At 43.4% G+C, this 69,885-nt stretch overlaps 1 protein-coding gene across 2 annotated transcripts; it reads left to right on the top strand.

Moving 5' to 3' along the window:
• Positions 1 to 22,363: 22,363 nt before the first annotated feature.
• On the top strand, positions 22,364 to 52,935 carry PCSK1 (proprotein convertase subtilisin/kexin type 1; the record flags this gene model as incomplete). 2 transcript variants are annotated; one of them, XM_082191438.1, is made up of 14 exons in its annotated part: positions 22,364 to 22,896; positions 28,863 to 28,967; positions 32,616 to 32,726; positions 34,129 to 34,275; positions 34,909 to 34,985; positions 36,347 to 36,435; positions 38,741 to 38,913; positions 44,263 to 44,475; positions 46,119 to 46,219; positions 47,033 to 47,266; positions 48,199 to 48,356; positions 50,940 to 51,073; positions 51,550 to 51,711; positions 52,576 to 52,935. In XM_082191438.1, exons 1-14 carry the CDS (start codon positions 22,714 to 22,716, stop codon positions 52,933 to 52,935), a joined length of 2,247 nt encoding a protein of 748 aa, XP_082047564.1. In that variant the 5' UTR covers positions 22,364 to 22,713. The 2 variants fall into 2 exon arrangements, with proteins under 2 accessions (XP_082047564.1, XP_082047565.1); XM_082191439.1 differs by having other exon boundaries at positions 22,762 to 22,896; positions 28,895 to 28,967.
• Positions 52,936 to 69,885: the final 16,950 nt, after the last annotated feature.

The raw sequence follows: 69,885 nt of genomic DNA, 5'->3' as shown, positions 1-69,885 counted from the left end.
GTTAAATGGGTCATTTAATAATGGTCACTATTGTGGCTTTCCATATTTCATCATAAAAAGGAGCCTTCACAGTGGTTTTCATCTAGCTGTTTACGGTTTCCTCACACCAGTTTTCTCCACCTCCTTCATACGTGTCCCTTTGGTTCTGCACAGGGTCCACAAAACTCTTACCTATCTAGTCAAAGTTTGCCTGAACTACTTTGGTTCAGCTATAGCATATGCTACTTGTAGTGGGAGATTAGCAGCCAAATCTAACTGCATATTCTTGCTAGCTAGCATGACAAATACTCAGACCATAGAGTGGTAGAGTGGTAGAGTGGGCTCTGTGCAATGTCATTTCCCCTCTTCTCCTGAAGAGGAAGGAGCATAGAGTATTTAATGTTCCTCTTTTCCTTTGACAAGCGAAGGAAGGAGAAATGTCTCCACTTGCACCAGCTCAGGCAAATGCCTGAGGCTTGTAAATATAAGTATTTTGCCTGAATAGTTTTTACTGCTACTGTTGCTGTGAGACAATGAATGATTATAAAGCAGGTAAATATTATTTTTAAAGTTACTTTACAAATTGTTTCCTTATTCTTTGTTAAGCGGGGTAAGAATGGGGGGCAGCTTATTTCATTATAAAACAAGCTTTCATAGCCTAATTCCTATGCTTTTAATTTTGCTGCCATGGGCGGGATTTTGAAACTGTTCACCTCACAAATGTGGGTGCCTGGAGGAATAAATTGCAATTAATATATCATCTCATACCCATTAAAACCCACCCCACAGCTGTCACCAAAATAATGTGAGAAGATTCCCCAAATTGGCTCACCTTTTGATTGGTACTGGAGTTGTCTTCCTCCTTTCTTGTTGCCTGTGAGTGTTCTGGTTTGCGAACATTTTTTTGGAAGCCAAATGTCCAAAGCAGCTTCTGCGGCTTTCGATTGAGTGCAGGAAGCTCCTGCAGCCAATCGGAAGCAGTGCCTTGGTTTTCAAATGCTTTCGGAAGTCAAATGGACTACCGGAATGGATTCCATTCAAGAACCAAGGTACAACTGTATTTATATATACTGCATTTAAAAAATAAACAAAGCTCCTGATCAATTAATCTGGAACATCTTTTTAAGTGAATTCAAAAATTTTAATTTATTCATCTAACTTATTCATCAGCTAAACATTTCAGTCCTGCATGTAATCGCTTAAAAATGGGCGTCCAAAAGAATGCAAACATCAACCATAAATTCCCTCCTGAATTTAATTCTTGTTGTTAAAAAAACATTATTCTTGACAGGGATTACTCATTCGTATTCCAGAAGTATTCTAAAGACGTCTTTCCACACTGGTTTATGCGAACAACTCCAAGTCAGACAACAGGAGATGCAAAGAAGTTGATGTATTCAGACAACACGTTCTGAATACTAAGTTCAGTGAAAATGACAATTCCTTTTCAATTCTTTTTGCTTGGCAATTAGAGCTATATGTAAATTGGCTGCTTCTATGTACATTTCATGCAAATTGTTCTGTCTTTAGAGATTTCATCAGATTATGTAATGAGACAGCTGGCCTGGCCTTGGTACTGCAGAGTAAATAAAATATTGCTGTGGAGATCATGGCTATTAAATATTGCTGTGATGAGTATTGAGTCTCATTTATAAAAGGACGGAGGTGGCGGTAGCTGGATGAAGTCCACCTAATAAGAAGCATAGAGTGGATGAAATGACACTATGAACCAAGCCCTGCAAAATGGCTTCATAGAAGGAAGCTTTCTGATGCCATTCCTCAGCAGCATAGCAACCCCCAGTGGGAGAACCGAAGTTGTTGAGCCCAACAACCGCTGTAACACCACCATGATACCCTACAGACCCCACTGCCGCCCTACACCCTGCTGCCGCTACCTCTGCCTAGCTATGCTACTGCCATTGAATCAACCCTCCATCCCCTAAAAAACACCAATTGGAATTGCATATTCCTGTGAATGTGGGAATAATAGGTGTCACTACGCAAAGAAAGAAGGGGGCATATTCTGAGTTCAGTATTTCTACTCCTCCAGATGTTTGCTCAGTATTCATCCTGATTTTCATGCACAAATCTTAGGGAGTAGTTAGATTATATCTGGTCTTTATTGAACATTCATTCTGATTTGTTTATGCAACAATGAGCATTCATCCTGATTTGCTCTTGGGAAACTGACAGTCTTGCCAACAGCCCATAGGTGGAAAACCTATGTCCCCGTGGTCCAATTTGGGCTCACCAAGAGGGTCCAGGTTGGTCCACAGGGCAATGTCCCCAAACCACACCCACCTGTCCATCACCTGACATCAGTGAATGGTATCAGCTGATGATGGGCTTGGTGGCAGGGTTCAATCCTGTTTCACTGGCATGTTCCTGTATAGGGAACATACCAGCAAAGCAGACCACTGCAGCCAGCATGATTGCATTTTGCACTCATCAGCTGATGAGCAGAAGGTTCAATCCTGCTGGGTTCTGTTCCATCAGTGTGTTCCCTGTGGGTAACATGCCGGAGAAGCAGATCCCTCTCCCCACCCCACAGATCAACTTTGGACAGGTGTGCCCAACTAACAGTCATCTGACACCACCATGACATCAGATCATGATGTCAAAGCTGCTAGTGGTGGGAAGATACCTTCCCAGGTGGGTGAGCCCCATTTGCCCCTCGCTTCCCTTTACATCATGTGCATAAGCTACCTTCTTGACCCACTATTGGTGTTATCCACTCAATCTGCCTGAGCCTGTCTTCACTGAGCTTTGGAGTCCCATTGACTATCCTCACCTAGCTTATCCTACACTTTTCAGTGCGTTTCCCGTCATTTTTCAAACTGCAAAAAATAAATAGAAATCTGGGTTTCTAAAAAGTGGAATTGTTGCATACTGGTGATACTGGATTAAAGTGTTCATAGTGCAACAAATCCACTAGTGCAAGCATAAAGTTCCAAAATACTGATAGCTTGGAGGCGCTCATAAATTCTAAGGTTTATGGATAAGCCTGGAAATTCCCCTGCTTTAGTGGGCAGGTGGCCTCTCCACCCCCGCCAGTCCAAACAAGTCTCTGTTTGACATCCCCTGTTTTTCACTGAGTGCCAAGTTCAGAAAGCAAAAGGTCAAGGGCATTCAAGGTGAAATCTTAAATATGAGATGAAGAATGGACGGTTCTTTTTAAGTTAGAAAAGCAGAATGCAAACTGTCACATGCATCTTGTACGTTGTTTTCAAAAGGATGCTAGCAAGTTCAGAAGGGAGTCTTCACTCGAAATGTCAAAAAGAGCTCTGAGCTCTGAAGGTTGTTTGGTAGGGCAACAACTTGAAAAGGACAAGGAGCTACCTGGTAAGGTCACAGAATGAAGAACGTACACTGTGTTTTTAAAGCTGTCGTCTTGCTACCCTAAAAAGAAAATACTTCTAAGGGGGGGCGGGGGGAGTCACTCCAATTTATTTAACTTGCAAGTTTTGCCTTCTGTTCCATAATAGTAAGTATACTCCCATTTGAACCCTGCCCTTATCACAACGCGGGTGGCGCTGTGGGCTAAAGCCTCAGCGCCTAGGGCTTGCCAATCGAAAGGTCGGCGGTTCGAATCCCCGCGGCGGGGTGCGCTCCCGCTGCTCGGTCCCAGCGCCTGCCAACCTAGCAGTTCGAAAGCACCCCCGGGGGCAAGTAGATAAATAGGTACCGCTTACCAGCGGGAAGGTAAACAGCGTTCCGTGTGCGGCTCTGGCTCGCCAGAGCAGCGTTGTCACGCTGGCCACGTGACCCGGAAGTGTCTCCGGACAGCGCTGGCCCCCGGCCAATAGATGTGAGATGGGCGCACAAACCCCAGAGTCTGGCAAGACTGGCCCGTTCGGGCAGGGGTACCTTTACCTTTACCTTATCACAAAGAGACCATCCCTCTCATTTCACAACAAACCATGGAAGAATGCAGGGGCACCAATGCCTGGGGGCCCAAGCCTCTCCACCCAATATTTTGAGGAGCAGGCCCCCAGTGCTCAAAAAAGTCAGGGGCAAGCATGGAGCCAAGCATGGTGTGACTTCAGTGGCCGACTCCTTCTCCTCCTGCCATGGAGGGGAAGGAGGGGGGAAGCAGCCACTGGCCACTGAAACTGCACTGCCACCATATTTGGCTCTGCCCGGTAGCTTCTCTGAGGTCCTGACAGAACACCAGCACTTCACACACACAATGTTGGTGCCCCCAATTTCCCTCACAAGTTGGTGCCTCTGGAGGAATGTTCGAATGGACAGAAAGTACAAGGCTTGGGACTCAGATATCTGGAAAGCCACTTCTTGCATATACACCTGCCCAGATTTTGAGGTCATTGGGTGATTCCCCTCTTACAGTGTCAGAGTTCTCTGACACATAGCATGTGGTGATTTGTGAGAGGGCATTCTCAATAGTAGCATCCTAGCTCTGAAATGTTCTCCCCTCTCAGGTGCAACCAGCACCCACACTAATGACGTTTTGATGCCTGCTGAAAATGTGGCTATTCAGCCCAAGCTTTGATTAAGGTATACTCACTTGACTGATGTAGTTATGTTGATTGTATATTGTTTGATTTTTATATGAAGCTGCATTTAAGTAAGATGTCGCTCCATTGCATAATGACGTTCTTCATTTTGGAATTGTGTGAACAGCGATGAGTGGGTTATAGATAATCTGAAGAAATAAATAGCCAAGGTTCATACAACAAATTTTGTACCTGGGTCTGAACCCATGCTATGCCACTACACAGGGCAGCATATTACCAATGTCCGTCCCTGAGTGAAGAAATACACCATTAGCTTCAGATGTGTTATTTTCCCCAGGATCACTGCTAGAAAAGTCCCCTATCAAGCTTTCCCATGATAACTACAACTTCCTTTGCCATCTTGAACATGACACTTTGCCTCTTTACTTGTGATTCAATAGGTGCCAAGCACATTCTCTGATAGGGCAAGCATTTGTTCCCATGGGGGTGATTGTAGTCATTGCAATCTGCTTTGTGCGGGTGAGTGCAAATAGGAATTTGCAGCCATTGAATTCTCAGCCTGCTTCTGAAATAACTTTCATCCATAAGGCTTTATGAATTAATCATCGGCTTAATCCATAGAAAAGCCGTACTTTGATATCTTTGCTCCATCACCTGCTACTACTCTTGGGAGATTAAGGTTTCTATTGAGGAAATGAGGATATATAGGTGGGGGGTTTGGGGGGTTTGGGGGGGGGAGCATTGCAGAATAAGAAGTATGCCGTAGTAAATTTGGAAGCGAGAAGTGTTTGTTAAGGATCATCCACCTTAGCTAGTTGTGTGAGAAACACACACACACACACACACACACGGTTCCTATCTATGCATAGACACTAGTTTCATACATATATACTAAAGTAAAGGTCGCCCTTCTATCCCATAAGGGGGGAAAAATCCAAAGCCTTTACTAGGCCATCCAAAGCATCACAAAATAGTGTGCAGACTTCTGAGTTTCCCAGACCTCTTCATCAGGCTAGACAGTAAATTGAATGCAGGTTCCATGACTTCATCATCAACCACCTTTTCCCTCTCCCCCCAATCCTTCCTTGCTCTTTCTATTGGGCAAAGACTGTAGCTTAATGGTAGAGCATCTCCTTGGCATAGAGAAAGGGTAGTCCCTCTGGTGGTGGACATGCTGTGCTCCTTCTGGGGTAGATGGTCCACCTTTGGTCTCCACCCAGCACTCAGTTCTCACCTGTGGCTCATAGAAGCTGTCAGCATGCAGCAGCAGTCATAACCCGGAAACGGCCTTGACTAGCTGGCTAAACCAGGTGAGAGTAGCTGAAGGGCCACAAACCCACAGTGAGTTAGGGACTTCTACATGCGAAGATGAGTGGATGAAACCAATAGTGGGTCCAACGGTCAAGAAGGTGGTTTCTGTGTGTTCTGTAGAGGGAAGTGAGGGCCAGATGGGGCTCATCAACCTGGGAAGGTAGTCCATCTAGGAGAATGGAAACTCTGATCCAAACCTGCTCTGCCTTGTGGGATATCTCTGGGAGAAGAAAAGGCTAAGGAGTAAGCCCTACACAAATCTGAAGAGGAGTCCCTAAGGCAGTTGAATGGTACTTTGTCCTTGTAGCCTCCTTTTGGCAGCTTCTACAGCCAAGCTGGTTCCAAATGTATTGCTCTGCCTTCCTTTGGACCACATCAGCAAGGCTGAGAAGGAAGTCCTGTTGTCTGAGAGGGAGGTCTTGCTGTTGTTGACCTCCATGCAAACTGCCCAGGCTTGCACCCTGGGGGTTCCTTCAGTGCTGCTAACTCAGCAACTTGACTTCACTCCCAGAGATGCACTCCATTGCCTCTCAAGACAGATGGATGCCAGCAATGACAATATACAGTGGTACCTCGGGTTACAGATGCTTCAGGTTACAGACTCCGCTAACCCAGAAATAGTGCTTCAGGTTAAGAATTTTGCTTCAGGATGAGAACAGAAATCGTGTTCCAGCGGTGCAGCTGCAGCAGGAGGCCCCATTAGTTAAAGTGGTGCTTCAGGTTAAGAACAGTTTCAGGTTAAGAACGGGCCTCCGGAATGAATTAAGTACTTAACCCGAGGTACCACTGTATAGAGATTCATTGACTTAAAGAAAATTACGTACCACTTGACTGTAAATGTGGTTTACAAAAATCTGAACTAAACCATTAAAATTATTGATTAAAAGAAGAGGTTTTCTAAAATATACAAAGGATTATCAAAATGAACAGTAGCTAAAAATAAATAAAACAGATGTGACATCTACATATCGGGATTTTCATGTATATTGGATTAAACAAGAAATGAAATAGGATTTATGAATGTACACATGCAAAACTGACACAGGCATTAAATCGACTGATCTATGCATCCCTCCATGTGGAATAATCTTTTGAGGTCTGCCCTATTAGAAAATGCACATAGAAAATGGCAGGTGTCAATATTTCCCATATCAAAAGCCAATCTGTCAGAGAAAAGGGCAGACAGGATGCACTCACCTTGCCACACACACTTTCCCTGTTCAGGGAGTTGTATTGTCTGATGGCATTTAAATATGTGATGGACTAGCTAAATGCTGAAGTGATACAGTACCATGAAGACTGCTTTTTCTGAATAGCTGAATAGGTTCTCAGTGGATGAGGATTATGTAAATGCTTTTATTAACTTATTATTACAGCACACACACACAACACTTAGAAAACAAACTACTGAAGAAAACACAAAATAAATGATAAACATATATCCATAAATCCGCAAGAATCTGCACATGGACTTACGTTATCCAATCTTTAGTTCTTATTCTATTCTAATAGACTTCCTCCTCAATGTGGGTCTGATTTTAAACTTGATAAACTGTTTCTTTCTCATTTTGTCTTTTCTGCCCTTCTCCATATGCTGTATTTGTAAACTGTGCTTTGTTTTGCAAAAATTATTTGAAGCAAGTCCAGGTTTTAATTTGAGGGCACTGTTTTTTTAAAAAATAATCTCTGTACTTTCCCCACTCTTTTTGAAACTTTTGTTTAGACTGTCCCTTAATTACATATGTCATTTTTGCCAACTCAAGGTAATCAAATAATCTCTCTTGCCACTCTTTTTTTTTTTGTTGGTAGTGTTTCACTTTTCCAGGTTTTTTTGCAATTAGTATTCTTGCTGTGGATGTTGCATAAAGGAATATTCTTTTATTTTCATTTGTGATGTCTGAATCTATTATGCCCAATAGAAATGCTTCTGGTATTTTTTACAAAAGTTTGTTTAAATGATTTTTTCAACTCCTCATATACCATGTCCCAGAAGCTCTTAATTTTGTTACAGGTCCACCGCATATGAAGTAGCGTCCCCTCTGAATTATGAGGATTATGAACATATTTTTTGCTATCTTACAGTAACAATGTTATGAACATAGAGACCGCCTAATTTTTTGGAGTTCAGTTTGTAAAAAGAAAAGAGCACTTTCACAAAGACAGAATCCGGAAGGCAAGAGAAAATGTATCCACTGAAACTCAAGATGCCTTTTCTTTATTATTTCTTTTTCCAATAAAAAGATAATTTACAACTTAAAATGACAAAAAGCATCAGAAGCCAACTGGACTTTTCTTGGTCAAAAAGCAAATAACCCGAGCTAGCCATAAAGCATGATGAATTTTGTAATTCAATTCATCTTGAAGATGTATCTTAGATTATTTGAACAGTAAACATTGAAACAGGATTCTTCCCAGAAGCCTGAATCAGGGCTCATCCTTTTAATTGAACGGAACAGATCAGTTAATGGAGTTCTGTTCAAACATGCCACAGACAGCAAACAAAAGACAAAAGAATTAGCATGTGGAAAAGAGCCTAGAAAAACACACTGAACATAATAGCTCTTTTCAAAGATGAGAGAGGCAATTAACTAGCTCATAGGTATTTCCAGGCTAAAGAGGATTATTCATTTGTATGATTTTAGGCACTGGTCTGGAATTGAATTTCCAATCGTAAACAGCTTCTGCATTTTTGTTTTATTTTATATAGGTTGATGGTTAATATGGATGGGGGGGTTCCTAAACAATTATTTAATTTTTTAAAAATATATGTTCTGTGCATTTTCAACCCCCTTTTCAGTTAAATATTCAAATGTTCTCTAGCAGTTGTAAACCTACCATAAGATAAAAACCTATTTCTCTGGAAGGTAGCAAATTGCTGCACATTCCTATGCATGTCTGCTGTGAAGTAGGGATGGGGCTCACTGCTTGTCTCTGCTCAGGTAGTGTTTGTGGTTCTCATCACATCACCTTGGTCCATACTCATACTTTGTCTCCTTTAGCAGTGTAAGCTTGGCATATTGATCATGAACTTGGCACTGCTGCCGTGCTTCAGTCTGGTGAGCTGAAAATGTTGATCTCTAGCTCAAAAGCGTTTGTGACTCTCTGATGCGATTCATCTCCTTGCTGGGCACAGACATCTAAAATAGACAACATTGGTTGTTCTACTACATACCACAGCTTTTTCTTCTTTGATGAGATTACCTGACAGGACTAGCTAAAGTACCTACCCCACCCACCCTGCTCAGAGATGGACACATTATTTTAACTTTTGTTTTATTTGCCTAAGGAATGACAATAGAGGCCCTTTGTATTTATTCACAATTTCTGGCATTCACTTAACAACTAATGAAAACTGAACTTTCATATCAGTTTTTCATTTGTTACAAAATGAACACATACATACCCCTAACTGAACTGACTTCCACTGAAACTTAGAAATCCCAGAAAGAACCAGATTCACTTTTGGGTAGTTTGATTGCTAGAATGACCAGCTTACCCTGCCTTGAGGCCTCGGGTCATTTGTGACATTGCCACAATACTCAAGAAGTGTGAGAAGTCTTGTCCTCACAACTGCAACACAATCCTATACTTGTACTCAGAGGTTATGTTAACTGAGTCTTACTGCCTTAAAAAAGTGTATTTAGTTGTTGCTGTTTAGTCGTTCAGTCGTGTCTGACTCTTTGTGACCCCATGGACTAGAGCATGCCAGGCACTCCTGTCTTCCGCTGCCTCCCACAGTTTGGTCAAACTCATGCTGGTAGCTTCGAGAACACTGTCCAACCATCTTATCCTCTGTCATCCCCTTCTCCTTGTGGCCTCAATCTTTCCCAGCATCAGGGTCTTTTCCAGGGAGTCTTCTCTTCTCATGAGGTGGCCAAAGTATTGGAGCCTCAGCTTCACGATCTGTCCTTCCAGTGAGCACTCAGGGCTGATTTCCTTCAGAATGGATAGGTTTGATCTTTTTGCAGTCCAGGGGACTCTCAAGAGTCTCCTCCAGAACCATAATTCAAAAGCATCAATTCTTCGGTGATCAGACATTTTTATGGTCCAGCTCTCACTTCCATACATCACTACTGGGAAAACCATAGCTTTAAAACACACACACACACACACACACGTGTGTGTGTGTGTGTGTGTGTGTGTGTGTGTGTGTATTTAGTACTTAGTGCTATCTGTTATCAGTGGCTTAGAGACCAACACCAGCACACAACCGGAAGAGACAATATCAGGTTTATTGTCTTCCGGAACTGCTGGCTGCTAACTGTTATGAGTGTCCCCAAGCCACTCCACTGTGATGCATGAATCAGCTCCAGGTTAAGTAAATGCTCATGAGGTTTCGTCCATTATAAACAGCTGTCATTAGCATGGCTGTAAAGTAGATTGAACTGTATTTAAAGGGGGGGGAGAGCAAGGAAAACATTGTGCAGAACAGCTGCCTTTCAGTTTGCTGTTCTTTACCCTAAAGATGCGTGTGTGTGTGTGTGTGTGTGTGTGTGTGTTTCATGTAGTCCTGCCTGCACACTATCCCTGCCTTTTGGTTGAATTAACCTGAGAGTTTTGGTAAACAACTGCAGACAGGTTGTGAAGAATGGAAAAATGAGGGTCGCTCACCAACTGTTTCCTGCCAACTCACGGTGGACAGAGGAGGTAATATATGCTGTCATTATACTTCCATTCATTTGCATGGCTGGCTTGGAGGACATGTTTGTGTTTCATTTATTCACATACTCTTAGCCATGTTTGCTGTTTGCCTGCAGTAAAACTGAAAGCGTGTCATGCGCTATTACACAAGCTAATGTAACGTCTCCAAATAAACGCTCGCTATTAGTCCTGCAGACAGTCATTGGAAGTAAAAACAGGTGTTTCCTATATTCTTTGTGATTGCCTACACATACAAACTCTCTTTTATTAGCTTTCAATTACTTGGGAATGTGAGTGCTAGAAGGGGAGAAAAAGGAAAAGTGCTCAGGTTTTTAAAGAGTTCTTCAGCGTGCAGACGAATTAAATTTAGCCTGAATAGCCCTTTTAGGTATTTAAATAGTTATAGTAAATGAGCAACTGCTGAAAACTGTTCAGTCACCAATTACCGTAGGTTTTTCATCTACTGTACTTCTTCATTGGATTTAGTAAATTAAAGTCAAATGCTGCATCATAGGTTGTTTTTTTAAAAAAATAAAAAATAAAAATGAAATGAAACAGCCACATTAGTAAGTGGTGTTCAGCATAGAAAACACATTATATAATTCTGACACCACTCTAATATATTAGGGCTTTTCTAGATAGAGCTAGGTAGGGTGGGATACGTGTATGATTAAGACGGGGAGTTGGTCAAAGAAGACTGCCTTGAGGACAGCATAGATGACTTGGAGAAGCTGAAAGAAGCAGAGAGGTCTATGGATGAGGACATGACAGAGATGTCCCATTCCCAAGGTGTCACCTTCAATACTTGCATGAAGCAGAAGTGCATCACTCCAAGAAATGCCCATTTTCGAGGGGGATGAATGCAAGGAATATGTTAATGAGGAGCAGAGGGGCTCCTGGTAGTGGATGATTCAATAATTAGAAATAGATACAGCCACCCACATCACCCAGTCAGGGGTTCAGGGACAGAGGCACAGGTGAGGGGGGAGACGGAGAGCGATGGGGAAGAAACCCAGGACAGTGAGGAAGAGGATGACAATGACTTGAGGTCTTCCATGAGTCTCTCAACTGAATGGGAGGATTCCCAGAAGGGGGTGCCCCTGGTCAAGCCAAGGGGGGTCACAGGGGGGACTTGCCAGGAGCAGGGAAGCAGCAGGGAAACCCCGAGTGGGAGTGGGAGATCGGGGTCGGCTTCCCAGGAGGAACGGAGTGAGAAGGGTGGAGTTCCCAGTGTGACACACGGAGCAGAGCAGGAAGGAGACAGGGGAAGGAGATCGGGGCAGGACGTCCTGCAGGAAGGGGCGGAGAGTAGTACAGGGAGTAGTGTAGCTGTCAAAAGGAAGGTCAGGGGTAGCGAACGCGCGCCAAGTTCAAATGTGGAGGCGCGCGGAAATGCAGAGAGCCCGGAGGAGGAGCCTGGCCCCAAAGCACGAAGGAGGGGGGAGCAGGCATCTGAGGGATCCGCGTCAGGGGAAAGCAGGAGGGAAGGAACCCAGGGGGGCAGAAAGACCCTGCGGAAAAGAAACAGGAAGAGGTGGTCTAGCACAAGCCTCTTAAACTGGTGTAGAGGCGGGAACGATTCAGAGGGGACTTCAAATGTCTAGGCTAAGAGACGCGGGGCTGCGCGCCTCGGTTGTGGAACCAATAATGAACTGCAATAAACATCCTTGTATATAAGAAGAGCCTGGCGTTGGTCTTTTGTGAGCTGAGATGAGACCTGAGGCAGCCCTGACACCCAGCCTAAAAGAAAAGCAAGCTTACTGGGGAAACATCCAGAGCTCAAGAGGATGGATAAAAGGGGGGGGCTTTCATTTTGATGGACAGGTCAAACTTTAAAGGTGTTCTGTATGAAACCCTCTGGATGTACCCACCAACAATTTAGCAACCTTAAGTCACCCTGGAAGGGCCCCCATGTCTGTAAATTTCATCCACTTTGGCCACATAGGGGAAAAACCTATATAATGAGGTGAAATTCCTAGATACCTTGAATTCAGTACTGTAGTGGACAGAGTGATGAAGCACTTGCAGGTGAGTTTCTGCTGCTTGCTGTGAAGAGGTGAGGCAAAACAGTGGGGATGTTGGCGTGGTGCATTTGCAGTGGCAGAAACACAGAATTTGCTCTGCTGGTGCGTTTGCACCATGCTGACTTCACGGCTGCCTTGCCCCTCTCGGTAAGCAGTAGTAGCAGCTCACCTATTGGGAGGTCAGGTGAGCACCTCTGCCTTGCCAAGCCATCTGCATCTGCCCAAATTTCTGCACCCTAGAACAAGTTGTTGGTGGAATCAAGTTTCTGATGGAAAGTCAAGAGAGTCAAATCTCTCCAAAATATTTGAAGGTTTTTTTCAACTAACAAAAGTCTAGCTAGACTGTACACTGCAGACTGGATCAACTTCCTAGAGAAAATATGTCTGATTCACAGTTCTTAGTTCAGGGAACTATACTCCTGTTTCTCCCATTTTAACCTCACAAACATCTCCTTTGTGAATCTAATTTTACTCTGCTCTGGAACTGGGATTCTAATCACGTTAAGCTGCAGTCCTATATCTACTTACCTGGGAATATGCTCAAACTGAACTAAGTGTGACTTGAGTCTGACTATATATAGGATTGTGCTGTGATTATTCCTTTCCCTCCCACCCACAACATCAGTTACTCTACTGTAGAATATGCTTAGTGACAATACCACTGGGTATTCCACAGCATAAACAAACCTATTGCTCAGAACAGTGCAGCAACATTTATGGAACAGGAATGCATCTCTTGATGCTGCTATGTGGGTTATGTTTATACATTCAGTCATAAAGAAGGCAGCAGGAAAGGAGTCTGGGGACATTATTTATGAACCAAAAAAATATCAAATACCGGTACTAGCTTAGGTGCTTAGTACTAGTAAACGAAGGGATACGGGTGGCGCTGTGATCTAAACCACTGAGCCTAGGGCTTGCCGTTCAGAAGTTGGCGGTTTGAATCCCCACAACGGGGTGAGCGCCCATTGCTCAGTCCCTGCTCCTGCCAACCTAGCAGTTCGAAAGCACGTCAAAGTGCAAGTAGATAAATAGGTACCGCTCCGGCGGGAAGGTAAACAGCGTTTCTGTTCACTGCTGTGGTTCACCAGAAGCGGCTTAGTCATGCTGGCCCCATGACCTGGAAGCTGTACGCCAGCTCCCTCGGCCAGTAAAGCAAGATGAGCGCCACAACCCCAGAGTGGTCCATGACTGGACTTAACAGTCAGGGATCCCTTTACCTTTACTAGTACACGATGCATAAGGGCTTCTTTCCATGTTTGTGGTAGGGAAATTCAATTTGGTTTAAATTTAAAGGCAAGCCTACCAAAATTGTATTTTTAGACTATGTGAAACCAAACACAGACATCCTTTGAGATTCACACTTCTCCAAATTTTGCAATGTAGTAATGCATACAAAAATGCATATACTAGGGTAATTGTGTGCACACAAATGCATATATTAGTAAAAACAACATACAAAAATGCATTATATTAGGGGAAATTGCTTTGCAAAAATGTGTATATTAGGCAAGATTGCCTACGAAGTATATATAATATGGGCAATTCACACTAAGATGCTGATAAATTTCCGTAAGGCCTCTTTTTCATTAAAAAGAAAAAAGAAAAATGATGTGAACTGAAGTTTAGAGAAAAGAGAAACCAAAATGGACTTCTGAACAAAACCATAGCTCAATGAGCCAAGTCAATATCGGAGATCAAAAAGCCCATGTTTTGGGAGGGGGCACCAAACCAGGTGCCAGTGGCCACACCAAAATCCTCACTGTGCAGATGATCCTGCCGCCTCCCACCATGTGGCAAGCCTCCCCACCTCCTCCCATCCTAGAGGAAGGCAAGGAGGGAGACAAGGGGAGCAGAGGTTTTTGGTAGCACTAAATATGCAGCAAAGCAGGGAAGAATATATCAAAGCAGGGAAGAATATCCCAACCTTTTTTTTCCTCTTTTTTTTTTGGGCCATCTCTAAAATCCTGATGCCCCTACCCTGTGACATATAATTTCAAAAAGTAAACTTCTATTCATGTGGAGGAAGCCTAAAAGGTCTTTAACTGTTAATAACTCATTCGCGAATTGCTCCCCCTTAAAAATTGAATTGTCCCCCTGTTGGGAACCACAGATGTAGGGGGAGGGGAAGACTAAAGCGATGACCCTCCCACAGCAAAAAGGAAAGTCGGTAAGGAAGAGGAGATCCTGCTGCCACCATTGCCCTCAAGAGGAGGGGGGGCAGAGACCAGTGTGGATTTAGGGCAGAGCAACCGGTTCTGCTGCAATGGGTGCCAATTCTCGGGGGTGCTGCAGGGTGCCACAATTATGAGATAGTAAATTGAGCAGAACAGAAGCCAAGAGGCAGGGAGTGCCAAATTTTGGGCTCGCGCAGAGCACCACTGAAATTTGAAAGACCAAAACCCACCCATGCAGAGATAAGGGGGAGGCGAAAGCAATGAAGGATCACACAGTGTGATTTGTCCCAGGCCCTGTACCTGCTTAGGCATGGACCTGCCAGCAGAGGTTTAAAAATAATGCTACTTGGAGCAAAGCCTAAGCACAGCAGGAGGCTCACATATTAACAGGGGGAGATGACTTGGATTCAAGCCTTTTACAACTTTAAAGGTCAAAAATGTTGGGAGCTAATAGCCAATGTTGCTATTCATCACATTTATGATGTACTTTCTTTGGCCAGCTCCCACCTACAGGCATCTGATTATATACCGGTACATAATCCAGTGATAAGGGCACTGAATTGGATCCAGGCTTCTGCGACTGAAGCCCCGTTCTCTCAGGCCTTGGCTCTCCCGTCTTCTCCCTGCAACCTTCTTCTCCTTGCCTCCTTGCTCAAGAGAACCCTCTGAGAATGCGTGGAAGGTAATGTGAGAGGCTACAGGGGAAAGTTGGAATGAAGGGTTTCCTTCCTCCTCTCCATTCCTAGAACGCTTCACCTGAACCAAGCTCCTCCATTCCATGTGTGACATGGCAACTTTGGAGCTAATCCACTACAGTGTTAAAGGTAAAGGTAAAGGGACCCCTGACAGTTAAGTCCAATTGCAGACGACTCTGGGGTTGCGGCGCTCATCTCGCTTTATTGGCCAAGGGAGCTGGCATACAGCTTCCGGGTCATGTGGCCAGCATGACTAAGCCGCTTGTGGCAAACCAGAGCAGCACACAGAAATGCCATTTACCTTCCCGCCGGAGAGGTACCTATTTATCTACTTGCACTTTGACATGCTTTCGAACTGCTAGGTTGGCAGGAGCAGGGACCGAGCAACGGGAGCTCACCCCAGCGCGGGGATTCGAACCACCGACCTTCCAATCGGCAAGCCCTAAGCTCTGTGGTTTAGACCACAGCACCACCCACATCCCTACAGTGTCAACTACACTGCGTCATTTACAGTGTTAGTTGAAGTGAATAATGTTTCTGTCCCTTTACAGAATGTGCACAGTGTGCACATTTAACTATCTGCAGCAAAACTGAGTAGATTTTCTCATCACAGAATGTTGCATGTCCAAAAGGGCGGGTGCTGTTACTGGAAAAACATTTGAAAAACTTCTCTTTGATTTGGTTATCCATGGCTTTTCTTACCTGTGCAGCTGAATGAAGAAGTTTTTGAGAACTGTGATCTTGGTATACACCCAACCACAATGTCATTAAATTGGTGTGGATATATACACCTGTTACTGCTCCCATACTTTTTCAATGGGACACACTAGGAAATAATACAAGATGAATCTGCATTGTGCTTTTCATATTTTGAATGGAACTCAGTTTATGAAAAAGGACTTTTCAAGGACATAAGATATGTAATACAGTAGGCTCAGGGACTAAGTAGAAAGAAAAAACTATATTTCAGAGTGCGTTGAATTCAGAATATCATGTAATGTGTAAGCAGTCTAAGAGTCCTCCAGTTCTCTGCAGGCTCTTCCTACATTAACTTAAGGCATGTCTCATGCTGCAACATTCTGTTTATATTCAGAAAACAAATGTTTTCCCCATTATTTTTTTTAGCATGGAGCTGAGGTGCATCTGTATCTTTTTTAAAAAACAGCAAGTGTAAGTTTCTCTAGAGGAGGTGACACCAGGAATCCACCAGCGCATCTCAATTTAGCTGTGTGAGAGAGAGTGGGGAGAGAAGTGATAGCTGTATCTATCTGTGGGCATAAATAAAGCAAATCACTGTCAGCGTAGCCAAAAATATATAATCCAATAAGGGTGCCGCTCACAGCGACACAGGAAATCTGTGATCAGGAATTCCATAGGTGTTTTTTTTAAGGTTAATAGCAGAGGGGATTGTATTGTGGCCAGTGTGCTTGAGAAAGGAGAATTAACTAACTAGTTGCCAGTTCATTATTGTGTCTAGTTTAAGATGCTCACACTAGTGGTTAAATTCCTAAATGACTAAGGCCCCAAATATCTGAGAAACTGCCTCTTTCCCTTTCTTGGATGTTACTATCAGCAGAGGGGGCTCTCTTGGTAGTTCCACTACCCTCAGAAGTTGGGGGGGGTAGACTAGGACAGGACATTCTTTGTGGTGGCCCCAAGCTGTAAAAGGCTCTCTCCACAGAGCAGCGTCTGATACCATCATTATGATGACTCACATATTCTGAAGACTCACTTTTTTACTCTGGCCTTTAACATCTAGGAGATACATTTTCAAGACCCACACTTTCTTGTGACTGTAATTGGTTTTATACTGTTTTTAATATTGCTTTTTTAAAAATTACAGTAAACTGCCCTGGATGAATGGCAGATAAGAAATTGAAACAACAAGAGGATGTGGTCCCTTTTCCTTGTGCAGTTTTCCCCAATTAAAATCACTACCAACACATGCCTAAAGGTGCTATTTGCCCCATGGGAGAGAACAAAAGGTACCACCTCTGCTCAAAATTGCTGCTTGATATCCGTCATTGTAATACTGAAAAAAGTACCAGAGGCACTCTTGGCTTTTAAGAAAATCAGTAGGAGCAGGGAATGTTTAGTTTCTGGCCACAGATTAAACTTCCATTGCAAGACCAAGAACATTGCCAGTGTGTTGGCTAGACACTCACTGGAAGCAAATAATCTACCCTCCCAGGAAACAGAGCATTGCCATTCTAGCATGAGTGAGAGACAAAGAGTTGGAATCAATAATGTTGGAAAGCGAACTTTGACAAAGAACCTTTGATGGATTTGCTACCCATCAGAGAATACAGCTGCTGAGCAGAGAGCGTTTACCAGCCGTTGAGGGAAACTGAATCCAAAGTGGACATGATTACCTTAATTACTTGACATGTGTTAACCCTGGTATGTTGAATATTTGTTTTCCTTTGCTTCATTCAAACACCAAGGTCCTAGACTATGGACCTATGTTGTATGTTTAAGATAATATTTTGTTCTCTGGCTAATGATGCTGTTTTAAATGTGTATTCTATATTTGACCTCCTTTTGTAATGTTTTATTTTGAAATCTTTCAGGTAATTTAAGTTCCCTGTTATTTATATATTTATATATGATTATATTTCATTTTTTGTAAGGTTTTATTCTGGAATGTTTTATTTGCTCTTTTAAAGTAGGTTACAAACCACTTGGATATCTTTTTCTTAAAAATATAAAGCAGTATAGAAATGAAATGAATAGTACGAATAGCAACAATAGTAGTACTCTGGACCACTGATGTCCAAGAACTGAAATCTTCCATGGAAGTTTTGCATGAGTAAGGCAATCTTCTTTCCTCTATAGTGTACCAAAATAAAAAAGACCCTTAAATCCCTTGTATGCTGCATGGAGTATTCCATGCTAATGAAAAAGGGCATCATTACATATTTCTTAATTTTTTAGGTTTAAAATTATTATATTGGATTTGTACAGTGACTAACGCTGTAATCTTATTTATGCTTCTCCATGAAATATACTGGAGACTTACTTCTAAGTAAGCATGCATAGGATTGTGTTGTAAATGAAGAAAAATAATACTCAGTACCCCTAACTTCATCTGCAAATATATATTCCATTTTACTAGCTGATTTTCTGATATGCCCAGAAACTAGTGTCTGTCTTGTCCATGCTTGAGCTTCTCTCTCTCTCTCTCTCTCTCTCTCTCTCTCTCTCTCTCTCTAACAAGACTAACAGAATAACCACTATCCTGACTAACAATCCTAAATGGTGGTTTGAATCCCTTTAACACCCACCCACCCACATACCACATTTTAATCATTTATCCACCACAACTGCAAATACTAAATGGTACAAAACTACTTTACCAAAAAAGCTTTTCTGAGAAATCCAATGGCTGAGTATCCACAGGCCCAGAACTCCATTCCAAGTCCAAACCATTCTGACTATCATTGGGGGAACCATCAGAAAAGTTTGGTGGGTGCTGCAGTCTTCTTCCAACATTGTCCCTTCCCATCAGAGTCAATGGGTGGGAAATTAATTTCTCCATGTCCTGTCCTGGCATGATTTCTGTTGTGTTCACAGGCAAGTTCATGGGATGGAGAGACTAAGATCTGGTGTAGTTGGGTTCCTCCATTCATGCTGCCCACTTTCAGCCTAGGATTCAGGGAAATAATTTTCCCAGTGGAGGGACTCCGTGGACTTTTTGTACAGCATACAGGGGCATTTCTGCAGGCTTTCAACAGGAATTGGCAGCCTCCATTTCACTTCAACTCCCCTTGACCCATGAACGAGTGAGGATAGGATTGCACCCTTTAGGATGAAATAATTTGCATTAAGTGGTGCCATGTGCCATCCTACTCCTAGGCCAAAAGGGTGACAGTTCATCACCACCACCACCACCACAGCTAAACCTAAAATTAAAGTTTAGGTTTATTTGTTTTATTGATCTCCAGAATCGTGGAGGACAACTGAAAGACCCATCTAGAAATCTGTGCAGGCCAATGTAAAACAATAGCACAGCAAAACAAAGAAATAAATTCTCAATTGTCCCACTACTTAAGGCAAACCTTGAGTCATCTTGCTAAGCAAACACCCCAAGCGGGTGATGAGGATGAAACAAACTCTGATTTCAACCACCACCTCCTCTTGAAATTTAAGGAAGGGATATAGAAGTTGGAGGTAAACTGGGGCTGTGATAACTGAAACAAACAAGATAAAAAAATTCCTTCCAGTAGCACCTTAGAGACCAACTAAGTTTGTTGTTGGTATGAGCTTTCATGTGCATGCACACTTCTTCAGATACACTTGCATGCACACAAAAGCTCATACCAAGAACAAACTTAGTTGGTCTCTAAGGCGCTACTGGAAGGAATTTTTTTATTTTCTTTCCACTATGGCAGGCCAACACGGCTACCTACCTGTAACTGAGACAAACAAGGTCAAGGAAAGAAGCAATTTTCACAAGATAGATAAAGGAAAGTGATTGCAAGAGAAGAGGGGGTTCAGAGGGGGGATAAAGACAGGCAACTAACCAGTGCTTACGAAAAGTGAAGTCGATGTTTGAGAAAGAATCAGGAAGGAAGGTCATTGGGGACTTATGAGAAAGAGCGACAGTGCAAAGGAACATGGTAATGGTAACTGTGGGAGCCAAGGAGAAGATAGCAGAAATGGTGAAACAAAAGGAACTGCACAATAAATTTTGCGCATTAAACAAAATGCAGACTGCAGTCCTCTACACCAGGGATGGGGAACTGTGGTCGACCTAGGGTTCTTAGACAGCAGCTTCCATCATCCTTTACCATTGGCCATGGTGGCTGGGACTTTGAGTACAACAACATTTGGAAGGTCAAAAGTGACTGCTTCCTACTAGACACAGTTATAAGTAAGTGTGAGTAAGCTCCATTGAATAGGACTTTAAAATGTTAAAAAAAAGAAAAGGTAAAGGACCCATGGATGGTTAAGTCCAGTCAAAGGCAACTATGGGGTTATGGTACTCATCTTGCGTCAGGCTGAGGAAGCCAGTGTTTGTCCACAAACAGCTTTCCAGGTCATGTGGCCAGCAGAACTAAACCACTTCTGGCCCAACGAGACACCGTGACGGAAACCAGAGCGCACGGATACGCCGTTTACCTTCCTGTCACAGCGGTACCTATTTATCTACTTGCACTGGCATGCTTTCAAACTGCTAGGTTGGCAAGAGCTGGGAGCAATGGGAGCTCACTCTGTTGCGGGGATTCGAACCGCCAACCTTCTGATCGGCAAGCCGAAGAGACCACATCTCCACCCACTCCTCCTGAATAGGACTTACCTTGGAGCAGACATGCAGAGGATTGCACTGTCAGTGCATTTGCAGGAGATGCTGCTGCCCACTTCCTCTCTCCAGTAACTTGTAGCCATCTTTGTAGATGTTGATGACTTGTAGACATCTTTGCACCCACCACCATCTCACACAATTGGGCAGCATCACGGCTCCCATGGAACCATTGTTGGAGGCCGCATGTGTCTAAATGCCAATTGCTAGGAATCACAAGACTGCTGCTGCACTCTGATCCTGCTTGTGGGCTTCCCACAGACATCTGGTTGGCCATTCTAGGATCAGGATGCTAGACTAGATGGGCAAGTGGGCCTGATCCAGCAAGACTCTTCTTATATTCTTAAAGGGATTATAAGGTCCATATGACACATAGGAAAGGCATATGCTATGGGGAATTGGAAACATTAAAATCATCATCCTGACTTGCAAGCTCTAAGCTCTTAAGAGGCATATGTTGGCGTTGACTCATGCCGGAGTTTGGTTGGAGAAACAGGTAGGGAACATGGGAGGGGTCGCTAGAAATGGCTTGAACAATAATGACAATAATGTTGTCGAAGCCAAGTGAATCCCAGGAGTCTATGGCTTATCTGGTAAGAAGAGCAGCATGGATAATGCCATTTTGGACTTGGAATGAAAGACTGTCAGTATATATGGTTCCTAATGGCTTTGTGAACATTTTTTTTCCTGTTCCAAACAGCAGGGTATCAGTTTCTAAATAAAGTTTTAAAAACCCACCTTCCTCTACATTGGAGAGGAATGCCAGCTTTTTCATACATTTCGTGCCTGGAAAAAACCTCTGTGATTCAAAATATGTGCCATATTGGGATAGCAATGGTGGAGAATCTGTAGATGTGGACAGATGCATGTTTGTTCTGCCACATTCTCTTCCTTCTTCCCACTGCATGCAATTTGCCTGGATGTATAACCTCCATTCTCACTTTGTGGAGATCGCCTTTCACCCTGTATAGAACTGGAAACCCCCTTCCCTGACAAATCTTGCGGTTTCGAAATGCTGTGCTTGTGATTTTGTGCATTTTGTACATTGCCTCTAGGCTTTGGCGTAGGCGAGGCATGAAACCCTAATAAATCATCTTCTCATCAGGAGCTGTGAAGTTGCCCCAAAAGACCTGCATGTGGGGTCACAATAACTGTTCTTAGGTTGACAGGGCAGACTCCTCCTCCCAACTTTAGATAGGGAAGTGATCCCCAACTGCACACACACACACGTACGTTCCTTACGGCCACCTCTTTGAAATCTGTTTACAAGCAAGCAGCCCATCAGCTAAAACCTCTCTCCCACCTACCCCCCAAGATCTTTATCGATTCTTTTGGCAGTGTTCAAAGCTTCAGAGCTTCAGAAAGACAGTGACCGGAGGCACCGCATCAGGAAAGCAACAGGAACAATATGTTGATCGAAATGCCCATCCGTTTGCGGGCAACCTTCATGTTACAGAAAGAGCTTTGCTTATCTGTAGGGAAGCCGGCGGTGGGTTGTCAATTCATGCAGAGAGGCGAAAGAGACCGACAGTGAGACAGATTGCCGGAGCTTTCGTACCATGGACAGCTCCTGGTACAGAGACGCTGGAGAATTTCCCCTTCCTCTTGCGTGTGGGTGTTAATAATAATAATAATAATAATAATAATAATAATAATAATAATAATAATAATAATAATAAATGCTGCAGTCCACCCCCTATATTAGCAAACGCCTCCAGCTCCTCCTCTCCCTTGGGAACAACCATCTCGATCGGAGCCCGGGAGATCTGACGTCAGGGATCGCTTTCGTCGTTTTGACGTGTCAAGTCCTCATTTCCATTCTGGCTGTGGCGGGTTGGAGTCCTGCTCAAGCATGAGCCGGGCAGAAACGGGCGACCTGTGATCGCAGCCAGGCACTTTCTTGAGAACAGCCAGCTCCTTCTCCACCCCCCGCCCCGCACCAGCCTTTCTCCTGATCGCATAGCAACCAGAGTGGGGAAGGAGTTTTCCACTCTTCCTCCTTTTTTTGAAGCACGAATCCTGACTTCTCCAGTGCCTGACTCGATTCCTTGATCGATTCTCCTCGTTCTCTCCAAAGCGCCCGGTCCTCCTTCTTCCTCGCCGGCTGCCATGGAGAGGCGAGGCTGGGCAGGGCGCAGCGCGGCCGTGGCTTTGCTGGCTGCCTGGAGCGCAGCCGTCCTGCTGGCCCGGGCGGAGAGGCAGTTCGTCAACGAGTGGGCAGCCGAGATCCCGGGAGGTCCGGCGGCAGCCCAGGCCATCGCCGACGAGCTGCAGTATGAATTTCTGGGGCAGGTAAGGCTCCCCGCTTCCCTCCCCACTCCACCCCTCTCCCACCCCATTGCGCAAAGCAGGCAAGTTTGTTTCTCCCGCTTTCCCGAATAGGAACCCGGCGGCGCGCGTAATTGACAAGCGATGCCATTGACTAGCAGCTGGAGATAGTGGTTGTGCGCTAATGGCTCTGTTGCTGAGACAGAGCTACACACGTCACGTGCTCCTTTCTAGACACTGACTCCCTTAAGCAAGGACTTCTCATGCTATTATTATTATTATTATTAGGGAGTGGTAGGTGGGTTTCCTAGCTCAGGATGGCGAGTTCTCCCTCCATATGGCAAACACAGTCTGCGGGGAAAGTCCTCAGAGTTCCCAAGCTTTCTCTCCTGCCACAGGATTCTTTGCTTTTCTATGCACACCACTGAATAATAATAATAATAATAATAATAATAATCATAATCATAATAAATTTAAACAGAGTTGAGGAAATGACTTTAGGGATAGCACACTCCTTTGCGTTCTGCGAGAGGTGGCTTTCTCGGGGACAATACCAAACGGAGTGGAATCGGCAGCAGGCGCTGGGAATTGCAACTCAGGGGAAAAGAGGAATGCTTCCTCCTCGGAAGCCCCCGCAAGGAGACCTTCCTTGCTTTGCATTAACCCCTACAGCTCCCCAAGGCGAAGATGGCATGCCATTAGCTGGGGTTCCAACCTCAGGATCCGTTTCCATTGCCAGGATTGAAACGAGAGAGAATTCAACAATCGAGAGAATTCATAATTCCCCAGGGATGGGTGAAGCAGTATGCAGAAGGAGAATGCGTGTGCATAGTACTTCCCCCATCCTTCTGAGTAACCACAGACATCTGGGTTTATGCAGGAGGAAGCCGTCATTCTGTGGAGCGAGCTTTCAGACAAAGAATGACCTCTGTCTTTCTTTCTTCCCTCCCTCCTCCTTTGATAAAGTTCTACCAGCCCAGAGCATTGAATCCACTTGCCGTTTCTTTCTGCAAACCCTCTGCTCTCAGGGACATATTTGTGCCTCCGTGGGTTGGTGAAGGTGCCATGTGGATTGAACAAGAGCAATCCTACACTGTATCCTAAAAGTTAACAGCGCCAGGTGTTTTCCACAATCTCCTCTCCCTTCCCTTCCCTCCAGCCCACCTCCTCCCCCCGTCTGTCATGCCATGACGTCACTGTTGTCAGGGATGAGTAACTTCATTTACGTAATAGCAACCTTGCCCCGTTATCTAATTGTAGAGTTTCCTACCTGTATCCTGTACCCCAGCAGTTGACTCCAGTAGTGCAGAAACCAAAGCCCGCTGATCTGGTTTCTAAAGAAACAGCCTAATATGTCTGTGTGTTAGTCCAGTGATGCAGAGCACGGAGAGGGTGGAGATCAAAGTCTAACATCTGCTTTCTCTTTTATGATCCTCACTTACCTCTTATGCTTGAAACAAGCTCCGTTGTCACTGTTGGAAGCAAATTTAACTCCCCGCGCCCCCATAAAGGTAGTGCTGACGAACTGCTGTGCTGGCAAATAGAAGTGCATAGGATCTGATTCACTGCTGTATCCTGTGTCCTTGTGTCAGCGACACAAGCCTACCACCAGCCTGTTTGTTACACAGCAGTGGGTGTTGACAATATTGCATTGGCAACGACTCAGACCACCCAATGAAGCAGAACAGAGGCACCCAGGAATACAGCGTAATGTCGAGATGAGCAATGAGGGGCAATGTAGCCCAGGCAGTGCTGGAGCTGGGGGGGCTAGCCAGGTTTTTTTGCCCCTGGTGAAACCTCCAGAGGAGCGTCATTGAGGCTCCCAGCCTGCCTCTGTGTGTGTGTGTGTGTGTGTGTGTGTGTGTGTGTGTAATACTCAAATGTGTGTGTGGGGGTGCCAAACTGGGTCTTTGATCTGGGTGAAATAAAGCCTAGTTTTGCCCCTGAGTCCAGGTCCAGAGACCATGCGACGAGCTTTTGCACCCTAACCGAGTCAGCTACTTTGGCACAATCTAGGGCAGTGAGCTGTTGCAAAGAGATTGCAACTGATAGGGAGCGTGGCAGAGTTAAGTGCCCCCCTTGTTTTGCAGGGGGTTCTCTCTACCTGAGAATAAGCCACTGTGAATTTTTGTAGATATGCACATCTCATGACCAGGTTTCCTATATACAAGATCAACTGATTCATAGGCACTTCAATACTCCCCTCCTGTTAGAACTTAATTTGAGTCAGCAAGTGTCTCTGATTCCATAGCCATAGCTCATCCCTGGAGCTTGTCAAGTAATAATAAAGAAAAGTCTGCCTTTCTTTTGCCACGTATATATCTTGATTTGGAAGGCAGGCTTTCTAGCTCGGAGGGTGTTGCTCCAAGCCTGTCGAGAACCGCGTTGGCACCTTTCATTTTAGAAATTTTGATTTGTTTATTTTAAATATTTCCGCCTTGCTGAATTTCCCGAAGATCTAAACACGGATAATACATGGGAGTTGCTGTTTGTAGTGCATTTGGAATTCAAGTAGAGGCGGACATTTGCAAGCACTCTAATGAAGATGTGTAGCACTTAGATTGCTGCTGCATTAAATGGGAGGCAGTAATGTTGCTCTGAGATGAAGCTAACGGGGTTACATGTTATATGGCCCAGGTCCTAGTGCTGTAAATGTGGTGCTGGCTGCCATCAGCAGTAAACCACTTCCACATGGTAGGAGCTCCACGACACAGCCCCAACACTTATTACTGGCTCTGGCAAATGTTTGCCAGATCCACTGGGGGCAGTGGCCCTGGCATGGCTATTTACTAACCGCTGGCAGGCTTATATGCGGGAGCTGAGTAGAACATTACAGTGGCTACCTGGAGCCCCAGAAGTGATTTCAGTGGCAACCAACCTGTGTCCATACTGCCTGAATCAGGCAACAGTTGTAGCTCTAGGAGCTCACATTTCCTGTCCCAATTAAAAACCAGGTAAGAATTGTTGCTGAGCAGAACTGAAACCAGGCTCATTTAGTGCTTAACAGAAGGCAGAATCACTCAAGCTCTTATCTCTGTTTTAACACTTCCTGTATTATGCCACTAGCTGGGTAGTTTCTAGGCATGCATTGATCACCTCTCCTCCATTAGATTTCCACATGATTCCTAACATTTGCTCATAATTGCAATTAAATGGCTGGAGTCTATGACCTGCTACTGTTGCAGCCAATGTGCCAGGAATTTTAAAACAGAACCGTGCATGCCAGGCCATTACAACCCAACAAATAGGAGTTATGTTTCTGGTGCCACCTTAGCAAAGGGAATTAGATCTCCATCCATGCTGAAAATAAAACCCACTCCCTGTCCTGACTGCTGAACAACCATATTTGAATAAGCTCCAAGATTTAGGCCTGCTTTTCTGGCCAAGTAAATGTCCTCTCAAAATTCTGCATATCATGTAACATGAGTTCCAACTGCCAGAAGACAAAGTAGGAAAAATGAGGATTCTAAGCAAGCCAGAATTTGTATGGCTGCTGCACAAGATCACTGTGGCATTGCAGAAGCAGGCTATCTCAGCATAGCAATGCAAACAAAACTACCGTAGACATTTCTACCAATTATCATTTCAGCGATGATCACTTGGTAATGAGAAGTGGAGGGCACTGAACATGTTGCATTCAGGCTGACAGCGATTCCATATATCATTTGCTCTAATATCCCAGAGATGAGCAAGACGACTATATACTGGGGGAAATCAATGTTACGGAGAAAGAATGGGAAATGATGAAATGAGCTGTGGGGAATCCAAGAAGTGCTGTCTAATGAAATCCAGAGCAAGGCCATTGGATAAGAGAAAAGCGAGGAAGAGAGAGTGGAATACATCATGAGGTTGCTGTGCTCTGCCTCCACAGTTGGAATCAGCAGTGCTTCTGAGTACCAGCTGCTGCGAAAGGGACACAGGTGGCACTGTGGTCTAAACCACTGAGCCTAGGGATTGCCGATTGGAAGGTTGGCAGTTCGAATCCCCACAACAGGGTGAGCTCTCATTGCTCGGTCCCTGCTCCTGCCAGCCTAGCAGTTCAAAAGCACGTCAAAGAGCAAGTAGATAAATAGGTACCACTCCAGCGGGAAGGTAAACGGCGTTTCCGTGCGCTGCTCTGGTTTGCCAGAAGCGGCTTAGTCATGCTGGCCACATGACCGGGAAGTAGTACGCCAACTCCCTCGGCCAGTAAAGCGAGATGAGTGCCGCAACCCCAGAGTCGTCCGCGACTGGACCTAACGGTCAGGGGTCCCTTTACCTTTATCAGCTGCTGCAAACCCCAGAAGAGGAGGGTGTTCTTTTACTCATGTCCTGCTTCTGGGTTTCCCACAGGCATCTAGGAGCCATGGTGGGACAGGATCCTGGGCTAGAGGGGCCTGCTTCCTGTTTTATGTGTTTTTATTTTATATATATAATTTTTATATTTTTTTCTAATTTACATTTCAAAATATTCATTTGTCCATGGAGTTTTCTTGGCAGGGATACTGGAGTGGCTTGCCGGTTCCTCCTCCAAGTGGATCACATTTGGTCAAAACTCTCCACTATGACCTGTCCATCTTGGGTGCCCTGCACGGCACAGTTCATAGCTTCTCTGAGTTATGCAGGCCCCTTCGCCACGGCAAGGCAGTGATCCATGAAGGGGAAAATATTCATTTAGACAACTTTAAATCAGTGACTTCTTCTCTTTCTGTGGTTCATTTTGCATACCATAAGGTAAAGGGGGACCCCTGACCATTAGGTCCAGTCGTGACCGACTCTGGGGTTGCGGCGCTTATCTTGCTTTACTGGCCGAGGGAGCCAGCGTACAGTTTCCGGGTCATGTGACCAGCATGACTAAGCTGCTTCTGGCAAACCAGAGCAGCGCACGTAAATGCCGGAGCGGTACCTATTTATCTACTTGCACTTTGACATGCTTTCAAACTGCTAGGTTGGCAGGAGCAGGAACCGAGCAACGGGAGCTCACCCCGTTGTGGGGATTCAAACCGCCCACCTTCTGATCGGCAAGTCCTAGGCTCTGTGGTTTAACCCACAGCGCCACCCGCGTCCCTTGCTTGCATACCATACACCCCTGCATATTTTGCATGAACTAAACCATTCAGTAATCCATTGCTACATCCATCAAAACTTATTTACACTGCTGAATTTATCTTAATGCTAGCAGCGGTTTTAAATGAACACAATTTTCACCCACATATTCAGTAAACATTTTCCAGTCTTCTTTAAACGTATGTTCTTCTTGTTCTCTTACTCTGTATGTTAAATCTGCAAGCTGCGCGTATTCCATCAGCTAAGTTGCCATTCTTCTTTGGTTAGGACCTCGCTTGTTTTCCATTTTGGGGCTAGCAAAACACAGGCCACAGTAGTAGCATACATAAATAAGCTTTTTTGACACATGGGACTCCTTTGTGTTTGAATCCTTTCAGTTCCATATCTATCACCTATCTCTCTATCTATCATCTATCTATCTATCTATCTATCTATCTATCTATCTATCTATCTTGAACTGAAAGAATTCAAACAGGGCCTGATGAGGAAAAGCCTGGGCAAATGAAAGTAGGCAAATGCATTTACATGTCCTCAGCCTTTGTTTGGGTTGAGGATAAGGATGGAGAAGTCCTATGCTCTAAACAAAAGGCACCTAACAGTTAATCGTCTGTACACATAGATGGGTAGTAGAGTTGGAACCTATTTGTTCCTTTTAATTCTAAGAAAAATCCTGTCCCCTGTGCATATATTCAAGACACATTGCTATTAGTTTAAAAACAGTGTATGTTGACAATTATTCACGTGTTTAATTGCTTGGAAAATATTGGTGGAGACACAGTTCTGCTCCCACAGTCTTTGCACTTCTGCTTTTGAATAAATATTTTATCCAGCAAAACTTAATGTTCTTATATTCGAAGCATTTCTGGGAAATTCCAATTATCCGTTGCTATTGACTGTTTGCTCCCTGTGGGAAAATATCTCAGAAATCATCCTGTGTATTGCAGATTGGATCACTTGAAAATCATTATCTATTTAGACATAAGAGCCATCCTAGAAGGTTGCGAAGGAGTGCTACTCACATCACAAAAAGACTCTTGGATGATCAACGCGTAAGTATTGCATTTGCAGTTTCCCGTAGACTGCAATACTGAATGCACTTACAAGGGAATAAGCCCCCATGAACACAGATGGGCTTACTTCTGAGCAAACATACATAGGATTGCAGTTTCCTCTGGCCTTTAATTTATTTTTTAAATTCATATCTTCCCTTTCCTCAAGGAGATTAAGGGATTGCCCATGGTTCTCTTCAACCATTTTTATCCCTACAACAATTCTGTGAGGTAGGTTAGGCTGAGAAACACTGTCTGGCTCAAAGTTACATGGGGAGGTCCACAGCTGTCAGTGTTTGCTCTGTTGGAGTCAGGTGGCCACCCACCCTCATTTTAAGGTACAGAAGCTGACTGAACCAGCAGTTGAATCTTAGGCCCCAAGTTTACCATGATACCACTTTAAACAGTCATGGTTTCTCCCAAAGAACCTCAGAAATTGTAGTTTGTTATGTGTCCTGAGAGTTGTTAGGAGACCTCTATTCCACTCAGATAGCTTCAATTCCCAGAGTTACCTGGGAAGAGTGATTGCTTGTTGAACTACTCTAGAAACAGCAGCTCTGTGTTGGGAATCTAAGTCTAACAAATCGCAGAACTCTTAAAAAAACCACAGTTCCTAGGATTCTATGGAGGAAGCCACGAGTGTTTAAAGTGACATGAAACTCCTTTAAATGTTGCAGGTGGGGCCTTATTTCAGCTCTGGCAATGGGATGTTATCCTCCACAGCACTTGAGGGCAGCAGGCTTGCTTAGCAGATGCCCAACAGGCTGTGTGGCACATACACCTCTGATTTCCGACAGGTGGAAGTGACCAGGTAGCTCAGGGGAGCTGCTTCCTCCTGGTATCTGATGCCTAATGGTGGGGCCACCCCTGAATGTAGGAGAGTGAAGCAGACTGCTGAAATTAATGGCAAGTAGATAATGTTTGCATAGTAGGGTTATTGTTGCCTCACGGTGTCAATGTCAAGATTTGCCCCACAAAAGGGTGAAAAATATAATCGTCAGAAATTTTGGGGTTCATTGAGGAACTAGCCCAAGGGGAGTCTGTGGAAATTGGCAAAGCTCAACAACTTGCCGAAAAAGAACAACTTTTGTGATTTTTGAAATACTGTATGGCAACCTTACTTAAAATGCAACAGAATCCTTGCTTTTTAAAGAAAACAAAAGGTGAAGGAAGAGGGAAGAGGGAAGTTCTGATGACAGTGCAAATTCTAAGAAGCAAAGTGTTAGCAAATGAGAAAGTCCATATCTTGATGTAGAATCTTGGCCAGCAGTTTGACAATTGGCTACTGGAATTATGCACTTAGGAAACAAGACAAAAAGCAGATGTGTGTCAGATAACAGAGGGCAACATAGACCAGCTGATTGTTGATATCTTAGTTCTTGGTTTAGCCACTGGGAAATCAATTAGGTGTATGTTATTTTGTTCACACCACAGCAGCTTCTCTGTCGTGTCTCTCTACACTAGGGGTGTAACCTGCAACAGCCTACAAAGTGGAGAGTGTTCACACCACACCAGATGTTTTTGTGACATCGTCATCAGACATTATGGCAATCACTCACATCCTTCAGAACTGGATTCAGAACTGGATTCAGCCAACTGAGTTCTCTCATGTTGGGGCGAGGGGGAGAAGCTTTGTGTATTCTGGATTCTATCCTGTGCCCACTTTGAGCCCAACTGTGCTCCCAATTACATCACCAGCAGCACAGCGGGGTCTGAATCCCCTCCTTGCATTGTGAGACACAAACCTGATTGCCTGACTAATGCAGAAGTCTGCTGTTTCTGTTTGCTGAGTCAGTGGCAGAGACAGAGTGAGATCTCTGCCTCCTCTCTCCCCACTTTCTCTCCTACCCACTCCTTCCTCTTTGGTTCTTGAAATACCGCTATGGCAAATTGCAGGCCCTAGGAATGCTGGGAAATGCAGGTTTTGTGACATCCCTGTGCTAGCATTTTAAGTACGAAGGTGAAAGGAAACGAAAGGGAGTAAGACTTTCCTTGCTGCCATCCCTGCAGCCACAGCCAGATATATAGGTAGGAAGAGAAGTTCTTTTTCAGCTTGGATTGTAACCTGAGCCGCCAAAGAACTATGGGGCTGGGGTGGTTGGTTCAGTTTAGTGTATTCTAGTGTGCTTTACAAGCATGGCAGATTTGCCTTTCGAACTGGATCATTGCAAAGTTCAGTGGCATCAATGTTTTCCATGTGAAATTTGGTGCTACACATGAAATAATCAGCAGAGAGATCCATTTTGCATAATGGGAATGGGTGTCAGTTGAGTAACCTGCCCTCTGCCCCTCAAACTACTATCTGTCGAAATTGAGCACTTATCGGAATGTGGTCCTCCAGGCTTTGTATATGCAAAGGCTTGGTTGCAGAATTTGTTTTCAATATTAGAGGTCAACTCTGGCATGTGTGCAGTGCAATATTAATTACATTTGCACTAGCAGCAGCTGCTGAAGAAGGCCAGCTTCCTGGCTCTTGCTACAACCTTTTGCAAACAGGGTTATGCCTAATCTGCAAAGATATATTATAACATGAAATGGAGCATGGCTGTCTTGCAATTTAATGCAAATACCCTTTGCTGGGATAGTTCAGTTGGTAGAGCAGGCTTGAGTTACTTTTTAGAAAGAAAATACAGTATGTTGAGTTAGAATCATTTCATATAATTTCCTAAAGTAATAAATCACCATATGCCAAGACTAAACAACAACAACCCAGCAACCTAAAAAAATAATAATAATTAAACCTATCTTCCAGTAAATAGGATGCTCTTAATGCTTCCATAGAGAACAGACATGCTAAATTAAATAGGGTGTAGTCCTCTGTCATTAATGCTATTATTCTATTATATATAATTATTAGATGTAATTTAATAGTAACAGTTTTCTTAATATGGAGATTTGCAATGAGATGTAGTTACAGGGCCAGGTGGAAGAGCATATGGACTGTGAATAAACAACTTTGATACTGGTATAACAAGAGAGTATATCTCCCACATTCACTGCTATAATTGTTTTTAGTTCACACAGCTAAATGTTAAACTGTAGCTCATGGATAAGGTTTTCTTATACATATGAGTGAGTCTTGTTGCTTAAAAAAAGGAGAGAGATAATTTACTGTTACTGATGTTCCAAAAACCTGTATGCCTGTTTCTCAAAAAAAAAAAAAAAAGCTTTCTTCCCCTGTGAAAGAGGATTCTGTTTTTCTACTTCACTTTTGGAGTGCTTTAGAATTTCAGCAGCTGTTTTATCATTGCAAGGTTGATCTGGGTGCTTTTCTTTCCATTAAATATTTCTCCAGTTCTCAGCAGCCTCCCCAGTGGCTTGCACTTCCAGGTCTGGAAAAGTCCCATGGACAACATCCCTGGATTTTAATTAAAGTTGGGAACCTGGAGAGGCTGTGGAGATCAGTGTGCTTGTTGATGTTGTTTTTAAGGGAAGTTCTTCCTTTTACCTTAAAATATATATATCCACACTGATTTCTCTACAATTAAAAAAAGACATAAATGTTGTGAGTCTAAAATACGCCTCTGAGATTCTTAGAAAAGGGGTGGCATAGAAATGCAATAAAAATACTTTGGTGCACTAATAATAATAATAATAATAATAACTCCAGGGTCTTTATAGATGTTGCTATTGGCAAATATATTCCAGGTGTCTTGGGCAGAACAACAGTATGAAAAGAAGAGAAGTAAGCGTTCGGTACTGCGGGACTCAGCAGAAAATCTTTTCAATGACCCCATGTGGAATCAACAATGGTATCTGGTAAGAGCTTGCATTTATATGTAGACTCTACATGGCTTAAGAAAATTCAAAAGTCATCTATGAACTGTGGTGCAACCATTTAGGCTGCAATCCTAAACACCCTTCGTAGGGAGCAAGTGCCATTGCACTGACCCGAGTGGGACTTACTTTTGAGTAACGATCCATAGGATTGCACTGTATGAGGCATGCAAGGTATTCAACTCTTGACAAGCAATTTTCTACTCCTTCTACTCTCAGCTTCAAAATTATAAAATTAAAAGCATAGTGCACAAGAACTTTTGCAAAATGTTTTCATCTTTTGAGATGGATTTTTCTTTTCTCTAATAAGTCTCTTGTTGCTTATGTCACTGGCCACTGGCTACCAAGTATCCCCCCCCACACACACACACATTCAGGTTCTGAAAATGGAAAATTCAACAGCTATCAAAGAACAGACTGGTGGTTTGGAATAATCTCTCGACTGCAATTGTTAGAATAAAATGCATTGAAGTTGCAATCAGAAGCAGACTAAGTGAGCAGGAAGGCACTTCCACTCACACATCGGGGAGGGGGGCACAATTTCTGCCAACTCCATCAGCAGCCCATTGTGCCACACCCCACACTCTGTGTTTGCTACTGTGACACAGAGAATGGGAAATCCCATCCCACAAGTGAGCATGGTTCCAACCTGTCAGGGAACTGCCATCAGCTCAGAGGTAAGAGGTGGAAGGGCAGCTGGGTTACAGGAAGCCTCCAAAGATCATGAGAAGCAGCACTTCCTCCAAGGAGGAGGGAAGCCCCGCCTTTAGTGGGGAAGGTATTCAGGGCTCGGAGGACGCAAGAGAGAGCCAAGACACCATGCATGAGCAAAGCGAGGGGGAGGCACGTCCCCCTTTACCAACACCCTCTCTGTGCAGTAGGTTTACACGCAGAGAGGGGAGGCGTCAGATGGGGGTCAAGAGACTACTCTGCTGGGGAAAGTTTAAGGACCGCCCACTCTCAGATTCTGCTAGTGACTGAGCAAGACATGGAATTGAGACGTTCTGCACTGTAAATGCTTTTGCACCAATAATAAAGCCTTTGAAAAGACCAGTGGGGATCTTGCCTGTTCGCTCTTGAGCAACCACGCTGGTAGGCATAACACGACCCAACAGACTTTACTTATGAGGAAAGAAGATCAGGCTACCAGGCTACAATTTAAAGCACGCTTACTGTGAACCAAATCCCATTAAGTATGATATGACTTGTTTTTGCTTAATATTGGGAAGTACATTGCAAGAATTATTGGGCATAATCCAAAGTTAAGCCCTGCTGATCTGACTGGAGAGCAGGAGAGCGCATGCTTTGCAAGCAGAAATTCCCAGGTTCAATCCCCACCTTCTCCAGGAATATATATAAATGTATTATCCTTTATTTTTCCTAGCAAGACACAAGAATGACTCCGTCTCTGCCAAAATTGGATCTCCATGTTATCCCTGTGTGGCAAAAGCGGATTACTGGGAAAGGTGTTGTCGTTACAGTGCTTGATGATGGCTTGGAGTGGAACCACACCGACATTTATATTAACTATGTGAGTTTTATACTTCAGCAATCAGTCAGTTTATTATTTACCAATGGAGTGGCTAGACTCTTGGGGCTTGGATGTGGAAAATAAGTTTTATCTCCCTGCTCAGCAATGAGGCTCACTGGGTAACCTTCAAGTTACTCTCTGTCTGCCTGAACTGCCTCACGTAGGTATTGTGAGGATAAAAATGGAATCCTTCAATAAAGGCTAGGAGATTACAAAGATGACAAATAAAGTTAAACAAATTAATAATGAACAATAGTTCAAGTGTCTCTCGTGAGCTCATGTGTGTGTGTGTAAATATAAAAAAACTGTTAGAAAAAACTAACAGAAGTAGTCACTAAAATATAATATCAGTGCTATTTTTCTAGAAAAAGAGGTGCTGGAACTCACCATGAACACCTCCCTTGTTCTCTTAGAATGGCAATGGCATCTACCTGACAGGTGCCATAACTGAATTCCGGCAAGTTCCAGCTGAAGAAAAGCCCTGTATATTATCATGCTGCTGCAATTGCAAAATAAATAAATAAATAAAGGGGGGTGTTTTCAAAAAGTTAGAATTAATTTATCTCCGCTGCCTCAGCAATTTCAGAAGTGTTCGTTATCCATCCTCTTCCTTTGTTTCATTTTTCAACTTAGGATCCTGAGGCAAGTTATGATTTCAATGACAATGATCACGATCCATTTCCTAGATATGACCCAACAAATGAAAACAAGTGAGTAACGACTTGATAGTTGATCTTTGGTGAACTTTGACCACTTTCATAATATGTACGGTGCTATTTAAATGAGGTGGGAAACCATTATTCTGCTGAGGACTGCATGATGGCTGTCAGCAGGGATTGAGCCAAAAGTGAGTGTGAGCAGATCCAAAAGTGGGTGGCTACACCCCTTGTTCTCCCTTGTTCTCCAGATGAACCAACCCGGAACCTGCAATCATCATCCAAGGCCCTTCTTCATATGCCTCCTCCATGAGAGGTCTGGAAGGTGGCAACACGAGAATGGGCCTTTTCTGTGATGGCTCCCCACTTGTGGAATGCTCTCCCCAGGAAGGTTCACCTGCTACCTTCATTACATATCTTTAGGCGCCAGGCAAAACCATTCCATTTGCCCCAGGCCTTTGGCTAATTAAACAATCTATAGCCTTTAAACTCTTGCTGATGAGAAATGTAGTCTAACATCATCCAGTCGTGGGCCACAGGTTCCCACCTCTGTTCTAGCCAATCAAATAGTACAATATGGTTTGTTGGCAGGCTGGGCCTTGAACGATGGTTTGAGAAGTCCAGGGCAAGGAGAATTGGCTCATTTCAAACATGGAGTCCAGCTCAAGTAGTTGTTCCAAGCCAATTAGAAGGCCAGTTTGTAGTGACACAATTAGGAACTTACACGATGGTTCACCAGCCTCTATCAGGCAAAAATGATATTTCATTTACTACATGGATGCTCATATAACAGAAATAATATCACCGGAGTAGAAGGTTTTCAACGGATTAATGTTTCAAGCCTTTTGAAAATCCATCACGCGGCTTCTCTGCAGCAGTTATCGGCAATGGGAGACCATTATCCTCCAATTCAAATGGCATTATCTCTAAAATCTACCATTTCTGCATAACATCAGCTCTTTATTAATATGTAAATGGAATTCAGACTGGCAGCGTTCAACAGCTCAACTGCATACAAAGCTGTACTACTAAATAAGGCAGCTTTTCATCTACGGAAGGTGAGCAATCATATAGAACACATCATAGAAAACATGTTACCATTTACCCTGGGACTGGCAACAAGGACAAGCCATACATATAAATTCTGTTTTCTTCCTCCTAGATACCTTGGTATCTTGTGTGCTGGAAACAAGGCAGGCTTTGCTTTATAGTATTTCCATTTTTTTCACTTGAGAAACTAGGTTTGCCCTTGGAATTAATTCATTAAAATTGGCTTATCATTCAAATGAATGGCAATGGCAGTATCCTGCAATCTGATCCCTGTGGGCTCCATTTGAATCTGATACATTCAAATGAATAATCATTCATAATAATAGTTGTAAATGATTGGTATGGACTTGTGGGTTTTGTTGCAGACATGGAACACGGTGTGCAGGAGAGATCGCCATGCAAGCCAACAACCTGAAATGTGGAGTAGGAGTTGCATACAATTCCAAAGTTGGGGGTAAGAATCCAACATAGCAATTCAATTTTAATAGAGTTTTCCACCCCTGATGTGCTCGAGGTCTGAGCAAAGGAATAGTAAATGGAGCAACATGCATTGGCGAGAATGTATTATTAGAAGAAGTCTTCCATTTCTGTTATATGCAATGGTCATGCAGAAGGGCTGGAAAGTATTTCTACAAAAGTTGCATGCTATAGAAGACTTGAAACGCGGGTGGTGCTGTGGGTTAAACCACAGAGCCTAGGACTTGCTGATCAGAAGGTTGGCAGTTTGAATCCCCGTGACGGAGTGAGCTCCTGTTGCTCGGTCCCTGCTCCTGCCAACCTAGCAGTTTGAAAGCATGTTAAAGTGCAAGTAGATAAATAGGTGCCGCTCCAAGCGGGAAGGTAAATGGCGTTTCCTTGTGCTGCTCTGGTTCGCCAGAAGCGGCTTAGTCATGCTGGCCACATGACCCAGAAGTTGTACGCCGGCTCCCACGGCCAGTAAAGCGAGATGAGCGCTGCAACCCCAGAGTCGGTCACGACTGGATCTAATGGTCAGTGGTCCCTTTACCTTTACCTATAGAATAAATAAATAGTACAGTGGTACCTCAGGTTACATACGCTTCAGGTTACAGACTCCGCTAACCCAGAAATAGTACCTCGGGTTAAAAACTTTGCTTCAGGATGAGAACAGAAATCGTGCTCCGGCAGTGCGGCGGCAGCGGGAGGCCCCATTAGCTAAAGTGGTGCTTCAGGTTAAGAACAGTTTCAGGTTAAGAATGGACCTCCAGAACGAATTAAGTACTTAACCCGAGGTACCACTGTAGTCAGTCTAGTAATGTTAAATAAATATAAAAATGCAAAAAAACCAACAACAAACAAATCTAGGTATGTTTTCCAAAACTCCTAAGTATCATCTGTTCATGTCTGAGTGAAAGAGTAATATGGAAATAAATAGGAGCTTGTTTATGTTTTGCTTTTTAAATCTGAGAATGACAGGCATGTAGTTCAAATGCCTTGTCAAAAGTAATGTAGCCTGCAAAGTGAAAGATTTTTTTTTTCCTACACAGCTTTTCTCACAGTGTCATCAATCAAATTTCTCAATTACCTTGATGGTGTCCAGGTCATTTGCTTGTCTTATACTCAAATTGTATGCTAATGTTTGTACAGCCCCCTTTTACCCACCCACCCGAATTTTAGAAATCTCGATTAACAGAGGATTCTAAAGCAGTACTAAAGGGGGCAGAAACATTGCTCTTTTTACACATATATATAAAAAATGAAAATGGGACAGCTGTAAGTGGAGCAGACAACTGTGCTGACTGCTGTCACATTTGAATTCCTCTGAATTAACAGCCTTCTCCTCTCCTGCCTTGCAAGCTATCAATCATGCTACATTCCAATCTGACTTCCTCAACCTGCTTCACACCTTTCTAACATCCTAAATGAAGCAACTGCCTCTCAAGACAGAGCCGGCCCAGTCATCAGAATGTGAGGCTGCTGATGAAAATGGTAGGAATAGGGTGTCTCTATTTTCAATGAAGAAATGTTGGAGAGTTTGGAATTAAATCTCCTGCGTCAAATAAAGTCCTGGGTCAGTCTTCCGCAACCTGGTGCCCCCTGGAAGTTTTGGACCACAACTCCCATTAGCCCATGTCAATTGTATTTTAGTTTGTTTCCCCCCCAAAAAAATTTTTTTATTCATTTTATAACACAGCTAAACAACACAAACAGAAAAACAGACAATGCAAACAAATTCTTGTCTTATCCTTATGTTTTCTAAACATTGTTAGGTGAGCTTCCCCAAGTCCCCCCTATCTGATTTTCATTTTACCTCATCTTTAGCAGTTTACATATATCATAATTTTTAACTATTTTTTTAATCACACTTACTTTTACCATAAAAATCTTCACATTTTATCACTTACAAATAATACTATTTTAAAATACACTATCTTCTACTTCTAACCCTGCAGCCTATATCCACTTCCAAAGCTATTCTAGGATTTAAATATTAACATATTTTTTCAAATATTCTTTAAACTTCTTCCAATCTTCTTTCACCGTCTCTTCTCTCTGGTCTCAGAGTCTCCCAGTCAGTTCAGCAAGTTCCATATAGTCCATCATCGATAGTTGGTAAATCTTGTTTCTTCCAATTCTTCGCTGTCAATTGTATTTTAAAGCCCTGGCAGCTTATATTGGATAATAATATATTTCTATTCTATAGCGACAAGAAATGTTTCATAATACTAACATTGAGAAAGCATGAAATAACCACTAGTTTGTCTCTGTCTCTGTCCGTCTCTCTGCTTTCTCACATTAAGGCATAAGAATGCTGGACGGAATAGTCACAGATGCCATAGAAGCAAGTTCAATCGGTTTCAGCCCAGATCACGTGGATATTTATAGTGCCAGCTGGGGCCCAAATGATGATGGGAAAACTGTTGAGGGACCTGGCCGGCTGGCACAGAAGGCATTTGAATACGGCATCAAAAAGGTGAGGCCTCTTAACCGAGAAAGTGGCAGTATTTTTAAGCAGTTCATACATGCCAGGGTACAGGGCCTGGGAACTTGCCTAGTTCCAAGGAGCAGTATTTATGCTGTTTTAGAGATGCTGTTTTAGAAAAACTGGAACTATCCTAGAGAAAAGTTGAACAAGAGTGGCTGAATGCTTTTACATATCCTCCAACTTTCCTCAGATGAAAATAGGGACATTTCTCACCCTCCCTGCCCCCAACTGACCCACCTCAACTCCCTATTTTTTTGTCCACCCAGGCCCCCCCCCCAGCATTTCCTATCTGAAAAAGGGCGAGTGTCACCACCACTAAACCAATGGGACACAACACACATGCCCTCCACCATCTTGAGAAAACCTCTTAATCCCAATTCTATTTTATCATTTTCTTTCGTAGATTTGCAAAAAGAAAAACACACACCAATAAATAAATTTTAGAGAGGCACAAGATTAGACACACAAAACGTTTTGTAAAAAATAAATCAAGACTCCTTGCACTTTGCTCCGCTTCTTCTTTCTTCCTGACCAGGGCAGCCCTGCCCTCTGCCTGACCCTCACAGCCACGGCGGCATGTGGGGCTGGACCTTAGTGGTAGCAGCCTCATCCTGGCTTGCTCTCCAACACCTGCTATGAGCTGCCCAAGGAAGGAGGCCAGCGGCAGTGGCCATGGAGAGGCCATAGAGAGGCAACAGGATGCTCCCTCAGAGCCACTGCTGCAGCCGCCACAGCCTCTGCCGCTGCTGCCACTCGGGACAAACACCAGCTCATCTTCCTCCCCAAACAGTGGCAGCAGTGGTGAGGAAAATAGGGACATTCCAGGATCAAATCTGAAGCCAGGATGTCCCTGGAAGATCAGGGCACTTGGGGGGATATGCTTTTAGACTCTAGGGCTCAGCTCAAGATCTAGATAGCAGCAGCCCACGTTGCCTTTCAGCTCGTTTCCTTGACTGCCTGTTTTGCTTCCAATACTAATGGGGGTCTTGTGTATGCAAAGAGGTGCTATAAAATATTGATGGAAACTTTCTGCTTCATGAATATTGCATTTGTCTCTCTTTAACATGCCCAGATTTTATGCATTATTTTGTAAGCCCATAGAGTAACTCAATCCAATTATAATTAAGATGGTGAGAATGCACGTTGAGGGGGGAGAAATTCCGTCATGCTAGCTCTTTAGTCTAGCTAAAGATCATGCAGGCCTTTACTGGCATCTTTTTATTCATGCCTACCTATGAAATACACCTGTACCACGCCAGTGCTGGGAGATCAGAAGGCCCAGGGCATGGTTGGTTGCAGTTGGTTGGTTGCAGTGTGTTTTGTTTGTGTGTGTGTTGGGTGTGTGTGTGTTGCTGAGTCCAATTAACAATATCAATTTGTATGCTGTTGGAGGGGATTGGTAATTATCTTTTTGGCCTGTATATGTAATAAAGGAAAATGCTGTAGATTCTGTAGGTAACAATGCTGGTGTAGTGGTTAAGAGCGGTAGACTCGTAATCTGGGGAACCGGGTTCGCGTCTCCGCTCCTCCACATGCAGCTGCTGGGTGACCTTGGGCTAGTCACACTTCTCTGAAGTCTCTCAGCCCTACTCACCTCACAGAGTGTTTGTTGTGGGGGAGGAAGGGAAAGGAGAATGTTAGCCGCGTTGAGACTCCTTCGGGTAGTGATAAAGCGGGATATCAAATCCAAACTCTTCTTCTTCTTCTTCTGTTTGCTGATCCAGGAGGGAAGATCGGTTTGCAATGTACCAAAGGTGCTGAGTTCCACATGACATGGGCGGGGGTTCATCATGTGCACGTGACGTCACACGTGTAGCACACACGTAACATCATGTGTATTGGGAGGAGGCCATGAGGTCCGATGAGGCCCTTTGCCACCGAGGGTGGGTCCAGGGGGCCCCTCCACCATTGTGGGGAGGCCTGCCAAGGTCCTCCGCTGCTGCAGGGAGGCCTGGCAGGGCCTGACCCCTCAAGATTGGGAGGCCTCAGCCCCATCCCCAACTGACCTCAGCCCCATAGATTTGACACCTATGCATTGTACCCACATAATGGTGCCCATCTGGGCCCAGTTGAACCATTAGGATGCATCTTTTGATGTCCATGAATACTCAGCCACGTCCTAGTAGCACTTGCAATAAATCAGCTGTCTGGAATTAGATCTGAACAGTGCTATTTTTCTAGAAAAAGAGGTGCCGGAACTCACCAGGAAAGCCTCCCTTGTTCTCTTATAATGGCAATGGCGCCCACCTGAGAGATGTCGGAACTGAGTTCCAGCAACTTCCAGCTGAAAAACTAAAAGGCCTGAGTTTGAATAAGGGCCTTTGTATAAATCCATTGGAAGTTAATTGCATTTGCTTTTAATATATTGCTCCATTTTTGTAGTTTGCCTGTTGGTCCACATAGATCGCACAACAGGGAGCCCCATTTTAGCTGGCAGTAACAACTTTCATAGACAGAGTTATGAAAGCGATCCATCAACAAATGTACAGAAAGCAACTCGGCTGCAAGGCAATTTAGAAGACCAGCAGCCTTTCTAGTGCTTTACTTATATTTTTCATAGTTCTCACCTCAAGAAGGTTATCTTTAGTACTGGGAAATGTTCCAAAACAGGCAACCAAAGTGACCAAGAAGTTGGAGCTACTCCCTTTTGAATTGGTGGGGTTGTTTTGTTTTTGCTTTTGCTTAGAAGGTGAAAAAGTGGATAGGGAGAAGTTTTCCTCCCTGCCTTATCCTTCTTAAGTAATTGTGCCATGTCAGCCCTGGACTACTGCATGGCCTCTGTTGTGGCCTATATGAGGGTAAGAAAACTGATTCTGAATCCTGGCAAGATGGAGGCATTGTGACTAGGTGGCTCCTGAGTCAGGATAACTGATCAATGGCCTGCTTTGGGTGGGGTTGAATTCCCCCTGAAAGAGCAGGTACATAGTCTAGGGGTGCTCTTGGATTCATCTTTGTAGCTGGAGACCCAACACAATGTTGCATTTTATTCATCACATGTTTGCTTGTTGCTCTGACTCAGGCATGAGGAGCCTTTTTCAGCCTGAGGGCCCCATTCCTTCACGGACAACCTTCTGGGGCGCCCATTCAAGTGGTGGCTGGGTCCAAAGGCAACAGTGGGTAGTGGAACAGATTGTGAGCTTTTAGTTATATCTATCTAAGTTATCTGTAGAGTAAACCCATTGAAATTAATGGACATAAGTTAGCCACATCCATTTATCCCACCCATGGAAAATCAAAGGTTTCTGACTTTTGACAGATACTTTTGACACATACACTTTTTCATCCAGGCAAGCAAAGAGGCGTTGTCACAGTCCAATGACAAGTTCTTGCCTAGCAAAGGCAGTCGGGAAGAGCATGGAGCAGGACTGGGGAGGGATGTGTTTGGGGGGGAATCCTATGGGTCAGAGAAAGAGTCCTGGAGGGCCAAATTTGCCCCTGGACCTGAAGTTGCCCTCCCCCACTCCAGTTAATCAAATGCATTCCTTACAAACATTGCCAGCAATAATTTCTTTCTTACTACTCTTTGTCCTCTTTGGAAATTCACCCAAGCAGATTAACAGTGGACCACACTGTTCTTTATAGTGAGTGTAAATTCATTAATTCCTTTTTTAAAAAAAAAGACTCAACATAAAGTATCTGCTGAAAGGTCACCAGCAAGCTACTACAAGATCAGCCAATATATTTTTTCATGCTGCTCTAGCTCTGAGTGTTTGCATTTTTATAGCTGCCTCTCACTCATCACCCAAGACTCAAAAGGCAACGGGGGCGATTGGTCCCTGACTTTAACTAATGGAGAGTCATGGATTTTGAAACAACAGGAAGGCACAGATTATATATTTTGCTGTTCCACTGCCATGAAAGTACACGCCAAACATAGAACACTTGAAATGCCAATGCACTTGTGTGAATCATACACTAGTCACATGGGTAATAAATTAGCAATATTATATGTGAAATTCATGGAAATGAAATGAATTCTTAGCATCTATTTAAGTGTTGTTTTAAAAATATATACCTGGAATCGATGGCGTTCCCTCAGAGCAATTATTTCTGTTGATTACGTTTTGTTTTTCTGTGTATATTGACTATATATTGTTCAGTTGAGCAAATCACGAGAAATTCAGATGCAGTTGCTACCACCACCCCTATTGTAAAAAGTGGGGTTAGATACTGCTAAAGCTTTAGAAGTTGTTGTTGTTCTACCTATCTAAGGATAATTCTGAATGTTTCTTTTTTAAAAAAGAAATGTTCATATACTCAGCATTGTCTTCTCTGAACGGCTGCAACTCTGCAGAGTCTCAAGCAGAGAGCTTCCTCATCACCTGCTACGTGATCTTTTTAACTAGAGATTTCAGGAACTGAAACCAGACCCTTCTACGTGCAAACCACATTCTTTAGTATGGAGCCTCAGCCATTCATCAGCCACACAGCCATGCTATTCAACCAAGCACCCCTCATACCTCTCCATCACTAAAAACCACTTTGTCCCCCAATGTGAAGTTTTCACCACATATTCCTCCTGTCTCACTCTCCTTAGCCTTAAGGGGTCAAGCCTTTGAAAACCCCTGTGTCTCCAATCTACCGCACGGCACTAGACCACATGTGAGGGTTTCCCTAATCAAGTTATCCTTTCATTTACAAGAGAGAAACTGCATTCATTTTCAACCTTCCATAACTGACCCTTCCCACTTCAGACTTCTTATAGCTACTCAGTGAATGTTCATCTACTTAGTATTGTCTATTCTGTATGCCTGCAACTCTCCAGAGACCTTATAGACATGCAGTGAATGAAGTGCTGTACTCTTGCACCAACTGCAAATGGTTATATATTGTTATATTGTATTATTCCAAAAAAAGGGGATAACCTTTTCTCATTATATAGCTCAGCCTACAAAATGGCTGCAACGATGATTTTTTGCGGGAACGTACAGCATTGGGGGGACACGGGTGGTGCTTTGGGTTAAACCACAGAGCCCAGGACTTGCCGATCAGAAGGTCGGCAGTTCGAATCCCTGCGACAGGGTGAGCTCCCGTTGCTCGGTCCCTGCTCCTGCCAACCTAGCAGTTTGAAAGCACTTCAAAGTGCAAGTAGATAAATAGGTACTGCTCCGGTGGGAAGGTAAACGGCATTTCTGTGCACTGCTCTGGTTCGCCAGAAGCAGCTTAGTCCACATGACCCGGAAGCTGTACGCCAGCTCCCTCAGCCAGTAATGTGAGATGAGTGCCACAACCCCAGAGTCGTCCGCAACTAGACCTAATGGTCAGGGGTCCCTTTACCTTACAGCATTGGGGCTTCTACCCTTGTGATAACCATGCTGTTCCTTTCGTTTGCTATAGGGGCGAAAGGGGAAAGGTTCTATTTTCGTCTGGGCTTCTGGGAATGGCGGCCGCCAAGGAGACAACTGTGACTGTGATGGCTACACAGATAGCATCTACACGATCTCCATCAGCAGTGCTTCTCAGCAAGGCCATTCTCCCTGGTATGCAGAGAAGTGCTCTTCAACAATGGCCACAGCATACAGCAGTGGGGATTATACTGACCAGAAAATTGTAGGTTGTTTTTACCAGATTTAACAAGCTTTCATTTTTGAGGGGAGGGGAGGAAATCGCCTGATCCATGTTTTATGTTCTAATATGCCAAGTCCTTCTGTAGTGGGATGTAAGATATTGCATTTCCCTAATGATAAGACAAAACAACCTTTCACTTAAGAGCAAAAAGTGATCCATAGTTTTGTCTTCATGGCGTTGATTGCTGAGAAAAAGAATGTCACTTATGGGTGAGAGGAGGCTCTCTCAAATCTGTCACCCTGAAGGACTAACCAAACTGCCTCTGTATCACTAATAATAATAATAATAATAATAATAATAATAATAATAATAATAATTTATTATTTATACCCTACCCATCTGGCTGAGTTTCCCCAGCCACTCTGGGCGGCTCCCAATCAAGTGTTAAAAGCAATACAGCATTAAATATTAAAAACTTCCCTAAACAGGGCTGCCTTCAGATGTCTTTTAAGGATAGGATAGCTGCTTATTTCCTTCACATCTGAAGGGAGGGTGTTCCACAGGGTGGGTGCCACTACCGAGAAGGCCCTCTGCCTGGTTCCCTGTAACCTCACTTCTCGCAATGAGGGAACCGCCAGAAGGCCCTCAGAGCTGGACCTCAGTGTCCGGGCTGAATGATGGGGGTGGAGACGCTCCTTCAGGTATACAGGACTGAGGCCATTTAGGGCTTTAAAGGTCAGCACCAACACTTTGAATTGTGCTTCTTGGACAGGGAATTGTATTGAATTTACTTTCAGTGTTTGCGTAGAAAATTTGTGGGTTTCCTGTTCCTTTCATGGCAGGGAACATCTCTGCTCATAGACCAACTGATAGATTTAATCTTGCAGCGAACAGATCACCCTTCTTGTCATGTTTCTAAAACAGGAGGTAGTATGCAAACTGACTACAACCCTATCAGAAAACCACATGGAAGTAGCAATCATATTGCTCCTATAGCATGGAAGGGGGGGTGACCCCTGGTCTGATTGTGAAACAGAGATGGGGGTTAAAATAACTGAAGTGTGATTGGTCAGAAATACTTCCAGTTTGGGGTTGACTTATAAAGCGTCCCGTAAGTGCAAATAGGAATATGCCCTGTCATTAGTTCTTCACTTCCACACATTGTACCTTTCCTTGCTGACATGTTAGGTACTTTATCTAAGTGGGAAACTTCATTTTCTGCTTCTGTTGGAGGGGAAGAACAGCATTCAGTCTCAAACTCTGTGATTTTAAAGCCAGAAAGCTCTTTAAAGCCCAACATAGCAATGTGCTTTATGATTCATTTGTAAACATGGAAAGCTAACTTGTATGCTCCTTGAGATCTCAGAATAAGGCAAGTTGCTTGACTTGGACATATTTTCCTTCAGTGCGAATTTTTTTTGGATACAAAAATTAGGATTAATATGCATGCAGCAAAGAAGAGTCTTCCAATCTCATCCACGTTATTTTATTAGAAAGAGTCAAATGTGCCCTCAGGTTGGACACATTACAAAAATGGGAACTAGATCCAGGCTCAACAATCACTCATGATTATTGGGTTTGTTCTAAGCATAACTCATTCTGGATCCCACCCATAGACAAGAGTGTTTTAGTGCATGGAGACAGTAAACTCAAATTCTGTAATTTATGATGTTTATCTCCTTCAGATAAGTGCTGACCTTCATAATGAATGCACTTCCACACACACTGGGACATCTGCTTCTGCTCCTTTAGCTGCAGGGATCTTTGCTCTGGCACTGGAGGCCAAGTAAGTCTTCTTAAACTCCCTTTTAGTACCCATCTCTTTCTTTCTTGTTATCATCACTGTGAAAATTATGGCAAAAACCCTCCAGCAGTTCAGGTCTTTAAAGTTAGCTGGATTGTTTTTAATCGGCTCTCACTGTTCCTCACACTGTTTAACATATAGGCTCGTTTCCAGACTTAATCATGTTTAGAGTAGATCAATGGGGCATACAGGCAATCCTAACCCCACTTACCTGTGAGTAAACCCCACTGAATTAAACAAGAATTTACTTCTGAGGACAATTATTGATTTAGATACTAGGAATTAGACACCCTGCAAGTTTCAAGGTGGTGATCTTTCTCAGAGGCTGAATGAAAGCAGGGTGGGAGAGAAAGGACAAAGCTTTCATCCATAAATCATTATGATCTTCCTTGTTCAACCCCAAAATTGCCTTCATAAATGTTTACAGTGAAGGCTGCAGATATATATAATGGGGAATAGTATTGTGACACAATAGTGAATCGACTTAACAAATGTTATATAATGAAGTAGCATTGATCTTCTAACCTACTATTCCAGCCAACACAACATAATCTCTTTCTCTATAAAACATGGCTGGGGAACCTAGTAGGGATCTGCTGACTGATGGAACTATGTGAAGAACAGTGGACAGCATGAAAGCCCCAGGATATTTTGCTAAGAATGCCAAAATTCATGAGCATAGCCCCACCCACTGGAAAGAATATACTAAGTGTGTGGAAGAAAATTCCAGTGGATTGTGGCCAAATACCATTGGGTGAGATATTTAGAAATTGACTAGAATTTTGTTTGTGATAGTCCTAATCTAACCTGGAGAGATATGCAACATTTGGTAGTCTGGACATCTGAATTCGATCCGTTGGCCAACAATCCGGGATGGAAGAAGAATGGAGCCGGACTGATGGTGAACAGCAGATTTGGATTTGGATTGCTCAATGCCAAAGCACTGGTAGATTTGGCTGACCCTAAAACCTGGAAAGAAGTACCCGAAAAGAAAGAGTGCATTGTTAAGGACAGCAGCTTTGAACCAAGGTAAGAATTCCATTGTTAGTTAATAGCCTATGTCTACCGGAAATATTTTATCTCATTAAAGACATTTGAAAAGCCTAGAAGGTGAGTCACTGTTGCTTACCAGGAGAGAGGTAGCAGGGTGGTCAGGGTGGTGTAAACACAACTGCAGGTGCTTCCAGTTGGCTCTGTCAGTGCATTTGCATTGTGATTACCTCCCTGCAACCTCATCCTGCTCCCTCCATGTAAGAAGCAATGATCCACCTGCTGAGAAGCTAGCATAGAGGGTCTGGTCCAGTCAGCAACTCACTTATGTTTTTTAAAAAATAGTGTTCCTGGTCTACTGCTTCCCTTTCATGTGCATTAGAACAAGAGGAAGGCGAAGAATTTGAAAGGGACCACTATTCATTGGTAGCAGAGCATCTGGCTTTGCATGTAAATGGTTCCAGGTTCAATCCAGTCAAAAGTCTTTCAGGGCAATGGATTGGCCCTGGATTGCTGCTGCCAGAGAAGACAAAAATGATACCTGTTCTGTACCAGGCTGCTTTGAAAACTTCCCCATGGTTCTCACAGGTGTATGTAGCACTGTAATCTTGGACATTGTGGGAAATTTAGCCCATATCTGCCTGGTACAGAGCAAGCATCAAGAACCAGTGGATCCTTGAACCTGGCTTAGGTTGTCAGTTCAGGTGCTGCTGCTGGACCTGTGAAATACTAGGGGTCCCCCATACAGTGGGATGAAAAAACCATTATACACGTTCCTGCTCATTCACCCAGAATTTATTTCAAAGGAGCTTTACAGGAACAGTAAACGAAGCAAAATGTCCATATCTTACCATGAGACTATTAATATCACAAGTAGTGTAAAAAGGCAACAGAACCTCACTGAATAAATGAAGAGAATAAATTGACATTGGGGGGAAAATAACTTGATAATTTCCTTGTAACATTGCCAGGTTATTAAGATCTAGTGGTGAAGTTACCATTGAAATTCCCACAACAGCTTGTGAAGGTCAAGAAAATGCCATTAAATCCCTGGAACATGTACAATTTGAAGCAACGATTGAATATTCCCGCAGAGGTGATCTTCATGTGACCCTGACTTCTCCATCAGGTACAGGAGACAAACTACCTAGTTCTGCTATGTCTAGTAATTGTACCCTAGACACAACCAGTTTCTCTTTTCTTTTTGCTGTTTTGTAATGTTTTGGGAGCTGCAGGGTTAAGCATCCCTTTGGGAAGTGGGATGCTAGTATCAGCACACCAAAAAACCCTGAAATGTCAAACTAAAAACGTGTATCAATGAGGGCGCTTTTGGATGGCACATGATTCAAGGGGAAAACCCAAAATAATGGAAAAAGAAATGAAAGCACAAAGGAAATTAAAAAGGAAACGAAACATCTTCCCCAATCTATATACTGTGTACCTGCCTCCAGCTCTCACTTCCTGGAAAATTCATTTACTCCATGGTTTTCTTGGAGATGGCCATGATTCATGTTCCCTCTAGCAAATTAGGCAAGGGAAAAACAATGGCTAAAGGCAGAGGTGTTGTACCTGGGCTCTTGGTAGCATCACCTTGCTGAAAGTAGGTATATGTGGAACACTTTTTCAGTGATTTAAGGGGATTAAGAAAAAGGGGTAAAGAAAAAGTGGAGGAAGCCAATGGAGGCAACCATCTCCTTTTTAAAACCCAGAGTACCCTGGGAATGAGGCTGCACATCATGGTGTAGCACCATCCCCATTGTGGCATTCTCAAAGAGTAGCACCTAACGAGATGTTGCTTCTTGTTGCAGAAAGTCTCTGAAAAGGTCTGTCACCATTTTCACTAAGATGCAGGGATACTTCCTTGGCTCCACCTTAGTTAGATTGTGTGCGTAAATCCCTGCTAAGGCCAATAATGTAAAGTAGAGAGGTCCAGCAGTGTTAAAATTGAAATATAACTCTCCCTTATTGAGGGCATGTGGAGTTTAATCTATCTGCAACCAGCCATTGTTGTCTTAGCAACAGAACTCTCCTATTTTATAGCTTCCATTTTATAGCTTCTAGGAATTTTTAAAAAATTCTTATTATTTCTCATGACCAATCCTCAGGGCCCTTCAAGCTCTCATTAAAATTAGAAGTGAGCTTTCTGGAGCTTCATCCATAAAGAAAATAATAGTGTGAGAGATCACAAAACCTGTCAATTTGCAAAATAGGGACGCCCCCTCCCTTATCTACTCCTTTAGGTTGTAATCTCTAAGTTGCTCGCTCCAGAGCATGTCAATTGTCATCAGCCAGGACTACTCTAAAACAAATGTGTTGCAGAAAGCAAATTGAGAGAAGAGAAAATATGAAGGGTCATAGCTCAATGATAGAGCACATGGTTTGTATGCAAAAGACCCCCCGTTTCAATTCCTAGCATCCCCAAGGAGGACTGGAGGAAACCTGTTTCTGAACCTGCTGTCAATCAATTTAGAGCTGCTACCCACCAGTATACTAAGCTAGATGGACCATTGTTATGACTTAGTATAAGGCATGTTATTATGTTCATTGAAATCAATGACAAAGGCACTGATCATAGCCCATGTACTCCCACCAATACTATATTCTGAATCTTATTCCCCAATCATAAAATCTGAACCAATTACTGGAAAACTAAGCCAAAGCCAAGACTTTCAGGTCTTTAAGGGCCATTTACCCTGCTCATGGCAGTTTCTTTTTTCCTTTTGCCTGTGCAGTATATTGACACATTAATGGACATGTTGTTAGTTTCATTCAACATATGCAAAACCTACAATCTTGCACAACAACTATATATTGAAGGAGAAGCAGAGCCATGCTACGATCCCCATCCTTGAGTTTGTGCGTCTACCTGGCCCTACTCTTAGGCATGGACATCTAAGCAATGGAATTCGGTGTATGTTGACTCTCCATGCATAGGATTTCACAGGAGCTGGAACCCTGGGTGATCAAGACAACAGCTTCTGTGGAAACCTCTTTGCATACTGCTTAGACCTGGCTTCCACTGCTCAGATGTCCATGTCCAATGTGTGGGTTTTGGTAGTGGAGCAGGAGAAGACTTCCAATGTCAGGGATGGTGCTGGTAGTGTGGCCCAAGTATCTCTTTCAACACATGCAGGGAGCTAATGTTTAACTCGTTTTGATGAGTTTTGCAATGATGTGGAAAGGTGCAGATAATGGCAGGGATCCATGGAAGTCCTTGGGCAAACATTTGTTTCTAAACAATCACTGGAGAATCCCTATTTATGTCTTCTGGCCCAAGGATCTCTGCATAACAAGCTAAGGTCCCTCCTCACATCCCATTTTATGAGCAGCTTAACAAGCAGTGCAGGGGGCTGCTCAGTCAGAAGTTGTGGATTTTGTAAGTGACTGATCTCAATGCCTAATTTCTAAACTTCCAGGAAAGTATACAATGTATTCAGTCATTGATTTTATTTGTTCAATGTGCTGAATCATTTTGGCAGTGCATTATGATCTACAGGAACTCAGTATTCCCAAATCCACATATTACTATAGCTCTTGAGAGACAACAAGTTATTCCTTTATTCCTCAGTGAACCTAAGTGGTACAGACTGTGAAACTCAAGGTCGTTCTGTGTCTCCAGAGCTGACACTGTATTTATCACTGTTTGCTAAGCCTCATCAGTTTTCCTCGTGTGACCTTATCCTGGGATTCTTCTTCCTTTCCTCTAATACAGGGACCACCACAGTCTTACTAGCCGAACGGCAAAGAGATAAGTCACCCAATGGCTTTAAAGACTGGGATTTTATGTCGGTTCACACTTGGGGAGAGAATCCAACAGGCACATGGACTTTAAAAGTTGTTGATACGGTAAGCAGGGGAAGCTACTGAAGCAGTCAAATGCATGAGTGAAATGATACAAGGGGTGTAAGCCCCTTCCTGCCAGAAGCGAGGAAATATAATCAGCGCCACAAATACCTATCACTTTAGTTTGGTTGGAAATTATCATCCAGGAGTTCAGCTGAGATAAGAAGACATCAGTGTTTCTAATAAAAGAACAATGCTTTATTTTTGCACATTGTGACAGAAGCAATGATTCATGAGATTGCTTTAAAGAGCAGGCATGTATTTATTTTGAAGAAATTGGGGTACTGAGAAATAAATGCAACAGGACAATGTATGGATTTCAAAGAGTAACACAAACAGTGTGTAGCATGGTTAAAATGTTTATTTTAACCTACACACCATTTGTGTTGCACTTGGAGTCACTGCCACCACCAGTTTATTCTGCTCTGTCTCCCACCTGTACAATGTAAAAGACTAATTATTCTGCTATGACCCCTCAGTCTAGACGATTGCAAAATGAAGGAAGAATTGTGAACTGGAAGCTGATTTTGCATGGCACTTCAACTCGACCTGAGCACATGAAGAAACCTCGCATCTACACATCATACAATACTGTCCAAAATGACAGGAGAGGTGCGGAAAAGATGACGGATTTTGTAGAGGTATCAATCTATTCTCATCATACCCATCCTTGAAGCATCCTTGTAGCATTAGAATCAAACAGGAGAAAATTTCCCCTTTTAAAATGTTTTTGTCTTTCTGGAATTCCTCCATTATTGGGTCTATGTATATCTAATTAATGTACAGAATTGGCAGGCAAAAGTATGTGGCAATGGCTATTATGTAGGTTAGATGGCTTTAAAAGGGACTAGATAAATTCATGAAGGATGCAACAGCAACTGTTAGTCATGATAGCTTAATGCAACGTTTGCCAACCTGATAACCTTTAGATGTCCCTGGTGGTTCCTCTTTTGAATGGAAGTGAAGCTCAGCTTCCAACCATGGTGGCCATCTGCCAAAACGCAGTGCCCCAGCAATATATAGATATGAAATATATAGATTCCATAGATCCATAGAATGGGTTCTGTACATTTTATAGAAGCATAGACCTTGCATTTTGGGTACATTTAGATGACAGGTGGTCACCATTAATGGAAGCATTGCTGGGTCAGAGCAATGAGGGACCCTTTTCAGGCTCTTAGACAATGCCTGACCTGGCTGACCACTGGCACCAGACCTGAACACAAATGAACTTTGATAGCTCACAGCACACTGCATGGAGCATTCTGTTTTATAGCCCCTTTGCACATAATAGCTGTGAGGAAAGCTTGAGTGTGCTGGCCCCCAGCCCATGAACAGCTGGTTGCATGAGTTCAACCGCCACAGGCAACATTGAACTTTTGACTTGGGGTTTCCAATCTGCTCAGCGTTTGCTTTAAACATGTGGAGTTCTTTTTCCTTTTGCTAATATTCAATGGCTCCTGACATTTGGCACACTCATACATATATATATATATATATTTCAGGATCAAACCACACTGGAGAACCTGAGTGGAAAAAGGAAGGTGACAGAAAGTACCACTGGCAAAGATAAATTACAGGAAGTGGCTTCATCAGATGCAATGCTCCGGCTACTGCAAAATGCCTTTCGTGACCAGATGGGTGGGAATCAAGTACCAAAAAAGGTGCTAAGTGAAAACTCAAATATTCCCTATGAACATTACTATCAAGCTCTTGAGAAACTAAACCAAGCCTCTCAGCTGAAAGACTCAGAGGAGTCTCTGTATAGTGACTATGTTGACCTTTTTTACACTGCCAAACCATACAAGCATCGGGATGACAGACTACTCCAAGCCTTGGTTGACATTTTGAAAGAAAAAGATTAAGATATACATATATAGAATAAGGCACTAGGTTGGAAACATTCACAGCCACCCCATCTTCTTAATACTCCTCATTCCAGACTGGCTCCCACTTATTCAATCTGCATCATCATCACTTTTATGGCTTTCTGCATGGCAACTATCTTATTTAGGAGAAAGAGATTGGGCTGCTTGTTAGATGTGAGGAAATCACACCTTTATGAAAAGCTTTCAGTGATCCTGAGAACAGGCAGCTTCCTTCAGGAATGAGACAAATTCACCAACTTGAGAAAACGCTAGAGATTGAATGCAGGAGGCCTTGTCCAAAAAATTATGTTACCAATCGCAGTTAGGGATATTGTTTCAAGCAGAAAAGCCAGCGATTATCTAACGTCTCCTTAATTTAAGTGGGTTCTTCAACCCGTAGAGAAGATTTCCTTTCAGAAGGAATAAGGCAGTATTGTCACAAAATCCAGCCAACTCCTTTCAACCCCAAATACTGAAGGTTGTCTGTGGGCCCAACCCCCCCACCCTGCCCTAGTTTGGATTCACATGTAAAAACGCTCCTTCAAAAAAAATTCTTCCGTACAGCCAATCAGTTTCTACCGCTGTGGTTCAAGAACAGCAGTGAGGCATCTCTGGTCCACATGCCTAAATATGCCTGCCAGACCATTTGGAACAAGCCACACCCACATGCCTCTATAGGTAAAAAATGTAGCTGGGCCCAAGCACTGACAATCAGCTGACTACAGTGGTGCCCCGCAAGACGAATGCCTCGCAAGACGAAAAACCCGCTAGACGAAAGGGTTTTCCGTTTTTGAGCTGCTTCGCAGGACGATTTTCCCTATGGGCTTGCTTTGCAAGACGAAAACGTCTTGCAAGTGTTCCAATTTTTTTCCGCTTTCCCCCCCTTTTTCTAAGCCGCTAATAGCCTTTTAGCCGCTAATCCGCTAATCCTTTAATAGCCGCTAAGCCTTTAATAGCCGCTAAACCGCTAATAGCGCTAATCCGCTAATAGGGTTGCTTCGCAAGACGAAAAAACCGCTAGACAAAGAGACTCGCGGAACAGATTAATTTCGTCTTGCGAGGCACCACTGTATCTACTTTGTATGAAGAACCTCTTAGCCCTGATCCACTTATTAGGAGAATCCTATACGACACCTATACCATGCTTGGATCTACATGGATTATATAGATCCTGGGAAATGTAAATAGGATACTACCAGCACCAGTTTTCTTTAATAAGGCACAGGAAGAAATGCAGATGTGAATAGCACCATGCCAAAACCTGGGCATCAGGATCAAATGAGTCCAGTTAGGCCCATTTGCTGGTGTTAAAACTCTATAGCCCTATTAGGCTCTGAATGTGCTAATTTTACTCTCCCCCCCCCCAAAAAAAAATATCAAAACTAAGTCCATACATTTCAAGAGACAGGCTTCCTGGGGGAAAGCCCTAATATAACCAGAGAGTACTAAATATAAATAGCAAATGCTGAATCTAACCAGATCTGGCATTACTGTGGTGATTTTCTTGCTGTATGACACATTTGTCAACATCTAGCAGAGAGGCTATTTTGTCAGAAATGAAAAACCGGGGAAGAGAGGCACAAGGGCTTTTAAGAACAAATGGAAACTGAATGCAGAAGAAACATTTCAATGAAAGATGCCTAGACTGGCTTGGCTGCTTTATTAGGTGAGGCAGTGTCTGCAGGGGGACACCTTCGCCTGAACCCTGGTCAAGGCTGAAAGAGGTAAGAAAGAAAGAAATAAAGAAAAAGAGGACATCAAGGAAATAACTAGTGAAACAAAATGTGGGCACAGAGGCCGCAAGAGCAGTGAAAAGGAAATCAAGAGGACAGGAGAGAAAATGTGGGAAAGGGCTGTGGCAGAAAGCATCACTCGCACAGCATCTAGCTACAGGTATGGTGACTGCCAGGGGAAATGCTAAATCATCAGGTAAGGTTCAAAAGAAAGTATAAATTGCAGGGTGTTAAGCGGAATGGTACCTTTTCCCCATGTGCACATTTTTTTGTGTAGAATAAGGCCATAATCTATTATGTTGAAGATGCATCCCAAAGGAGAAAATACACTGTTGAATCAACAGTTTAGGAAATGTAAACGAGCACATTAAGATGAAACTAATGTAAGGTGAATAGCCAGGTGAATAAATAGTGATGATCAACATCTCCCCACTCTACCCCTCTCTTTCTTCTGTACAATACAGTCATGGAGAAGGGCCATAGCTCACTGGCAGACCATCTTCCTTGCACGGAGAAGGTCCCAACTTCAAGCCACAGCATCTCCAGATAGGACTGGGCAAAAGTCCTGCCTGGAATTCTGGAGAGTTGTTGTCAGTCACTGCAGACCAGGCTAACAGGACCAGTGGTCAGGGATGATGGGAATTGTAGTCCCAGACATCTGGAGGACCGGAGTTTGCCTATGCCTGCTGTAGACAATACTGACCAATGAACTGGCTCAGTGAGCTCAGGTGGACCAAGGAGCTGACTCAATATGAGGCAGCTACCTGTGTAATACTAATTTCAAATCAAACTGTAGTGCCAACCAGCTGTGCATGATGACGTTGGTTCGCACCCATTGAACTTCAAAGCATGCACAAATGCAGACTTGATTACAGCAAGTATTAATCTTTCCCCCCCTCCTTGGTGCTAATCACATTGGTTGTCACCATGAGGCATGCCCACTCGCCTTTTGAGAACATCCCTCTAGTAGCAACGAGGCTCTGCATGAGGTGAAAAATTGGCTGCTAGGGGCTTCACCCTTCATTAATTTAGTTCCTTCTCAACCTTCCTCTTCTCCTTCTATTTGCCCCTCAACATATGCCATGAACTTTACACTGAAAACTAGTGGCAGATTTGATGCAAGTTTTCTATAAAGTTCCCTAGCTCAAATAACATTTAGATCAAGGTTTCCCAGACTTGGGTCTCCAGCTTCTTTTGGACTACAACCCCCATCAACCCTAGCTAGCAGAACCAGTGGTCATGGATGATGGGAACTGTAGTCCAAAAACAGCTGGAGACCCAGCTTTGGGAAACCCTGGTAGGGAACAGAAAGTTCAATGATATAATAACCTAATAGAAAGTAAAAGTTGAAGTAAAGGTGGGATAATTAATGGGAAATTGGAAAACCAATGCTAACTTCCTCCCTCTGCTAAGTTATCAGAACCTGGGAGCCACATTGTACATAATGCAGTGCTTCTAGCCCTCATTAGCATCTAGCTTAAAGGTAAAGGTAAAGGTACCCCTGCCCGAACGGGCCAGTCTTGACAGACTCTGGGGTTTGTGCGCCCATCTCACATCTATAGGCCGGGGGCCAGCGCTGTCCGGAGACACTTCCGGGTCACGTGGCCAGCGTGACAAGCTGCATCTGGCGAGCCAGCGCAGCACACGGAACGCCGTTTACCTTCCCGCTGGTAAGCGGTACCTATTTATCTACTTGCACCCGGGGGTGCTTTCGAACTGCTAGGTTGGCAGGCGCTGGGACCGAGCAGCGGGAGCGCACCCCGCCGCGGGGATTCGAACCGCCGACCTTTTGATCGGCAAGCCCTAGGCGCTGAGGCTTTTACCCACAGCGCCACCCGCGTCCCCAGCATCTAGCTTAGATTGTGATAATTACTGGCTGCTTCCTTTAGGGAGCAGCAGAACAAGTAATTATTCATTATGTGAAAATTACCACTGCACACCTTAAGTAACATCAGTGATGGCCAATACATGATTGTAACCCTTTCTGAATACCTGGTTTTGTTTAGCTTTGTTCATTTAAGATCAGTAACCCATCTTGTAACTAAAATTACATGAGACCTATACTTAAAGTCCTCTGATACAAATTCTGTTGCTTGAATGCTTCCAACCTAGAGTGCATTATATAGACGTTAAATTATTTTTGTTAGTCTTTTCTTGGTGCCAGTCTGTGTTTTGTGAAAAAGTAAAATGAAAGATAAAGAATGTCTTATCTCAAGGGGGAATTATATTTTCTTTACAGCTATTTATAACATATTAAAGCTTTTATCAGACACAATTTGAAAACAATAAATTATTACAAACTTTAAAAATAATAAATGACAGCAAACCATTTTTTTTTTATTTGAGCAAAACAACTTCGTCCAATAAAGTATTTTTGATGGCTTGTTGGGTTGACAACAGCCATATGTATATGATGTGATGTGATGTTAAAATTTACATTTGTTTAATCATAGCATAATACAACGTAATGTGATAGCAGAGCCCAGAGTGTGTGGTCTTAACATTTGTAAAGAAGCACAACACAGAGACGTCACGGGAAATACATTCGCTTGCAAATACGAGGCAGTGCCATGAAGGGTTGAATCTGAAGAAAAGCACAGAAGGACTGCCTCAAAGTGTGGTGTAGTGGTTAAGAGCGGTAGTCTCGTAATCTGGGGAACCGGGTTCGTGTCTCCGCTCTTCCACCTGCAGCTGCTGGGTGACCTTGGGCCAGTCACACTTCTCTGAAGTCTCTCAGCCCCACTCACCTCACAGAGTGTTTGTTGTGGGGGAGGAAGGGAAAGGAGAATGTTAGCCGCTTTGAGACTCCTGAAGGGGAGTGAAAGGCAGGATATCAAATCCAAACTCTTCTTCTTCTTCTTCAAAGTGTCATGCCACTCTCAGAGCAGGACTTTGGGGGCAGAGGTATAGGGCCCCACACAGCAGAATGAGCAAGAAGTCCCTTCAATGTAAGCAGTGACATCTTGAAGCAAGTGAAGTTGTGCAAATTGCTATCTAAAGGAGGGGTGCTGAACCTCTGGCCTTACAGGTGTTGCTAGACTACAACTTCCATAATTTCAATATCCGGAGGGTCACAGGTTAGTCATGCAGGATATGGGAGCGGGTGGCACTGTGGTCTAGAGACTCTAAACCACTGAGCCTCTTGGGCTTGCTGATCAGAAGGTCGGAGGTTTGAATCCCCGTGACGGGGTGAGTTCCCTTTGCTCTTCCCAGTTCCTGCTAACCTAGCAGTTTGAAAGCACACCAGTGCAAGTGGATAAATAGGTGATGGGAAGGTAAATGGCATTTCCATGTGCTCTGGTTTCCGTCACATGTTCCGTTGCACCAGATGTGGTTTAGTGACTTTGGTCATGCTGGCCACTTGATCCGGAAAGCTGTCTGTGGACAAACACCCGCTCCCTTGGCCTGAAAGCAAGATCAGCGCCACACCCCATAGTCGCCTCTGACTGGACTTAACCATTCAGGGGTCCTTTACCTTTACCTTTTTACCTATGCAATATGAAGACATCTAAGACTATTAGATCCCGGGGTGTTGAAACCATTGAGTCTTGAGTCTAAAATCACCTAACAGCACTACTGCTTAACGGAAAGCTGTTGTAATGAATTTGACAGTGGTGGCTATTCCAGTGCAACAGCACCAACTTAAGCAGTTGGGACAAGATGACATTCAGAGACAACATGGGATACCAGCATTATGCAAGAACTACTGTGATGGCAGTCAGGTGTACCAGACAACCTAAACACACATTTGCCGATGCAAATTGTCTCCAGCTGTTTTTGGACTAGAATTCCCACCACCCCTTACCACTGGTCCTGCTAGCTAGGGATGATGGGAGTTGTAGTCGATGCAAAGCCCTGCCACACCACCAGGCTGGGGGTGGGGGGAAATCTACACACACACACACCACTAGCAGCAGCAGCAAAGCTGCATGGTGGAACACTTCCCCTCTCTCTGACTCAGCGAGAGGGGAGGTGTTCCACAGAGGTTGCCAACAGTCACTGGACTCGGCTATAGAGCTGCAAATATGATGTTTTAAGGGCATTTTAAGTGCATTATACAAATCTGACACTAGATGGCGCTGCTGAACCAATGGCAAATTCCATATATTTTTTAAAATGTTTTTTTTAAAAGCATTTTCAAAGCGTTTTTTAAAGTATGTGTAGATTCAGCCACTCTCTGCCCCTAGAGGGCAGGGAAACAGGCAATAGAGCTGGGTGGTAGAACAAGTGTGCTGCCCATTGGCAGGGTGCTTCCTGAGGCAGTTGCCTCACCCTCATGCGGGCCAGCTCTGCTCCCTTCCTGATTAATTATCATGTTTTTATCTTACCCTTCCTCCAAAACGTTCATGGCAACTGACCTGTGTTTATGTGTGTATTGTGTGTGTATGTAAGCATGTGCGTGTGTGTAACAAGACAGGGACTTGGGTTGCAATCCTACATAGGTTTATCTGGGCATAAGCCCCATTGAACTCAATGAAGAGACATGCCTCAGATTGCAGTGTTCAGGGGGGCTGTTTAGGGATTGCACAGTTTGTCTGTTTCAAACCCAGTGCTCTTTTTCTAAAAAGAAATTAAAATGTTTAGGGGTACTCTCATTTTGACTCAAGAAAAATCACCATTTTATAGTTCAAATCAGGGAAAATAAATACAGTAAATGGATAAAAGTACAAAGATTCACAAACTGTTTAGAGATATGCGTACCCCGGTGTACCCCCAGCAAAAAAGCACTGTTCTATATGTGTTTGAAAGACAGTCTGTATGCTCATGTCACAGTAGCTTTGCTGATGTTTCTGTAAATAATATGCTTGTTACTCTTATCAAGCTATTTATCTTATTACTTATTTTCTGCAGTTAAAACACTGCCTTTCTGATCATTCACTTGAGGCATTTTAAAATTTTAAAACAAGGATGTGTGATGTAATAGATTCAATGACAAAAGTGGTGGAGGGGGGAAGCTAGGAAGGAAAGAGGAAGCCCAATAAATTCATGTACCAATGATTACATAATGTTATAATGGTGGAATGGCCAAGAGGGGAGACAGTTCTGGCGGGGGGTGGTGGAGAAAGGAGGAGCAAGATGCCACCTGGTCCCAGCCAGACCCAGGAGGTGGACCTTGCATCTCTCCCTAAGATGCAGCCAGGCAAATTGCCTTTTGATGGAGACAAGTGTTATCTTCCTCTTACGATACTAGACAAGAACAAGGGCTCTGTAGCCAAACGATTATCGGGGAAATAGCTCTTAATGGTGAAGCTACTTCAGCTATTTAGATATCTAAGAATACGCAGCAGAGAGTGATTTCTTTTCCCTTGCTGTGATATCGGTAGCCAAGAATAAATGGGTTTGCTCTTGTTTTATCTACTAATGTTTTGTTTAACAATACTTCTTATCAGTAAAATGTTCTGAATGCTAAAACATGCAGTAATGCGGGCCTGTACAGCCTGATAAGGAAGTGCACTTAGAATGAAAGATTTGCAGGTTTATTAATGAAGTCCAGAGTTCCTCTGTGGAATAAAGCAATAAAAGCTCGGCTAGTTATAAAGTCAATGCCATATGTCAGTCCCATTAAAGGCAGTGAGCCAGGGCAGAATCCTTTCCTTTGAGGATCATGAAGTCTCTTAACGCATAGCAGGGCAAATATTCTTGCTAAGAAAGAAGGGAATGTTCCATCATCTGTATTCCAAAAGCCAAGTCAAATAGTGCGTGGCTCAGCGACAAATTTATATAAAAGAGATGCAAGATAATAGGAGGAAATACAAGGGGTGCTTAGCCAATCACCACTTTTGCTTTGCTGGAAAAAACTTCCTGCTACTCCTAGGATGCAGGACAAACACAGCATTCTCAATCTCACAGGATTCAACGAAAATGTCCATCAGCCTTGTGCAAGACTTCTGCTTGCTCAATGGGGCTTTCCTCCCCTCTTTTCGCCCTGCAAAGCAGAAGCTAAACCACTGAACTACGGCCCGTCATTATTTTTTGCCACAGAGTGCAATGTTGGCACGTATAATTTCACCTGGAACAGAACTGAAAAGTAGCCTGCAGAGGCAAAGATCTTTCCTGTTTACTTACCTCTGCAGTGTGTGGGAGGGTGTGATGTTCAGGCTCCGAGAAAAGTAGTTAATTATGGCATTTCATGTTGCACACACAGAGGCTGTTATTGGGTCCGTTCCATTTGCCTTTGCCGCCTACTATTTTCTAGGTCACCCAAGGAGCTGATCTACTATTCCTAATTGCTTTTCACATGGCTGGTACTGTTGTCAGTTAAACTACTGGAAAGAAATGAATCATGATAAAAGGGCACCAACATATTTTGGTGCTAAAATTAAGGGTGGTCTGTTGCTCTGGCTAGAATATGCCTCTAACTCTGGAAAACAAAGACGCACAAAAAGGACTACTATGAGAGTTTTCCCATTTAGGAAAAATGAGCTGTTGTTAGGGATCCCCTGTGTTTTAACAATGCTTCAAAACAAAGGCCAATGTCACCCACACTCTTGAGTTATCCATGTAGCTTATGTGCATTTAAATTCTTATTCTGTGCAACAGAATAGTGATATCAGTCTCACCAGACCAGCCTTTCTCACCCTGGTGTTAGCCAGATGTTTTGGACTCCAAAACCCATCGGCCCCAGCCAGGCTGGTCAATGGTAAAGGATGATGGGAGTGGTAGTCCCAAAATTCTGGAGGTCTCCAGGATGGAGGAAGCTGTACTAGACCATCTCACCCCTACCAACCATTTATGACAATGAAGAAGACCAACTATCTGTTTCTTCTAGTCTAAGATGGGAGAGCTGACTTAACCCAGAGACTTTAGCAATGGGGTCTTGACACCTTGCTCATTGTTCCTCCATGGTAGTTTTCTATCAGAGGAAGCAGTAGCACCAGACATGGGTATTGCAGCTAACATCTGAACAGGAGTCAGGTGAGTAAAGGGGCCAATAGTCTTCCTCCATAAAGTTTTGACATGGTCCTGGATTCTCTGTCTGGTACTTTGAACAACAAAGTGAAAAGTTTCCTCTCTCCCTGGTTTGGTTGTTGCACAGCTAGACTAATGGCACAACACTGAATTCCACCCCTCGATTCTAACTTGGGCAAAAAAGAGAGCACCGTAACACCTTTATCTTGTAGATTTGAATTAAACGCTATCTGGATTTTGATAGGATGCTTCTTTTTATCAGATTAAACTATTTGCCCATTTAACCCAGTGTTGTCTGGCAGCAGCTCTCCAGGGACTCAGAGAGCAGCTTTCATCCCATCACAGTTGCCGCTTCTCTTGCCTTTTACCAGACTGGCTGAGACCAGTAGCAGAAAGAGTTGTGCCAACTCTTCATTGAGTGAGTAAATAATGCGTCACAGCCAAGATTAACTTTTGTTAACTCTCTAACCATGGAAAGATTAGTCATCTCCAGACAAATATCAGATTTCTGTTACTCAGAGCACCATCTGCTGTTCTTGCATTTGTCAATTTCACTTCCTATTGATTGTCTTCTTAACATAATCGTTTCCAGAAAGGTTGCTGCCTTTCATCTATCACAGCAAAAACAACAAAGACGCTTGTAGCACCTTAAAATTGAACACATTCATTGTGGCATAAACTTTCATGGATAACAATCCACTTCAGTGATGCATGAAGCGTTATCTGAAGTTGGCAGGTAGGTAGGTAGATGGGGTGAGCTCCAGTTGGTCTGTCCCAGCTCCTGCCAACCTAGCAGTTCGAAAGCACACCAGTGCAAGTAGATAAGTAGGTACCACTGCAGCAGGAAAGTAAACAGCATTTCCATGTGCTCTGGTTTAGTTAAGCGGTTTAGTTATGCTGGCCACAGGACCCAGAAAGCTGTCTGTGGAAAAACACCAGCTCCCTCGGCCTCAAAGCAAGATGAATGCCACAACCCCTTAGTCGCCTTTGACTGGATTTAACCATCCAGGGGTCCTTTACCTTTTTTACCTAGATAGATACAGTGATACCTCGGGTTACATACGCTTCAGGTTACATACACTTCAGGTTACAGACTCCGCTAACCCAGAAATATTACCTCGGGTCAAGAACTTTGTTTCAGGATGAGAACATAAATCGTGCTCCAGCGGCGCGGCGACAGCAGGAGGCCCCATTAGCTAAAGTGGTGCTTCAGGTTAAGAACAGTTTCAGGTTAAGAACGGACCTCCAGAATGAATTAAGTACTTAACCCGAGGTACCACTGTAGATAGATAGATAGATAGATAGATAGATAGATAGATAGATAGATGCATGCAGGTGGGAAGATTGTGAGATTAGAGAGGAAAATAATGCAAAATGTACGGACCATTAAATTAAAGCTTAAATGTAAAGTTATTGCAGATTCTTCACAAATCAGTACTGAAAACGCAAACATCCTGGAATCAAATCCGTTATCCTAGATTCTATTGATATCCCAAATCGACGGTGATCATGTTATCACCAATTACAGCCTGTTGTGAATGGCCACTCTGCTTATTTTGCATGGAATGGTCACAGAGCACACTTTTTGCATTTCATGACTCTGTATAAATCCCCTGTTGACATTTACCCATCTGATGAAGTGTATTCTAGCCCATGAAAGTCAATGGTGATAGCCAGTGTTAGCCTGACTCAGAGTAGGCCACTGAAATCAATGGACTTAAGCTACATGTATTAGGCTGTAATCCTAACACCACTCACATGGAGTAACCCTCATGAAATTCAGTTGGACCTAAGGGTGGCGCTGTGGGTTAAACCACAGAGCCTAGGACTTGCCGATCAGAAGGTCGGCGGTTCGAATCCCCGCAACCGGGTGAGCTCCTGTTGCTCAGTCCCTGCTCCTGCCAACCTAGCAGTTCGAAAGCACGTCAAAGTGCAAGTAGATAAAATAGGTACTGCTCCGACGGGAAGGTAAAGAGGTTCGCCAGAAGCGGCTTAGTCATGCTGGCCACATGATCCGGAAGCTGTACGCCGGCTCCCTTGGCCAGTAAAGCAAGATGAGCGCTGCAACCCCAGAGTTGTCCGTGACTGGACCTAACAGTCAGGGGTCCCTTTACCTTTAGACATGGCTAGGATTACAGTAGTTCTTTAATGTGCCACAAAACTCTGTATTGGTTTTGCTGCAAGAAACTAACTATCATGGCTACTTCTATATTCTGTAGATAAGAGCTCTGGGCCAATGGGAGCATTATTTAAATAATATGTTTATCATGCCAAACTGATATGCTACAGGACACTGAGATTCACTGTAATAACAAGCAGGGGTTTCTATTAGCAAGTTTAGAGTGTGGAGCTCCATCTAGCGGTTATTATCAATATTATTTATCTAGTGGTTGTTAATAGTATTAGTACTACATAAGTATTTCAAATGCATACTCTAATCCTCCCCTGGCTGTCTTCCATACTAGGCTGTGTGTCATTTCTATGTGGGGCTTTAAAGAAATGAACAAGAAAACAATAATATTCACAGAACCAACCTTAAACCTATATAACACTTTACCAATATATAGACAAAGCCAAAAATGTGTCTACGAACCGTTAATGTCACAGACTTACCATTACCTACTTACAATAAACATATTCCTTAAATAAACAGCCTGAGTGAAATTATTATGTCAAAGTTGGTTGAACCATCATTAACGCTGTAGAATATTGATTTTACTGTGTAATCCAGGTAGACATTCTTCCATTTATCAAAATGCTTGGGAAACACAAAAGAAAGATATTAGGAAGTTTCACAGGGGGGAAATGGCACAACACCATATAATATTACTTTAGAACAGTTTCAGCTTTTGATTTTCCCTGGAAGCTGTTGTCAGCTGCTTCTGTTCCAATGCAAGAAAAAGCAAATTTGCTAAACAACTGCAAAGCCTCAAAATTCTATGCCCTCATGACAAAGATATTGAAATAAAGACCCAGCTCTAAATTTACATACAAATTAATATGCATTTTACAATCTGGTCCTATAGCAGTTTACTTAGAATCCAACACAGGACATTTAGTCTTGCCATTTTTTATATTCAAATCACATTTTTATATTCCTATCACATTGTATGATTATTATTTTTAGTTACATTAGGACAGCATTAAAATGCTATAACTTTGGGAAGTATTTGAGGATATTAATGGCATGTATCTTTATGAATGTAAAAATGCAGCATGAGGAGGCAGACTGGAGGAGGGCAAATGTTGTCCCTATTTTCAAAAAGGGGGAAAGAGAGGACCCAAATAATTACCGCCTAGTCAGTCTGACATCACTACCAGGGAAGATAGACCTGAAGAATTTGGAGCAAATGATTCAGCAGAGGAAACACAGCCCAGAATAACTAAGGAGATAGTACAAGAATACTTGGCTAGTTTAGATGTATTCAAGTCTCCAGGGCCAGATGAACTGCATCCAAGAGTATTAAAAGAACTGGCAGATGTGATCTCAGAACCACTGGCTGTCATCTTTGAGAATTCCTGGAGAACAGGCGAAGTCCCGGCAGACTGGAGGAGGGCAAATGTTGTCCCTATTTTCAAAAAGGGGAAAAGAGAGGACCCAAATAATTATCGCCCAGTCAGTCTAACATCAATACCAGGGAAGATTCTGGAGCAGATCATTAAGCAAACAGTCTGTGAGCACCTAGAAAGGAATGCTGTGATCACCAATAGTCAGCATGGATTTCTGAAAAATAAGTCATGTCAGACTAACCTGATCTTATTTTTTGACAGAATTACAAGCCTGGTAGATGAAGGGAACGCAGTGGATGTAGCCTACCTTGATTTCAGCAAGGCATTTGACAAGGTGCCCCATGATATTCTTGTAAAGAAGCTGGTAAAATGCGGTCTTGACTATGCTACCACTCAGTGGATTTGTAACTGGCTGACTGACCGAACCCAAAGGGTGCTCATCAATGGTTCCTCTTCATCCTGGAGAAGAGTGACTAGTGGGGTGCCACAGGGTTCTGTCTTGGGCCCGGTCTTATTCAACATCTTTATCAACGACTTGGATGATGGACTCAAGGGCATCCTGATCAAATTTGCAGATGACACCAAACTGGGAGGGGTGGCTAACACCCCAGAGGACAGGATCACACTTCAAAACGACCTTGACAGATTAGAGAACTGGGCCAAAACAAACAAGATGAATTTTAACAGGGAGAAATGTAAAGTATTGCACTTGGGCAAAAAAAATGAGAGGCACAAATACAAGATGGGGGACACCTGGCTTGAGAGCAGTACATGTGAAAAGGATCTAGGAGTCTTGGTTGACCACAAACTTGACATGAGCCAACAGTGTGATGCGGCAGCTAAAAAAGCCAATGCAATTCTGGGCTGCATCAATAGGAGTATAGCATCTAGATCAAGGGAAGTAATAGTGCCACTGTATTCTGCTCTGGTCAGACCACACCTGGAGTACTGTGTCCAGTTCTGGGCACCACAATTCAAGAAGGACACTGACAAACTGGAACGTGTCCAGAGGAAGGCAACCAAAATGGTCAAAGGCCTGGAAACGATGCCTTATGAGGAATGGCTAAGGGAGCTGGGCATGTTTAGCCTGGAGAAGAGGAGGTTAAGGGGTGATATGATAGCCATGTTCAAATATATAAAAGGATGTCACATAGAGGAGGGAGAAAGGTTGTTTTCTGCTGCTCCAGAGAAATGGACACGGAGCAATGGATCCAAACTACAAGAAAGAAGATTCCACCTAAACATTAGGAAGAACTTCCTGACAGTAAGAGCTGTTCGACAGTGGAATTTGCTGCCAAGGAGTGTGGTGGAGTCTCCTCCTTTGGAGGTCTTTAAGCAGAGGCTTGACAACCATATGTCAGGAGTGCTCTGATGGTGTTTCCTGCTTGGCAGGGGGTTGGACTCGATGGCCCTTGTGGTCTCTTCCAACTCTATGATTCTATGATTCTATTCTATGAAATACCGCTCTGCTTTGTGACAAAATTCATCTTTGGTAGTCCTACTGAATGGAACACCTAAGCATTTATTCAAAAACCTATGGGATAAAAACTCTTATTTATGAATGTACAGTTTCCAGCAGAGATTATCACTTGAGATTGCCCCAATGCTCAACCAGTTTTGACAAATTGCTATGAGGTAGGCAAAACCACCGCATCAGTGCCAATTAGCCCGGTGGGCAAATTCCCATCTGCCCCCCCCCATAAAGAAAGGTGACCACCGTAGCCGCAGTAAAGTCATTGTCTATCAGTGTAAACTGTGGGTGGGTGGGAAACCCAGTGCAGGAACAAACAGGCCATGCCCCAGGTATGGGCTGCTTAAATGGGCAGGAGGCGGATCCAAGGGAAGCCCACTGTCGGCTCCATTGGCTCTGCCCCCTGGCACAGACAGCCCATGTCCCAGCCTGCATCCCTATTCGCCAATGCAGGGTGCAGGTAAATGGAAGGGAAAGGAGGGGCATATGCCCCCGCCGCGTATCAGGAAGGGCACTGCCATTTGAATTCCACTGTCGGGGCCCCAGTGAAACCCCTTCCATCCAGCAATGCCACCTCACCAAGAGAGGTGAGCGGACTTAATAAAATATTAATTAATTAATTAATTAATTAATTAAACACCAAAATGATCAGTTGCATTCATCTGTCCTTAGAAGTGTGATGTGATGCGATCTAAACAGTCTTTGGATCCACTGCTTCCTGCTGGATTTGGACACCAGTAGGAAAAGATGCCATAAAATATGTTGTCGCATCCATTCACCAAAATGGCAAGTCAAATGCCAGAACTGATTCTGGTTCATAGAAGGCACCCTCTGCATCCATGTATCTCTAGGGGGACTTGAGAATAGGATGTAAGGCAAAAATTCACCTGATGAATGGGCGCAAAGGTTTCCATCTACCCTATCATAGGCAACACATACATTGACAGGGATTATAAAGTTAATTTCATAAATACAGTGGTACCTTGGGTTAAGTACTTAATTTGTTCTGGAGGTCAGTTCTTAACCTGAAACTGTTCTTAACCTGAAGCACCACTTTAGCTAATGGGGCCTCCTGCTGCTGCCGAGCTGCTGAAGCACAGTTTCTGTTCTCATCCTGAAGCAAAGTTCTTACCCCGAGGTACTATTTCTGGGTTAGCGGAGTCTGTAACCTGAAGCGTATGTAACCCGAGGTACCACTGTATTACAGAGCGCTGAAAGTGAAAGGACAACAGCTGAGAAAAGGATGGAGGAAGCAGGAACTGAGGGGATGAATAAGATGATTGTGCGATAAAGCATTTCAAACAATTTATATTGATTTGGAAGCAGTAATATGTTTTTTAGCAATTTGAGGGCAGGCTGGTAGCTGTGTAGTCCATTGCAGTAAAAAGAGCAAAGAGCCTTAGAGACTAAGAAATGTATTATGCCATAAGCTCAGACCACTTCAGCAGATGCATGAAGTGATATCCTGAGTTCCAGGAATATGTACACATTTGGGGGTGGGAATTATCATCAGTGAAATGCAATGCAGAAAAGTACGGATAGCAATAATTAAATTTTAACTGTGGTGAAATAACAGTGTTCTCCAAAAATCAACTCTAGAGGGCACTGCATGCTTAGATTTATCATTTATTATTATTATTATTATTATTATTATTATTATTATTATTATTATTACTGTATTTTAGAAAAACCAACACATCAGTGTTTTATAGTTACCTAAATGCCTGTCTACAGCTCACACTAAGCAAATTGCATCCCCCCTATACACAGGAGAGAAGTCACAATCTCACATGAGTTTTCTGCTCTGACTTAAACCTGCTTGTGTGAGCAGACGCATGAAAGCAGGTTCAGAGATGGAGGATTGGCTACAAGTAGGGTGACGGAATATCTTTGTGACTATCTAGAGATGACCTGTGTTGTCTTTATATATTTTTTTAATATTTTATTTTTTCCAATTTTTCATCTTACAATGTTTTTACAACAAAAATTACATCAAAACAGAAACGAACATTTTCTTCTACTTTAGCCTGTGTATAGCCTATGTTGTCTTGGCTGTACTCTGGTAAAGTCCAGGTCGGACAACTACAATGTGTTTTATGTGGGGTTGCCTTTGAAGATGGTGCAGAATGCCGATTGTCAACTGGAACAAGAAAAAACATGAACACATAACACCGGTTCTGCCTTGACTACACAGGCAGTACAGGCCCAATTCAAAGGACTAGTTTTAACACTTTATAATAATAATTTAAAAATTTAAGAATAATTCATTATTTATACCCTACCCATCTGGCTGGGTTTTCCCAGCCACTCTAGGTGGCTCCCAACAGAATATTAAAAACACAATAAAACATCAAACATTAAAAACTTCCCTAAACCTTCAGATGTCTTCTAAAAGTCGGGTAGTTGTTTATTTCCTTGACATCTGATGGGAGGGCGTTCCACAGGGCGGATGCCACCATCAAGAAGGCCCTTTTTATAGTTTGAATTTCCTGAAGTCCTCCCCTCAGGCCCTGCTCTGCATGCCGAGTCCAAGGGTGGCCACAAGACAATGGGTATTTTATTTTATTTTTGTAGTAGTCGTAATTTATTTATACACTACCCATGGGATTTATGAGATTCTCTCCTCAGAAAGGCCTGCCTTGCACCAACCTTGTCAATGGTTTGGCATCAGCGATATTATATTGTTGAATCTATGTTTAATATGTTTATGTTATTTTATTATTGTTGGGGTTTTTCTTTAACAAGCTAGTAAATTGCTTCAGGACTTCTTTTAGTTGGAAGCAATTCATACAGTTGCATGCCACCCCAACATCTGAGTGGTGCAAGGTTTCAGGTTACCTTGGAATGAGGGACAGTGGAGACTGTGGTGTCTTTATGATATATGGTTTATTTACACACATATACAATCTGAACCTATGGTGGAGGGGCTCACAGTATTAACACACTAAGAAGCTCTTGCTTCTCCCATAGCCACAGCCTTGGATTCATGCATGTCTCTCCCTCTCAGACTTCTGCCTGCAGCCTGCTTCTCGCCCAGCTCTCCCACAATACTCTGACTTTTGTCCATCTAACTCCCAGCCAGTTAAGGAAAGGGGCCCACCCATTTTTCCTCTGGCACAGAGCCACTTCCTTTGTCACCTTAACAACCCATACTTGGGGGGGGGGGGTCCGCATTACCAAGAAGCTGGCCGGGCTATTCCAACAATTGAATCATTGGTGGATCCAGGAATTAGAAGGGACTCAGGCATACAGCCTACTCGCCACCCACCCCCCAAAAACCCCAACCTCACAACAATACATTTAATAAGCCTAATCTGTATTTTA

The sequence above is a fragment of the Podarcis vaucheri genome (genome assembly GCF_965113315.1).
Source record: "Podarcis vaucheri genome assembly, chromosome: 11".
Classification (NCBI taxonomy): domain Eukaryota; kingdom Metazoa; phylum Chordata; class Lepidosauria; order Squamata; family Lacertidae; genus Podarcis; species Podarcis vaucheri.
Note: the sequence above shows the minus strand (reverse complement) of the source record. Positions and strands in the feature narration are given on the sequence as shown.